General features: G+C 38.7%; 1 protein-coding gene across 1 annotated transcript; it reads right to left on the bottom strand.

The window, feature by feature from the left end:
- Nucleotides 1–36,407: 36,407 nt before the first annotated feature.
- Nucleotides 36,408–45,011, bottom strand: LOC116428483 (uncharacterized). Its single transcript, XM_031980157.2, has 5 exons — nucleotides 44,656–45,011; nucleotides 41,679–41,802; nucleotides 41,447–41,597; nucleotides 40,009–40,225; nucleotides 36,408–37,545 (listed from the first exon to the last, which is right to left on the bottom strand). Exons 1-5 carry the CDS (start codon nucleotides 44,895–44,897, stop codon nucleotides 37,419–37,421), a joined length of 861 nt encoding a protein of 286 aa, XP_031836017.1. The 5' UTR covers nucleotides 44,898–45,011; the 3' UTR covers nucleotides 36,408–37,418.
- Nucleotides 45,012–72,089: the final 27,078 nt, after the last annotated feature.

Below are 72,089 nucleotides of genomic sequence, written 5' to 3'. Positions count from 1 at the left end.
ATCCACCCCTTAACAGACAAAAATAGTTCAAATAACTCCCAATATAATAAAAAAAAAAGAGCAAAGTAATATTAAAAATAATAATTCCCAAATTTCAATAAATCTATATACAAATTTTCTTCAACAAATACTTTCAAGAATTCAATTTTTCCAACCCCTCACCCAAAATCCACCCCTCAACGAGCAAAAACGATTAAAATCCTCTCCACGCTGATGCTAATTCAATAGTAACGAAGACGACAACATTAACGCCTTCTTCCATCCATCTTCGGGAGAGCGTTCCACCGATCCGACGAAATTCGAATTTTCGTGTCGCTATGGGTAATCGATGGATGCGCCCCGTGAAAAGAAACTTTATCGAGACGTGAAGTGTGACTGGTAAATGAAACGAATAGAAAGACGAGCGACTCGCAGGTAGTTGGCAGCGAATACACGAGATAAGAAAAAAGTTCGGCGATGGTGGACGTGTCGGGGGTGGGGGGGATGAAATATAAGTTCGACGGAGATAGAGGGGTGCACGGCGAAGCGTACCGGTATTACCGGGAATTCCGGAATATAGGCGGAAACTCGGAGCGCAAAACAGAGGGTCATGCAGACAGATAGCACATTTTTTATTCGGAGGGGGTGGCTCAAGCTGCGCTGAGAAGAACTGATGGACCGTGGTGGATTCGAACGATAGTTGATTGTAGCCTGCGAATCTGGATGAAAATAAATCGCAGGCCCTGCTGCATGAAAGTTTCACGCGCCAGGAAATGAGGAGATTCCTTAAAGTGGCTGGCCCGATACGATTTATTTACTCGCCGATCCAATCGTGTTCCTCTGTTTCAACTCGCTCGATCGTTATTGATGTAAACTCGTGCCACTTGAAATCGTTGGAACACGAACGAATTAAGGGGGGAATTCTTCTGGAGCGACGAATCAAGTTTTATTTATATATTAACGCTCGGCAATTTTCTATTAACCCTTCGCACTTCAGAGATACATCTCAGTTGTCGATTGATTTGACACAGTAAAATTGTGAAGTTTGATATTTAATATTAAACTTCGTATAATGCACCGATGTGTGAAATATTGAAAGAAAACAGTTTCTTTCCCAATGTATGTGCGATTTCTTAAGTTAATTTCAGAAAATGTTATCTGATTGAAAAATATTGAGTATTTCCAGTGAGAAACTTCCGGCAAAGGGTTAACTCTTTGCAGACGAGATTGTTTGGGAAAATGTCAGTCTTTCGTCAGTTGCATAATTGAATTATTCATTTGTAGCTTTTGACTTCATAGAGCAAAATACATAAAATGGTCAGAATGTAATATTAAATCATTCGATTGAATTGCGTCATTATTATTGCATGTTCATCGTGCTCAATGTTACCGCGTTAGGTAGCATTGTTTATAGAAATGTTTCCTAATAACCGTTGTTCCATTGAATGAGCTATAATAATTCGATTTGGCTGAAGGTTACCGGCGAACCCCATGGCATTCAACGTGTTAATGAATAAATAGTTGATTAACCGAGAATTCATGGTACTTACGTGTTACACGAACCACTTTCATCTTCTAATTAAACGTCGCCTTGCTCAGTCATTTGAATCAAGTCTTGATTAGTATTTATTTAATACTGTAATATATAATTAATATTTTATTATTACTATCATTACTATTTCATTTTCTGTAGACAAAGGTAGTCTGTATAATGCACGAGTACCAAATTAATTTTCACACGAATGTAAAATGGTTTTAAAAGTTTAATTTGAAGATAGCGACAAAAGTTGATACAGTTTTAAATAAGATAGAAACACTCCCCGACTTTATTTGAACAGTATGAAATTTAAAGTTCATTTATTTTCTCTGCAAACGGAACGCGTAAAACGTCACCGCGATTCCCATTTAATCGCGGCCGGTGTCAAAGGGTTTTTCAAAAAAATCTTTGACACACGGTTGAAGGGGGAATTACTCGGGCACAAAGTTAGAGTATTTCGAGACCAGTTTCCTCTCGCATATTTCCGATTACATAAGCGCCGGTCTGTGTAAACGGTGCAGTATGGCAGTTTACATGAATGCAGGCATCAAAGATGTTTGAGGACCGTTGATATTACGGATCTCCCGACTCTAATCGAGGCACCGGTTCAGACGCCGTTAAACATGCGGTCATTTACGAACGCCATCATTACGACACACAACAAATACATTTATCCGAGCGCTACTAGCATATAATACCGAGCCGAGGAAGTGAGTACACAATTTCATCGTTGAGAAATTCAACGCTGTTCAAATAGCCATTTCATTTAGTCGTGCGAACTCTTCGAAAAAAGGAGGCACTATTTTCGTAAAATTGACGTATATTCAGAACTCGCATCACCTTAATATAAAAATCAATTTCACGAAGGTTCAATAAATTTAATATCTAACCCATTCACATTAATTACTACACTAAACTCTGATACTTTCAAATCTAACGTCTAAATAATTACCAGCCTTCATCCAAACACATCACTTCCAATTCCAACGCTATCAATCTATCAAAACAATATAACCAACTACACACTTCAAACAACTACAAACCTACGAAAACCCAATCCAAATCCCAAAGGACACCAAACAGGTCACAGCGTCTAATCAACCAACCAAGCTTCATCTTCAATCTTCAGGACACAAGTTCGAATCGTTATCAATAAGACCAGCTGAAACACCTTCCGAATCTCTCATCGGAACGATTCACCGAATACACCTAAGATTCCATGCCCAAAGACTCAGCTCCGACGGCTCGCGTCGATAAGAACACGGATCCTGGCCCGAAATTATCACGCCGTCCAGCCGGGAACTCGGCCAGCACAATGTCCACTAATTTCGTTGATTACCGTTCGAGGGCTGCCGCGTTGGCGCGGGCGCCGAGATCAAGGCCTTCGCGGGAGGGCAGTCTGCGCCGCGGTTTCCTGAACTACGATTCTCAACCGTCCGTTCTAATACTCTTTGTAGCCGGCGCGGCGGCGGTCCGCGGGCTCAAAGGCGTGTACACCGCTTAAAACTCGCCCCGCACGAAGTCTGTAACTCAGATTTGAAGGCAGGGAGAGAAACGGGCCAGGGGAGGGGAACGGCTTGCGGTGTCCCCGTGGCCGCGGTCGTTCCTCTTTAATTCGGGACGCAGCCTCTCGTCTTTGAAGTAGCCTCGTCTACCCCCGGCGCAAGTAATCAGGCGAACCCTCTGGCGGACGCGGCATCGGATACTTGCACGACCCTGTTTTGCCCTCGAATCTTCCTTCCCGGAAACTTTTCTCCCCCTAAGGTGGAAAAAGGTGGCCGCCCGGCGGAAGGGGTGGCCGAGGTGAACGGCGAGCAACGGGCGGAGGGGGGAGGATTCGAACGGACGGCCGCAGCTGCCGGTGTTAATGCCGGACTACCACGGTTCTTCTCGTCTTGGGATTTTCCACTGTAACGAGATTAAATCGGGTCTGGCAAGACCTCGCGGGACACGGACCTCGCGGTTTCGGGGCGATGGATCGGACGATATTAATGGCCTCGATGCGAGTGAAAATTATTGACCGGATTCTCGTGTCTTTGCTTTTTGCGCCGCCGGGCTCTCCCGGGTTATTTATGTTCTAATGCGGATTCCGAGTATTTTGGATCTTTGGTGTTAATGGTGATTAATTGGTGTTTTCGGTGTGTTTACTCGGGATATTGTAATAAGGAAATTTCGAACGTGGTGTGGTTCACTGCTAAGATTTTGGTCACTTGTTTTCTTGCGGAATATGAGAAATAGTTTCAGCAAAAATTGATGAATTTATCAGTAAACGATATTAAAACCAGTAGAAGATTACGTGAAACATATTTGTCCGAACGTCTATTTCCCAAGATACAAAAACCAGCGTAAACACCACGAAAGATCCCAGAATTCGTCCTTCAACCCTTTACGGACGTCGTTTCAGGGGATCAAGCAGTGATATTTAAAATACTAAGTCGCAAACAGATTTAATTATTCGAACACCAAGAGATCCCGACGTACCACTATTATTTAACATGTTCGCTACCAGCGTCACATATCTGTAAGGATCGTAGTCCTATATTTTACACAATGAAAATGAAATTAATCCTATGGATATTGTTATTAAAAATGCTAAACTACGACATTATACTTACGAACTCAATGACTCGTTTCAGTTTTATTTTTCTAACATTCTGTTTAGATTTATTGGATCGAAGAAAATATAATTGCAGAGACCGTCACCGAAATAAGCGTTGGTAACGCGTTAAGCAGTCGATATAGTTCGTCCAAGTTTCTATATTCCAAAGAATCTCCCAAGAGTTAAAACACATCGAAAAATCCGCAATTCCTACGAACATGCAGAAGCGAAGCTGCAGAGCCGAAGGCGACACGTCGCGCGTAAAAAACAACACCAGATCGTTCCGTTGCGAGCAGACCTAGACCGTTCCGGTAGCTCGTGGAAGCCTGGTTACCTGAAGGCTCCTCGTTCATCGATCTTCCCCGAATCACGGCCAGTCTCCGGAGGCAGGTCTGACCTTTGCCCCAGCGTGTCACGCGGCGCAACGTCTCCGAGGCTGAAGAAACGGCAGGGGAAGAACAGAGGGCTCATCCCCTGGCGTTTCGCTTTAATTCGAGACATTCAGCGCAGCGTCGCGCTCTCTCCTCGTCTCTCGAGCAGTCTCGTGGTCTGTGTCGGTGTGGTCCGAGCTGGCGAAGAGCCTCGACACCGATGGCGGCCACTTGTCTGATAGAACGTCTGGCCTCTTCCTATCCGACCACCTCTCCCCCCTTTCTCTCTTCTTCGCTCGTCGGTCTCTTCTTCCTTCTTCCCGTTCCTTCCTTTTTTTTTTGCTCGTGACTCGTGGACTTCGCGTTGCCGCGGAATTCCTCCGTTTATCCCGGCGGAAAAGTTTTCCGGGCTAATTGCTGGCCGCTTTTCGCCCGAGTTTCGGCCCTGAAAAGTGGCTGAAAGCGAGCGTAATCGGTTCGTCTTTGGCTTTGTGCTGCGCTCCGGGGGTGTAATTGAATACTTGGGGTAAGAACGATTGTGTTCATCCGGCCCTCAGAGGGAATCGTTTTCCAAGCATCCGCGAGCTTACGCCTTGAGGCTTCTGTTTAACAGATTCGGCTCGGTTGTATTGTAAACGCCTCGCAGGAGGATGTTCTCGTTATTGTTGCCCTGTATTTTGATTGGCGTTGAGAGTGTCTTGAAGACAATGTCTCTTGGTTTCCTTTTAACACGTTTTCGAGTGTTTTGATGTTAATAATGTTTGATGGTCTTGTTCTTTGCATCGAGTATTTGGAATGTAATACTTATGTTAAAGTAAATTCAACGTGATATTTAATGAAAATTTTATGAATTCAGTTTCATGGGAATTAAACTTATTTTCGGAACAGATGTTCGGAATTGTATTAAAGTTATGGAACTTGAGGTATTGTTTCGAACGCGTTAAAATGTTTCGGATTAGTTTTCTTTGAATACACGGTGTATCGTGAGCTTTTTACTTTCGCAATTAAAAGTTTCTAACAACAGTAGGTTTCAACAATTACCCGGCGACCTTTAGTTGAACTCATCACATGGCGATTTTAACGTTGAAATAATCTTGCTTCTGGAAGCGCAGCTCTTGAAACTTTGGGGACTAACAACCACTTGTCTGGCATGACTATAGTTTTGTCTTCTTGCGCTATTTCTCGCGAACAAGTGCTCAAAGCTTGGCTTAAGTGTCAGTCTACATTCATGGGTGTTCTACGAACAGACGTACTACGAGCGACAACCAATTACGCTTGATAAGAATTAAATTCGCCAATTAATCGTGGTAAACGTGTATACATTACTGATTAAAATTCTAATGAAATTTTAAGTCAGATTAGAAGCGCACTGGAACAGTACGGTTCTAAAGCTTCAAATTATTTCATTTCTTTTGTATTGAAGAATATTTATTTATAGTCTTGAGTAAATATTTTTCACGTAGATTCACACTTTTGATGTTTGAATTATCAGTTTTCAGGGACTCTGTGTATTGAATAATAATCAAGATTTTTAAATTATTAAATATGAAAGGAAACCTTGATTGAGCCAACTAGTCGGGTAACTCGATATCCGGATTAATGAGCGAATGATGATATTCCAATATAATATTCATGTATTCATATGACGCTAATGAAAATTTAATGCTTTAACTTGGTTTCTATTCCGCGTGGTCGCAATATTAAACAATTTCCTTAATATAAGATATATCCTGTGCTTCGCAACGACCCAGATTTATTTATAAAGCACCGATATACATATAATTATATAAAATCATAATTACAAAAACATTTATTTCTCTCTAACGTATTTCTTCAGGAAAAAATATTAATTTCAAAATTATCAAAACAATAATACTATATACGTCACATTTGAAACTTAAATCGCCCTATTACCTTAATCAACACTAGAACCACATATAACACAATTAATATATAATCCCTACAAAAATTGTAACACTAGATTATTTCCAGTTTCTTCAGACATTCACCACAGTATTCAAATAAAACTTATTTTCAACATCATTTCGAATTTCCAATACTTTTAAAATACCAATAATTCCAAAACAAAAATATCCAAACCAGTCATTCTTGAGACATTCTAGTGTTGAAAAGAAAGAAACTACAAGCACATTACAGAACCACTCGCCAAGAAATCATCCCATCCACTAAACTAAAGAATAACCCGCCTAAATTGGAATATTTACCCTACAATGCGGATTAAATCATCCGCCGGTATTTCAATCCAAATTCTTCCGCCGGAACATTCGAAAATAGCCCGAAGTAGTTGGCGTCGATGGTGCCGGTCTAATTCATCGCGGAAAGTTTCGGTGGGTGGTCCAACATTCCCGAAGATTCCGCCGCCTATGCCGCGCGCGGCTCGGAATGAATCGCGAACGGGCCCGGGAAAAAAGAATGTCATTCAACGGGACGGAGAAAGGGAGAGAAGAGTTGTCTTAATTATTTATTTATACGATCGAGTTCGCGGCGGCGCGCCGGGAAATGTTCCATTAAACCAGACAGGCCTAGGAAGCGCGGCGTTATTCGACAGAGCGTCTCACCAGGAGCGAAACTCGAACTCAATTCACTCGGAATTCAAATTACGGCGTGCACCGTCGGTGGCTCGGCTCCTCCTTTTCCGTTGCGACCCCTCGCCGCCGCCCCCGGCCGCCCTTTCCCTGTCCCTTCGCGACTCCTTCTTCAACCCCCGTTTATTTTCCGTCTCCCACGCTCCCATTCCTGCGTGCGTCTGCGTCGGAATGCGTTGCACTCGAGAGTCGATGCGCTCATGCAGCCGCGGAACAAAAGTGAACAGACAAACGCCGGCTGGCGGCGGAGCTGACTCCAGAATTGTGCTGGGAATATTTCCCTGACACGTTCTGAAGTTCTCCGCGCGGTCAGTTGTGCAGCGCGACCTCGATTGACCCCTTAAACCTTTCGCCTCGAATGGTACGTACAGGTAGCAGGAACGTTTTTAATTACTCGGAGGCTGGAGAATGAGTAGATAAGGGAAGATCGTGCTGTATGGGGATTTTTGCTTGTGGCCGATAGCTTGGATTCTGTTTTATGAAGTTTATATTGAAAAAGACGTGTTCAGGGACGAAAGAGTTAATCGGTTAGTTGTTTTTGACGAGTGTAGTTGAAGAAATGGGCTTAGTTTTTGTGATAGATTTTATGCACAAAGTTTTTAAAAAGATTGCAACGGCTAACTGGTTGATCGGAGATTTTGAATCGTTCGAAGAGAAGTATGATGGAAGATTAGCGTTGAATAAAAATATTTAATAATGTGAATGGCTAGATAATAGTATAAAGTAGGAACAACGATGCCAAATAATAATATGAGTGAAAAAAGATTCGAGTACGAATTAGTAGTTTCACGTGGATCTATGATTTGCACAAATATTTTAAACTACTTTGTTATTGTATTGTTCTTTTGTCACTGCTAATGAATGTTATGTTAACTAAACAAGTGAATAATGTAAAGATTATGAAAAAGAGTAACAATCTTCAGCTCGATGTTTTCCGTGACCTAGATTGTCTAGAATTTTAGTGAAATCGTTTAGAATAGACCAGATTTCTTTTTAAGATCGTATTTAAAGAAATCAGTTCTGAAAATGTCGATGATTCCTTTGATCTGGAAGGAACCCGCAATTACTATTGTCCAAACGGACATTGATTTCTTCAACTTCGTCGCTTGTCTCAATAGCTTCCGCTTCGCCGGCTTCGGGCTATACAGAAGCCTTGACATAAAAGACCGCGGTCGAAGTTATTAGATGGATGAACAAGGAACCGTAACTTCTGTTTACTCGAAAAATAAAAGCGAGCACTGTGCCACGCTCCAAATTAAACACTCGGTATTTTAAAAGCGGTATCCGGGAAACGTTTTCTTGTACTCTCATTTCTATAAGTGCATTTCATCCGTCTCCTCTATGAATTCTTTCACGAACCCATGAATAAGAAACCAATTCATTGTACCCGTAAAAGAGTACCACCACAAACGGAGATAAAAGCGTTATTAAAAATTCACTTCATTATTCGAAATGTCATATTTCGCTTTGTTCAATGTACGGTCATTAATTTAACCCCTTGAATGAAAATGACGAGTCTCGCTCACTCCGTGCGACACATGATTTTATCATTTATTTTATAAATCCATGATATCATGAACGAAAATAATTCACTTATTTTCGCAAAGAAATTCAGTTGAACCTGTAACACTTCGGTTTTCTTTATAATAGTATCAACAAAGTTGCGATAAAATAAAATAGCGTAAGCATGAACGTGTGAGACCAAGTAAATAATAAAGTAGGAGGTTAATAAATCATAACCGCGTATTCAATAATTAATTCTCAACACTAGAACAACTGCACTCGTCAAAATGACGGGTTTCAGTTTTATTTCGCAATTACTGATACCTTGAAAGCATTAAATACTCTAAATGATTTGAAAAATAAATGGTTTCACTTGAATATTGTAATTAACCCATTGCCCTCTGATTTATACTTTAACTAAGATCGATACAATTACTTCATTGTTAATAATTTATTAAGAAGAGAAACAATTTCGATGTTTATTCTAGTCTACCTTTCTTCCAAAGATTAACAATAGAAAAATAATATTCAACTTACACCTAAAAAAAAATAAATAATACTCAGATCTCTTAAAATCAGTTCAAAATCTTCACGAGTCTAACATTACAATTACAGGCCAAATCGTTAGTACATGAAAAATCCGAAAGCAAATCTATTATCGCAATCTCCATAACCGTCACAACCATGTCAAACGCTCGATTGTTCCGTTAACTCTTAATTCACCGCGCAATCACGGAATAATTTGTCCCTATCGTTTGAACCGCTTTTAATGAGGCTCATCCATACCGCAACAAGGACGAGCTTCCCTTTCGACGCCCTCCGCGGAAACTCGAAATTCCTGAGGCTTAAGGGAAAATTTGCCGTCGAAATTGCGCGTGACGTTTACTATGACCGTAATAAAGTTTTAATCGGCGATGATAATTTATGGTTCGCCTTGGCGGCCGGTTCGAAAGAAGATCGGAAAGGGAGCGTGTTCCACGAGAAATTCGAGGGTCGATAATTCACAAGCGTAGTTCGTTTACGAGAAGTCGTCCATTAACCACGGGAGTGCTTTTAATGTAAAGTGGGTGAAGTCGTAAAGCTCAAGCCCCATACGTAGATTAAGCCCCCGCGCGCTTCGTTTCGTTCCTTTTACGATCCCCTGACCGCCATCGGCCGGTCTGTCTCGAACGATGCTACAAAATCGCTTTTGACCGCCATCATAGTATTTCCCTGCGACCCTTTCGTCGACCGCTACCCACCTATACGTCTCGTTCTGTAAGCATTCGACGCTACGGTTTGCTCGATCCGTCAAAATGACGGATTTGCGCCTCTCGTTTCTCGTAAGAGATCTGTTGCAGGAAAATATCGAGAGTTACGCAGAGGTTATTATTGTTAACTCATCTACGATCAAATTTGTCATCTTTTAAATTGTTTCTATAACACTGAAACTAGTAAACAGGTCAAAATTACCTAATCCTGATTCCTTCTTTTTGCAATTATTAAATAGGTATGTTTCTCTGAGAAATTATTGAAGAAATTGGTTTAGCAACCTGTAAACTGAATGAAATAAAGTTTCAATAGATGCAATCATTAAGATTCTATAGATCGATTTCAAAATGTCAATTTAACTGCTTGGTAGTTTCAGTGTTAAGAAATTAGTATTAACAGTATAGTTCTCAGTTTTGGAAAGTGTAATTGGAAATTTTGGATTGATGTTTCGAACTTTGTCTGTTCATAATCCTCAACCATATTATATTAGTCGAAATGAGGTCTTTGTAATTATCTTTATTTTACTTACGTTGATAATTATCGTTAATCTTCATAATTTATTTCATAAAAGTTACTATGCTACTTTTCTTGGTGCACCGTTCGTAAGTAAATAAATATTTCAATTTCAGAGTTCGGCGCTACGGTATGTAGAGCTCGGTACATAGTGATTATAAACGCTTCCAACCCACGATCGTATCCAACAAAGTTAGCCCCGAAACATGTTATGTGTACCCAAACTCTCGGGAAACCGATATTCTTATGTCTTATGCGAGACACTTTCAGAATTCTGACTCGACCCTGGTCGATCACGTACCGACCCAACCCGACCGTGATTTCGAGTGCTCGTGCACCTTTAATATCCGATAGTTCCTTGCCAATTGGAAATATCTTATCGTCCCCGAGACAGTTAGTGTTTTTTTTATTAACCTTTGTACCCTATCTCCATGAATCTTAGAATATCTTAGAATATCCCTTTATCTTCGCGTTCCCTTTAATGAAATCAATTACTGATAATTCTATCTATTACAGATAATCTCTTATTTCTTTTTATATGAGAACATTTTAATAGTGCATTACAGTTTGATCTCGATTATAGGTTACTTAGATAAGTCAAGAGTTAATTTATATGAGATATTATTCTATTGTTCGTAATAATATTAGGAAATTATGTAATCAATAATTTATAAGAATATAATTTCTTTTAATAATGAAATTTAATAAAGAAATTTTTTAATGAGAAGTTAATTTAAATGAAACTTTTTACGAGAAATTAATCAATTTCCTTGTTAAACGTTGGTCGATCTTTTCCCCTGCTGTTTTACGTTGTTCAAAGAGTTCCACCGGTAGAAAAATAAGCCGATACGTTTCAATTCCCAGCATAATTCGATTCCCGCGAAGTTTCGACGTGTGCAATTCGCAAACAGCGATAAGTAGTTCAATCCAGAGGAAATCGAGAGAAGCCGGAAACCAAGACGCCACCGGGGAAGAGTTATAATCAGCACGGAATTTCGAGATCGTGCATTCTGTTTACTTACCCCGGTTAGTTAGGGTGTTTCAGTTCGCTCGCAGTAACGGTTGTGTTAACTTGTAGACCTGCAAAAACCGGAATAACCAAGTTACTCGCGTAGTCACGGTATTCAACTGGTACGTTGCGAGACCGTTGCAAAAACCTGTCAACAATAGGGATCAAGAAACGATTACACAGAGACGTAATTAGTAACCAAAGAAATGTTCACAGAAACTGCTGACGAGTCTTCGAACTCTTAAAATAATGAATTCAAAATATGTCATCCATTAAATTAGATATTCATTGAAATATACAAAATTATATAAACGCGAATGAAAACGAACTGTTGTATTCGATTTTTAGTACATTATATTATTCTAATTATGAAAACAGTCTTTATTATCTTTTAGTAGGAACTTATTCAATTTTATTTCGTTAATCAGAGCTTGGAGTGCAAATACAATGTTACATTGTTATCGTATCATTATTACTTTTGCGAAATGTTGGTTGAAAAAAGGTTATACCCTGAGAGAACGTAACTTATTATTTTAATCAATCCTACTAATTGAAATTTAATGCAAACAAAAGGTCTTGCTTTTTTCCTGACTTTACCCACGGTTCTCCAACCGCTCACTCAATTAACATAATCATTTCTGTAACGAAGTCTCCTTTCTTTCTTTCTCTATCTCTCTCTCCCTCCCTCTCCCTATCCTCTCATTTTTCATCCCTCGTCGAATTTTGACGTCGAGTTGCAATTACTGGAATAACCCAGACATGAAGGAACGCACAAGCTAATCGATAAATTCTACCAAGATATCGTCGGTATTGTGCAATTACCAGCGCACATACAATCTAACATTTTCGAGTAGGCAGCGAGCCTATTAAACATAAATCATGCCATACCGTGCAACGATGTTAACCGTTATTCAACTTTTCAACGCTGTTCTTAATAAATCTCTCTACGTAGTCTTAAATTAAGAAGCAGCTGAATAATTTAGTTTCGCGAAGATTAAATATATTTTATGCACCTATATACCGGATAAATAAAACATAAGAGCACCAAGTGTATCGTTATAAGCCATAGAAAATTGATCAAAGTTTATTGGAACAAAAATAATTATTTTCTGATGTCCACAAATTCTTGAATAAAAATTATCCATGCATTTTTTATTCAAATTGTTGCATAAATGTCATGGTTCATGAAGTAAATGATTATTCTTTGTAACAATAAATGTATATTTAATTATAAAAGGAACAGTAGTAAATTGAAGGTGGCGAAAATTTATATTGAAATCCGAAACTGTTTTGAATCTGAAATTTTTAATAGACACCAGCTTGATTCGGGATGCTAATTTATGTAGAATGATTCAATCTGCGTATGTACTAACATTTATACTTCGGTACTTCGTATCAAGGCAACTACAACGTTCAGCAGCCTTTGTGCATAACGTGTGCGCGTATATTGTATGTGCATTTGTACATGACGCGTGTACGTGTACATAGTCGCATGAATATGGAACGTCGAAATGCGTGTAATGCTCAACCATCGTACCTAATATACGCATTATAGTTGACGTGCTTGTAGACAGTCATACTACGGATACATGGACTCTGTAAATCCCTGAGAAGTTGCAGCTAACATTGATTTCACGTTCACTGGAAATTACTACAGGTTTCAGTCTAAACGAATAACTTGATACTGTTATGTAACCAGAAATGCGAGCACATTTCTCCCTTATGTCAGTGTATCGTATAGTTTAACATTTCCCAATAAGAAATCAATACGAATAAAGAAAATTCTTAGTGAGAAATTAATAGAAATAAAGAAATTTTTTAACGAGAAATTAATAGAAATAAAGAAACTTCTTAATGAGAAATTAATATAAATATAGAAAATTCTTAATGAGAAATTAATATAAATATAGAAAATTCTTAATTAGAAATTCATATGAACAAAGAAAATTCTTAATTAGAAATTAATATAAATATAGAAAATTCTTAATTAGAAATTAATATAAATATAGAAAATTCTTAATTAGAAATTAATATAAATAAAGATATTTCTTCACAAGATATTAATATAACACTTTTTTACAAGAAATTGAAGCAAATAAAGATATTTATTAATAATATCGGAAAAGATTTTACTAAGTTTATTAAATAATTTTTGTTAATTGAATATAAGCGTCAAGAAACATTTGCATTGTATTCCTTAACAGTACATTCCTTCTAGAAACGATATTATTCGTTTATATTTATTGAGCATAAACGTTGAAGCAGATTTGTATTTTATTTTACGCTTCGTCTGGCATAAATTTTACAGGTTAAACGCTACGGCGGATAATTTATGGGTACAAATATTTTCGTTTAATTTTTTTTATTCGCCGGCCCGAGCGTGCACCGAAAATTTCGAAAATCCAATAATTGAACGGCGCACGACTTTGAAATACGAGTCGGACATTTATGTCCGAACAATTATGAGATATTACCGGCCGAAGGGCAAAACAGAGTTACAATTTGAGCGGCTGAAGATTATTGTTACGCATCATCGTTCAACCGGAAAGTTCGCCAATAAATGCCACCGAAATATCAAGGCACGAAATACGCTGACTCGCCCACGACAGGAAATCAATGCTGTGCCCCTCGATAAATTAATAGAAAGTAATAATGGGGCAACATCATTTTTGGTCGGTTTGAAGAATCGTACATACTTCGGGAAGGATAAAACTGTATTTATATTTTTGAATTTTGTTTAGGTAGAAAGTTAGATTTTACTCGGCAATTATTATTGAAATTCTATAGTTTTTTAATTGACGTTACTCGATTACATGAAATTCAATGGTTTCAACGGGAGTTACAGAAAAATTCATTGAAAAATCTTTGAAAATGGTGGAGATGCAGTGATTTACGTGAAACAGGTTTTAAAAAACTGCGTTTGGACTAACAGAAATATTTCCGTCAATCTCGATGTCAATCAAAAAGTAAAATAGTCGTGCGTTATCTAGAAAATCTTGTTTTTTGAAAAGTGACAGTCAGATTGACTGGAAAATTTGATTTCTGTTTTAAAATGTATTCGGTTGTCAATCTCGCAACATTTACAGCAGATTAGACCTCTAAATTAACAAGTTAAAATACGGAAAAAATTTAGTTGCAATATAATTTGTAAATCTACAAAACTTAAAATCAAAATTTCGAAAATCGAAATTTTTAGATTACCTGAGATTCCTCACTAGGCTTATCTCATTTCTGTCCCTAACCAACCCAGCCCAACCTTAAAATAAATTATTACCATTAACCAAGACCTAACCAAAATGAATTTAAAAACGTAAAGTTAACAAACCTACGGTATTAAAAACGGAATCGAAACGTTCAAATTACCTAACTGTAACATTCCTCAGGAATTCCAAAGGCAATAGCCAATTTCATCCCCTATCCACCCCAGTTCAATCCCAAAATAAATGATTTCCAAACCTCATGTAAAAGCATAAAATTAACAAACCTACAATATTAAAAAAGGAATCGAAATATTCAAATCACCTAATTGTAAGATCCCTCACGTGTTCCAGAGACTGTTAATTACTTTCATCCCCTATCCTCCCCATCCCCACCCCAAAATAATTTTCAGAGCTAATGTCAAAACATAAAATTAACAAACCTAAAATATTAAAAAAGGAATCGAAATATTCAAATCACCTAATTGTAAGATCCCTCGCGAGTTCCAGAGACTGTCAGCCAATTCCAGCCCCTAACCACCCCAGCATCCAGTCACGTGTCACGGCCGCGGGTCACGTTTGAGCACATTCAGGCAATTAATTACCCCTTGATCGTCTTACGATCATCTGCCATTTGCATGGGAACCGATCGTCGGTAGCCGTATTCCCAATTCGTGGATAATATACGCGCGTTCGCCTTCTTCGAGCTCGCGTTCCTCCGGCGGAGACGATGCTCGAGAATCGGCTCGCGGACGTACGACTCCGCCCGAGGGAACACTTCAGGAAGTTTCAGAAATAATTACGCCCGGTATTGTCGGGACGAAGACCGGGGAGCCTCGGTGCCTCGGCGCGACGTGTAATTTATGATTGACGCGAGCGCTAAGTGAAAGACGCGTCTCGCGTCTATTTAAGCGGACCGTTAATTAGGAGCATCGCGCACGGGCGTGTCGATAAATAGCGGACGAGTATCTCGCCAAGGCGAGCTATCCGAAATAGTTCACGGTAATATAGGCTGACTCATAAACTAACAAAGATTAATTGTCAAAAGTAAGGAAACCATTGCTGCGGAGAGTGAATTCCTTTTCAATCGATTTTTCTTAAAATTTCTGTATGAAGATGGTAATTCTTTATCTTCGAATACCGTCGATATGACTTCGAGATTTATTGTGTAAGATATGAAGCTTTAAGTAAATCAATAAATTATTTAAATAATGAGAGATGTATGTAAGATTCTTATTTGTAATTTAGTTCTTTTTATGTAGAGAGTTTTGAGAGTTTGAAAAAGGATTAATAGTTTAATAAGGTTTGACTGATGTTCTCGATGAGTGTTTTATTATTCTGGCTAGTTATTAAGAAGAGAAAATCGAAATTTTATTGATTAAAAGCTTTGGACAAAAAGTTCGGTGGAGAGTGAATATTTTTAATACTTCTTTCTTCGTGGTTCGGGAATGGAATTTCTGTAGTGCGGAATATTTCATTATTTATTTATAAATTTACTTTCCAAAGGTATTGCACTGCATACTCAATTTTTGGGAAACGCCGCGCACGGTAGAATCACTGGATTCGAATTTTCAATTGGAGCTTGTTCAAGTGCATTCAACCCTCAATTTACGTGGTATTCGAATAGCGCGATTTCGATTCCACACGGCTGAAAAAATACGATAAAATTTCAGTTTGGTTAGTAGCATTTCATTCGGTAATAAAACGGATTTTTTATTCATTTTATAGTTTGTTCGCCGGCTTTGATTTCGAAATTGAAATATAAGATTCCAGATACCTGGAAACGGAATGAACCGCACGAAACAGAGATTTTCTTATAAATTAAGAATTTAAACATATCGATAACATTTCCGCTTCGATTTACAAGTGATCGAAGTACGGTGTTAATACGAACGATAAAATCTAAGAATCTCTTAATAAGTCTGTCCTCAGTTTTATGCGCCGATGCATTTATCGTATCGCACGGTTCTGATTTGATTGATACTGATACATTGCCAGTTAAGGGCTGCACGGTGTACATGCAGGTGCATACAACTGCATAACGGCTGGGAGATAATTAACCATTTCCGTATATGTTTGCACGTGCATGCACGTAACAGGTGCACGTGCCACGTGATTAAGGATTTCGTATGCTTTGCGATCCTGCCAACCGTGACATTAACTAATTACGAAAGAATGTTGCATTTTTCTTATATCCACTTTGATCGACATTATTCGATTTCACGCCTGGCGTTCGTGAAATGTTTTACCCTATATACTATTTTATTTTCTTACGTTTTACGATGAATTCGTTCATTGATTAATCAAAATCGCTTTTATATTAAACACAGATGTATGAACAATTAGTACATGAAATACGTAAATTAATTGTATGAAAGAATATCTTATAAAATAAGAATATTCAAGAATAGTGTAACAAGAACAGAATATTTGTAATATATTTCTGTAATGAAAGTTGAAATATTGATATTAAAAATCAGTAAATGTTTATTATTAGTTGTTATACGTTATATATTTATTTACACGCATTCGTTGCAAAATACGGCAAGTTACTAATATTCCTTCGCGGTCCGATCGGAAAAGAATCGCTTAATAGGTGGGACGGCGGTGTAAAAATAATATTCCAGGGGTGAATGCTATAAATACAAAGGGTGTTTATAAATGCGAAGAATAATACGAGACGATATGGAATGAAATTTCATTAAAATAGCGCCGATCTGATTCCGATTGCAAAAATTTCAAGTATCACGCCATGAATAATAGCATTTGTAATGGGCTTCCCTCCGAATTAAATGATTGCCCCCTAATATAATACATGTAAATAATGCGTCGAATTTAATTAATTTCACACACGCGTAGTCCGAAATTTTGTTCTCGAAATATTATTGAAACGGATTCTCGACTCACGTAGAACGAATTTCATTAATTATTTAACGAATTTGAATTTCCTGCGAATAAATACATTTCGCAGATCGAAATAGCAAAACATTTTTATTCTCGCAGAATAAAATCGTAGATCTTCATGCGAATTGATAAATATATAACACATTAACAATAAACTATTTATAACAGGCCACAATAGAATATTATCATTGATGATATTATTATTAATTATTATTACAATTACTGTTATTACTACTAAAGCGAATATCATTACTCGTTAAGCATTGAAAAAAGACAGAAGCGAACAAGAGATTCCTCTGCCAATCTTAATATCTTCATTTAATTATATTCAATTATATTCATTTCTAGACTATGAATATTTTTATATTAGCATTCGGATTTTAATTACATATTCGATTTTAATATCATTTCATGGCATATGAAATACAATACGATAAAACTTTAAATTCGACCTGACACGCGTCGCAGATAACGTTACACGGCCGTCTAGAATAAATATTTATTAAAAGAAATGCAGCTCTCGCTTCCGTGCATCGCGAGCAGTGATTCGTGATTAATTATCCTCGAAATTTTGACGTGGTTCGTTCACGGTAGACGCGTGCATACTAGTTTGCGCGAACGATTAATTATGCCCGGTCGCATCGCACTCCCGTGCACCTGTACCCACACAACTCGTCCTTAACCCGCGATACACCTACATGCATTATTCCACTTTGATCCATGCAAATACAAGCTCCACCATCGAAAATCTATATTTAACGAGCACGTAAAGTCGCACGTGATTTTAGGCCACCGAAAATGCATAGCTTGTGTTCCAGTATAGCTTGATTAGCCTTCATTTACCATTCAAACGTATTAATATCATTCAAAATTTCATCATTTTCAATCTGTAAATTGAAATATCACATTTCACACTTTCTACCGAGTGTTTCCTGATCTGTTCGTTTATCGAACTGTGCCAATTGAATTTATTGCCATGATCCTTGCGTCGAAACAATGATACCGAGAGAATACCAATTGGCGTTATCGCTGAATGGAATAATTAATTAGAAATATGAGTAATAATTGATACAATTTTTAAAAATGATTGTAAGTTTTAGTAAAATAATAATAGTATTTTAAATATATACTTACTGTCGGCTATGATTATAATAATATTTCCAAGATTTATGCAGGAAAGATTTTAATAAAACAGGAGCACAGTTAGGTCGGAATGACCTCGAGGATTATGCTAGCATAACGGTAAGCTCAAAAAGATGAAAATGTGACGTTTCTGTCTCATGGAGGACCTAAATGCTGTAGGGGTGTTAACCCTGTGGTCGCACAGCGAAACGTGATGTGTCCAATCTCTGTCAAAATTAAGGCATGTGTCCTGCCATGTGCACCTAGATGCAATCTCAAAGATAATTGTACTATGAACTAGAATTACCAGATATTCATTTCCTTCAGCTACGAATATGAAGAATTATACTTCAGAAAATATTGTAATTTTTCATTGTTCAAGAAATATGAACTGCTGAACTGTAAAATTAAGGAACTCACACACTGCAATGTATCTCATGCTATAATCTAGATGGAATCAGAAGGCTAGAATTGCTCGTGAAACAATAGCGGGTGATCATAAACCCAGATAGTCTCCATTTTGAAAATTAAAATCCTTTCTCCTTATACTCTCTCCATCCTTCCATAGTATTTTTATTTTGTATATTTATATTATTAACAAAGTCCTACGTTTATAAATAAAATTCCAAAAATCGAAAATCCTTTCTTTGAAACAAGAAACGCAATATTTCTCCCAATAAGCAGCTAAAAGTAACTGACTTGTTCCTATAAGCTAAAAGGGATGTTCAGACGATTATCAGTAAACTATACTGTTAAATAAAATTCCCAAAAGTCGAAAATCCACCCTTTGAAACAAGAAACGCAATATTTCTTCCAATAAGCAGCTAAAAGCAATTGACTCGTTGCTATAAGCTAAACGGATGTTCAGACGATTATCAGTAAACAATATTGTTAAATAAAATTCCCAAAAGTCGAAAATCCACCCTTTGAAACAAGAAACGCAATATTTCTTGCATTAAGTAGCTAAAACCAACCGACTCGTTGCTATAAGCCAAAGGGGTGCGCAGACGATTGTCAGTAAACCGTTCGCTACTGCGAAGCCAGCGAAAATAGTGTCACGCATACCAATAAATAAGAAGGTAAACCGTTGCTGGGGTATCGAATGGCTTATATATAGTCACCATAGGCGGTAAGGCAGTCGGGAGATTATTAATCGGCCGTGTCCGCCGCGTAGAGGCACGCACGTGCGTGTAACACGTGACGCCGCTACGCAGAATAATTGTTGTCATCCCCGTCGTCGCGTGACAGGTTATTTTCCTACGGACTCGTTCATAATTAACAATGGATTTGCGTTTGGCTCGATAATAAATCCAAAGCTGGCGTCCACCCACCCTTAGCAGGGTCGGTTTAACGCGGAACGTGAGCTCATTGCCTCGGAAAAACAAGTCAAATCCGTCGGCGCGTATGCAAATGCGCAATACGAAAAGAAAAGGTGGATTCGAAAAAGCGAATTCAGTCGATTTACCTTCTGAATACCGGCCGTCGAGTAATTAATGTCACTCAGCGGCGTATTGTTCGATTATCGCTGGCAGATTGAAAAACAACGCGTGCGATCGCCTGTTGTGCATTCGGTTTTCATTATATCGTGATAACTGGTACTCTAATATTTTATCATATTCATTTAATATTAATATAACGCAATATAATGTGTTATTATATTTTAAATTGTTTGTGTAACATTTGAAACTTTAATGCTACTACGGTAACGACAGTTTATATGTAATATAAAATAATTAAATGTTTATATTACTATTTTTTAAAAAGATAGGAAGAATGGAGTGTTTCACTTTGCTGCTACATGATTTATACTGAGAAATGGATGCAATTGTATTCGAAGCAGAATGTTAATTAATTCGCACCGTTATCGTAGATCTAGCATTGCTGAACTCGACGTGATTTATGTTCTCACTTTCACAGTGTCATTTATAACAGATTATTTTTACGCTGGGAACAATGAAGCTTTCGGAAATGATAATGTAGCAATTAGACGTTACCAGGCTCTGAAAGCGATTATTACATCGTTGGCGATTTGGCTTGTTCCCGGTGTCGTAATTCTCCTGAAATTAAACTAAATTGTTTAAATGAGGAGAGGCGCCGCGCGTGCTTTTATTCGCGTAATGTAATGAAATCCTTCGCGGTGTCCCGATATAAAGTCTGGCCCGTAATTTTGAGAAAAAAAGGAACAGGATATTCCCATTCATTTCGGCGGACGCGGTGTGCGTTTTATCAGCGGAACATACATTCCGCGGACTATGTTCATACGTTCATAAAACTTTTATTAATCCAGTGGTTCTTCGGGGAAATGTCTTAACATGTACGAAAGGAAATATTAAATTGTGAAAAAAGCGTGTGTAAAAATTTACTACTCATCATTTACATTCATGGAATTATTTATCATTACACCGCAAAGTATTTTCATTGTAAATTTCCATTCTATAATTAAAATGACAAAGTACCGTCCTTTGTATGTTAATACGAACACGTTTAATTTGTATTGTCTATGTAAAATATAAACGATGACGCGAAATTAGGTGTTACAAGCATGCGCGTGATAAAACGACCAAAAAAGTATTACCGCCCACGCACAAAATTCTGCCGCAACGACGATTACCATCGTATTACCAGCATAACGCTCTAAACAGAATGAACTGCGCGCATAATCCGCAGTTTACCGCAGCGACATACATCACCGGTAAAATCAAGATTTACTTAATGCAATACAAACTCGATTAACGAGTAAAAACTACGTCCCGTTGAGGAAATAACGCGTTCAATTTTTAAACGCTGTTCAAACCATTTGTTTCATTCGCCTGGAACATTCGTCTATTCTAAAAAATCTTCAACCTACAAAAAATGGAACCGACATAGATATAAACAGAACACGTTGCAAATGAAACTATTACATTCATTTGTCACTTAACAGATATTTGATTTATTTAATATTTGGCTAAGTGATAAATGAATTAGAATGTACTGTTAACGAGATTTATATATTAGTAGAGTTGTGTAAATATTAATAAATATTTTATTTATTTAATACATGGCTAGTATTAATATCGAGTGTCGCGATAGCATCCCCGTATCAATGCGAAAGCATTTTTTTAAATATTCCAAACACTGGTGCAGTTATTACATTAATATTAATCTCATTGACAATACATCCAAATTCCAATGACGAATTTTCAATATAGATCCTCAATTTCTTACTGCATCGATAGAAAATAAACAGACCTTGTTTCACAAATAACGTTCCCCTGTCAATATCATAACAACGATCAATGAATAGCACAACAGTCATTCTTTAATGGATAAAAGAAGTAGCTAAGATAACGAATTCGAATATCAGGCCCCGCGTGCTACGAAATACGCCGCCGTTAATCGTTCCCCGCGATTACCCTCGTGTGCATCTTCCGGCCGGATCCATCGTCGACACTAAATTGAAACGTTTTTAATCAAACTCCCCCATTCCCCGTGACGCGCGCCAAAATTACGCTTCGGAATAAAATTACCGCAAAATGGCTTATTGTCGCATAAATTTCCGTGACGCCCGGCCCGCAGGTAAGCCGAGCCTCCATTCGTACAGGGATCTTCGAATAAAATTCCTGGCGTAATTCCTGCGAGAACGGGGCAGGGAGGCGATGCTTTCATAAAGCACGAACGTGGAAGCGTTCGTTCTCCTTTTCTCCCATTTTTTTTCACCCCTTTCACCCCTCCACTACACACACACGCGCGCGCGCGCGGGCACACGCACGCACACACATACGCCCTTCATCTCGCGCAGATATATAAATTCCGCGTAATTTCCGCAGATTAGTGCCACGTATCCGGTGCAAACTCGTTGCTAATATAACTTACCGGGAACGTGTTTCGCTCTGTCAGGCAATTAAAATGATCTATCGCGCGAATGTAATAACTGCACCGGCTCCGTGTTTGGAATATTTAAAAAGAAATGCTCTCGCATTGATACGGGGACGCTATCGCAACGACACTCGATATTTCTTAATTTAATCTGCTCGAACGTTCCGATAATTGATTGTAACTTTTTCTGCTCCAAGGGAAGGATGAATGTAGATTTTCTCGTGTAGGGATTACTCGTAGGTTTTGCAACACTTCAACGTATGGATAAATTGAGGAACATTTTTTAAAATTCATTTTGAATATAATTAGAGATTATTAGCTTGTTCAGTGATAAACAGCAATTGCCCTATACATTAGATGCTTACTTCAAAGAGGGATAATCAGGATATTCGACGACCTTTCGTTGATAACAATTTTATAGCGGTTCAGAGGAACCAAACGGAAAATAATAAAACATTTCTGTCGTAAAGTCTGGACTAAAAGCTTCTCGTTTCGTTCACCTGGCAGTCAGGTGAGTTTTCTAAAAATAAAAATCTACATTGAAAAATTTACAGCTACAAATCTGCAGGCATAAAACACACGGTGCATACCTGTCTACGCTGTCTTCGAAAACCCCTCCACTAATAGAAACGTAACTCTCGAACGTTCGCGAAACATCTTCTCCCCGCGGCCGGCAAAAAGAGTGGAACAGCGGGAACAGTTGAAGCGCCGCAACAGGCGAAATTAAAGGGGTGGTCCGCACGGTGGCGAGTTAGGGTCAGCGGCGCGGCTGTTGAAACGAGGACAGGAGCGGGCGGAAAGGAGAGGGATGATGGAAGTAGGGGTAGTTCACGGAAAAGTTTGCTGAAAAATGCGGGAAATTATTGTGGCGGCCGGACCGCAAACATTCTGCTTCCTGTACCCACATTTTCCCATTCTTTCTCCTCGGGGTGCCGCGTCCCACCCCGTACAGTAAGCAGCGGAACTGAGGCAATCAAAAATTTTCAAGAAAGGCATTATTTGCCGTTGAATAAAATGTAATATAATAAGAATCAATGTTTCTTCTTTATTGCCTCGGAAAACTCAAATAGATTTTCGATATTTCAAGTGTTTTCTTCGTCGACTGTCGGGGACGAGATAGCAGTGCACTATGGAAGTAATAACTTGTTTCATTGAAAGGATAAAAGTTAAAATTACAGTTTCTTCGTGTTTTCAGTAATAAATTGTAACTTACGTACGTAGAGAATTGTAAGAATATCTTAACATTTTGCCAGAAAGTTTGTGGAGAATTGTGAGTATGGAATTTGAAGAACATATTCGACAATGTACAGATTTAAAGCTCGAAGGAGCTTTGAAATTAATATTTTCAAAATTTAATTTCTCGAAGGTTATATTATAGAATCAAAGGATACTTGCAGAACTATATTCGGCATCTTAAAATCACTGAAAGAAACTCCTACGTCATACTTATTAATAAAATATGAGAAACACTTATTCCAAAGGCATTAAAAGATCATTGCAAACATTCTATGTTACATTTATTAATACCAAAACTACCGAGCAGTTGAATTGACTTTTTGAAATTCCCCTAGGAACTCCAAGAGTGCTAAATAAATTTCTTTAATAATTTCTCAGCGAAACATCTATTACCTTTTTAACACATTGAATGCCGCAAAATATACGAAACTAAAAAATACGATATTAAATTATTTAATTGAATTACATTGTTATTATCGCAGGTTTACTTTGTTGAATGTCATTAGGTAACGTTATTTACAATATAGTAATGTTTCTAAATATTCATCATTTAATTGAGAGAATTACAGTAATTGAATTCGATTTGTAATTCAATAACTGCAAAGAGAAGAAATCACGATTGAGTCATTTTGACCCGCCTCCAGAGACTCCTCTAAGTCACCAAATGATTTGACACAGCAAAACTGTAAACTTTGATATTTAATATTAAACTTTGTATAATGCATCGATGTACGAAATATTGAAAGAAAATAGTTCTCTTCCTCAATGCACGTGAGATTTGTTAAATCAATCTGAGAAAATGTCATCTGTATTTCATTAGAAAATATTGAATAATTCCGGGGAAAAACTTCTGGAGTGCAAAGGGTTAATAAATGATAAGAAACACTTACACCAAAAGTCTCTAACGTTAATTCAGTGTCGCTCTTCACTCTAAGTGCGTGAACGACATCCGGCGTCGACGTGTCCTGAAAAATCCTGAATCCCTCGGAAGTAGTCCTCGCTCCGGGCGAATTCTCCCGCCATTACGGCGGCTTCCCAGAAATGGCGAAAACTTTCTTAACCGAAGTTATCGCGTCTGGATTGCAGAGAGAGAGGGTTGGCTGCGGCGCTACGTGGACAGGGAGGCGTTAAGCCAACGCGTCGAACGATTTTCCGCTGAAACCGTGGTTCGGTCCGGCCTGCTGAGCGATGTAGTTTCGTTCGCGATTTATTTTCCGCGCGCTGTTCTGCGACATCCCGGCCCCGCCGGTGAATAATTACTTGAACGGATTTAGCGGACGCGTGTTTTTTTCTCCACCGGAGGACTCTTTTTTGTGATACGCTGCAGCTACACGCGTTCTGGTTTCCCTTTTCACGCGGATTGTTGAACGACAGTGAATAGAAAAGTGTTTCGGAGAGTGACAAATTTTCCGATTCAATTTTTCTGAACAGCAGTTATTCAGATTCAATGATAGCTAGGATTATTGAATGTCTAAGTCAAGAAAGTATTCGTTTCTTTGACAAATTTTCAAGTAAATGAAAATTATCAATATTGAAATTAATTTTGCTAGAATAAACAAAATTTCAACGATAAATTTCTATTACTTCCAATAATAACAATATTTAATATTATTAATAAATAATATTCATGTTAATAATATTTCCAACAACATCTCCATCTCTCAGTTCCAAAATAATCAAAAAGAGTCACCTCAACAAACCAAGACCTCCAATAACAAATAAATAATATTAACATTAATAATACTCCTAACAACATCATCCCTCAGTTCCAAAATAACCAAAAAGAGTCACCTCAACGAATCAACATCTCCAATAACAATTAAATAATATTAACATTAATAATACTCCCAACATCATCCCTCAGTTCCAAAATAACCAAAAAGAGTCACCTCAACAAACCAAGACCTCCAATAATAAATAAATAATATTAACATTAAAAATACTCCCAACAACATCATCCCTCAGTTCCAAAATAACCGAAAAGAGTCACCTCAATAAACCAACGTCATCAGTAGCCTAAGTACTCTCAACGCAACATCGTCGAGCAGCTTAATCGTTCGGTACGCAACCATTTAATCCGAATCCTCCCTTATCTTTTTGTCTTATAACCGTCGGAACGATGCGACGCGCAAGAACGAGAAGACAAGTCGGCCGAAGGAAGGGAGAGCCATCAGCCGCTCGAAAAGAGGAACAGGTCCGTAGCGAATGAAAGAAACCGAGTTGAAGAGGGCGGGGAATAGAAAAGGAGTGGAAGGGATGCGTCGAGGGATGAATATTAAAATGTAAAGTTCCCGGTAAATTAATTGCGTTAACGTCAGGATATTTTCGCCGGCGCTCTCAGGACACGCATCCTTCTCGTGCCACCTTCTCCCCCTTTCCCCCGTTCAACCGCCCTTTCTCACTTTCCCCTATTCTCCTTTCCTCCGGCGTCCTTTTCCCGCCAGGCCGACGTTCTATTTTTTTCGTCGAACCAGCCTGCAGGCTGACTCCACTCTGATGCTCCTGAATATTCATTAATCTCGCTCTCTCCTCTTCCTTGCTCCCTCACATATTCACACGTCTGCCGGCTCGCCCTCTCGCTCGCTCCTTCTTCGTCGGATATGCACGACCAGAGGAAAAAATGAAAAAAAGAAAAAGGAAAATAAATCTTTCCAGCCCCGCGCCCTTTCCGCGCGTCTTCCCTCTTTCCTGCCCTCCTTCCCCGACATTCCTCGTTCTAACGTTTCCGGTGGCCGTAACGAAATTCCCGCCGCGTTCCGCGCTTATATCGCCGCGAATATGAATGCTAAATTTATCCTGGATACGTGTTCGCCTTTTTTCACGGCTACGCTCGCTTAATAGTCCTCGAAGCCTTATTTACGCTCGATCCTTCGTCTTTCCTGTTGCGTATCATGGGCCTCCTTGTAATTTCGAGTGGTCATCGGTGCTCCGTGGTACGATCACTTTTATACGTGAACTCGCTTGGTCGTTGATAGTTACAGTTGGACCAAAATTTTCGGTGCTAAATGATTTTTAATATTGTTTTCATGAACCTGTGAGTTCGAATAAAATATTGTTAACACGTTGACTGCCACGAAAAACAGCGTTTCCATCAAAGATGAATAATTATTAATTATTTGCTACCACAATTCTTACGTTACAATATTATTCATATTATTTGAGTCATTGAATATTTTATTCGACGTCAGTTATCTTATAATTGTTTTCAAGTTATTTCGAAGCTCCGGTCACCAGTGACCACAGTCAACGTGTTAAGCAGGAGCTTGATTTTTTACCACGATTACTGTATACACTTTCTTTCCAATAATTCAGTATTATCTTATTTTTAAGAATTATAAAGAATTTTTGTAATCGATTAGATCGCAAATAGAAGAATATAGAATTTAAGGATATCGAATGTGAATTGAGTTACACTTGGCAAAAGGGTGTAATGGTTCAATCACATAATTCTTGTTAAATTCTGAATAGGAATTCGTAGCTGTAGATAAAGATTCGTTGATCTGATTTTCGTGAACACAACGGTAAGAACACGAGGAAACAGTGGATTAAACGAACAATTTTCCGTCCATCCCGGCATTGGCTGGCTCCACGGAGTCTTTCGCCCGTCCAGGCTGACAATGCCACTGCAAATCGCCTCTCCATTTATTTTTCGAGGTTACATCGAAAATCGAATGTCAGGAAAGCAACGGAGAGGAAAGGTCCCGGCGATCCTTTCTTGCCTCGAGTCGTTTCTTTTCTTTCCTGCCCGATTACACCTAAGACACAATCACTCGAACCGAGAAGTTTCATCGTGGGATTCTCCGTCTTTGGCGTTCGGCGCTGTTACTTCAATATTTAGGAAGTACCAGCTAGGAGGAGACCGGTTGTTCCGCCGGCAGGACGTTGCCGTTCCGTTTCAAACAATGTGTCGCACTTCCAATTCGGTTTCGTTATCTGCAGTCCATTCGTAAATCCCTGGTAAATGGAAAAGTTGTTCTGGGCGCAGCACTTCTGTAGATCAAAATTTCCCCATGGAAATGAGTGAAGAGCCGGCGACTGTGCGTTAAGTTTTTCTTTCTTATATCGTTTCGTTGGAAAAGTAATAGAACGGCACTTTGAAACATGCAATTACAGAATCATCGTCGGATGATAAAGGTTGTTAAATACTAGAAAATTTGTATGTGTTTTTTTTTTAATAGAAGTCGATAAATTAGATGACTGTATAAGAAGTTACTTTTAACATATATGTAACAATTATTATGATTATAGTAAATGTACTGTATAAAATTTCGGTTTATGTTAAATATTACATTAAGAGAATTGATAGACTTAAGAAATGTTAAATGTTACAATTTAGTTAGAACTTCAGTTTCGATGAAGTCTTATTAAACCGAGAAAAAATGGAATTCCATTGGCAATTAAGTTTCAAGGAACACTCTGTAACAATGGTATTCCAACAACTTCGTCCTTGGTGAAAGTTGTTCTTCGATTCCGGAAAGAACACGTGACTCCTCCGTGTCCCACATTTATTTAATTAGTAGCTGGAGAGGATGACATTGGACACTGCAGATAGATTGCTTGGTAAAACCCCCCTGCGGAGTTGCTAATTAAACTCCGTATGAACTAACCTTCTGAACTTTGACTTCGTCGCTGGTATTGGTTTTAATGGCGACAAGGTTCACAGCGCAGAAATTCTCGTGGCGAGTCTATTTGCCACTTTGTACCGTTTATGCTTCACCTTCGGCCTCTGTTTGATGCTTTATTTCCATTATTCTCTCGACACTTTGCTTCGCCCATTCAATTAAAGTTGCATTTCACCGCGAAAGGAATGTATTAACAAGTTTTCTTGTAAATCATTCTATCGAACCGCAACTAACAAGTTTCCTCCCAAAATGAGAAATTATGAAATCGTGAACCACGCCGGAATTTGTTTTAAAGGAACTTCGCTCTTCAATTAACGAATTTCTCCATTATCGTTGTATATTTTCAATTAAATTGCGTAACAATTAATTAACAACGCGAGCGTCTACAATTTACATCAATTAAATCATTGGATACCATTCGAGCATGAGCCAATTTGGAATGTAATCAATATCAACGCATAGACCGAATATGTTACGCATTTATAGTAAAATGATCAATTATTCAAAACGCCCACGTTTAGTGTATTAGTCTCGTAGCGTTGCAAATTTCAAAAATTTCAATACTTCAAGACTAAAGCGTTATCGCGATACTATCGCGAAACTCCCCATCAAAATTCCGCTTTTTTAATGACAGAAAAAAGAAACGGCGTACGAAATACACGCGACGAACCGCCTCGCCTTAACTCGTATCGAATTTTTCTTGCTGTACTTTTCTTCCCGGTGTAATTCTATTTTCCGCCGCGGCAAGAATTTCTTTCCCGGCAACCACGGGGCTCCTCTTCACCCTGTGTATCTTTAAAAGCACTACTTAAGAGGAACACAACAGAGAGAAAAAGAGAAAGATGGAAACTTGACGAGAGAGGAAAAAAGACGACACCAGAGGAAAAGATTAAAGAGACATTGTTGCGAAATGGCAGCAGGAAATTCTTGCGTTAACCGTTAACACATTCAATACCCATATTAATCACTCCCACTCACACTGATAAATAAATTCATTACTCGATATCAATAATATTAATCGATTCTTTTGCTCCACTAATCTTCTACTCTAATACTCAACAATTTATTATTTAACACTAGATTTATCAACGTTTATCATACACCTTAACTATTCCTTCAAAAATAGTTAAAACAAATTTTTCCGCGTCTCCCTATCTTTTAATAGATATAATAACATACACACGTTTTAAATAATAACTTTATTACAAAATAACCATTGCTTCACTGAATTTGTACTGTTACGTTGCGATATGTTATTTATTTGTGGATACTATGCTATGGGCATTAATTTTATTACAAATTTTGGCGCCTCCCCTAGGAGCCGCGCCTCTCAGGTTGAAAACCGTGGCCTCAGATTATACATTATAATATTAACGTTTTTCTTATTTTTGTTCAATTTACAAATAGCGCTCAAAAGGTTAGACAAAGAAGCCTTAGCAGGTTGCGATATATTTATTTGTAGATACTATGTTGTGGGCATTAATTTTATTACAAATTTTGGTGCCTCCCCTAGGAGCCGCGCCTCTCAGGTTGGAAACCGTGGTCTCAGATTATATATTATAATATTAACGTTTTTCTCATTTTTATTCAATTTACAAATAGCGCTCGACAGGTTAGATAAAGAAACCTTAGCACGGGGTATGCGTCCAGCCAGATAAGTCGGCAACGAATGTGTTAAAACCGGGTCGCATGCACGGACCCCTAATAATATAGATGACTCCGATGCGATTAGGAACGCAGGCCTCGGCGAGGATGGCCCTTCAGAGGTGCTTACCAGGCGCGTTCCCTGTGTCTGTCCCGGTTCCGCTGGGCTCGCTTGCAATATTCGAGCCTCGCCTACCCGGTAAGCGTCCTTTCAGCCGCCCTTTTCACCCCGCACTCGCACCGTCCGCCCCTAAGGACTCCAGGTGAGAATCTGCTACTTAACACGGGTCCCGTGCATACATTTTTAATCGGCTCGACGTGCCCGACATCGCCCGGCGAATCGATCCGCACCGAGATTCAACAAAGCTTCGGTAGTCTATTGATGTTGCCCCGTGGAACAGTAATCGTTAATCGTGCGGGGTTAGTGATCCCATTAGCGAACGGTTTAGATTTTTCCTTTGCTTTAAATTCCTTGAATGTTGGATGTCGGATGTCTAGTTAACATACACTGTTGCAGATTTGGTAAGTGTGTTCGGCTGTTCTGAGTAGATTTCAGAAGTTAGCGTTGAAGAATTTTTTGTTAGTGAATTTTAGGAAAATTAGTGAGAAAAAATATGTATCTAAACAGAACAATGTTCCTGGTCTTATTACAGAAAACACGAATACAATAAATTTAAAGAATATTAGAATTCTAGCTGGCACTGCAATTTAATCTACACCACTCCCCGACCCTCATAGAAACCATCAAACCATCAAACGAACAATACCTCGACACACTTCCTAAGCAAATCAAAAAACCATACATCTCCACCTTTTTCCAACTTCGGAAGCTCTCCAATCCCAGAAAATTCGCTGAACTCCACCGAAATCCCTATACAAACATAGATTCACCCCCTATTCAAATTCCAGCCGTGATCACGGTTAAAGGTACCCCAGTAAAGAAGGATACAAATTTCTCCACCATTCATCGGCACTGATATGCTAATCACATGCTAAACCCGGGGGAAAAAAATTCCAAGTCCGTCTTCCCGTGTCTGGTGGAACGTCCGAGAACGTTTCTAGTCGCTGCTGAGTGATGAACGGGGGTGGTGCAACGTGTTCCCCTTAAATATACCGTGACGAGGGATGCTGGGGCCAAAAGACGGCAGGGTTAAAAGCGTTTGGCAAGTCGAACAATCCTGAATCGCCGTGCGCCGACTCTTCCGGCTTTCCTCTTCTTCCGCAACCGCCCTCCCCCCTTTCGACTGACATTCGCCACCCTCTCGTGGGAAAGGGAGAGCACCGTTTCCAGTATTACGGTGTAATATGGGCCCCGTTCCCCGGCGAGGACGCAGCAGGACGTAATAGCGTTCCTCGGCTATTACTTATACCCCCGCGACCGCCGCTCGCCGCGAATAAGGTTCCCTCTTTCGTCATTCTTCCCGCTGCTCCGCTCCGCGCCGCGCCGCGACGCGACGCTTTTCGTCTTCCGTCCATCTTACCCGGCGCGTCGTTTGCCCGCAGTTTGCCGCCGCCTCTTTGTACGGCCACGTCGTTCAGGGTTCACTTTCTTTCTACTTGCTCCTGTTTCTGGAAGACCTCTCATTGAAGGGTTGCTAATGTGCGAGAAGTTTGGAGGAAACTGTGGGTGATCTTGTACGAGGTTCATCGGACGTTGATCGCTTTGTACGGAGAATTTTGAGTAAAATGGATCTTCGCTTTTATGCGGGGAAGAATGTTTTGTATGTGGGATTATGGTTTAATGGTAATTTTCTATTTTTCGTTTAGGAGACTGTGATTGATACTAGGAACTGTATTGTTGAGATTGATACGGTATTTTTCTCGGTTCGCAGTTTCGAGAGTTGTTTTCATAAATCGCGGATGTGAAAGTTTTCGACCGTTTCCGATTGTGTAATTTCGTTTAAACGGTTATTAAAGAAAATTGAGAACAATATTTTTGTACGTGGAAAAATTTGATCGATTGTTTCGAATGTATTCTATTTTGTTCAAATAGTTTTTGAATTTTACAGAGCAACTGAAGAAAATTGAGAACAATGTTTTCATATGTGGAAAGGATTGATCAATTATTTCGAATTTGTTCGAATAAGAAAATTGTATTCTATTTAGCTCAAATAGTTTTTGAGTTTCATAGAAGTATTTGAATTTCATAGAAAAACCGATGTAGAACCTCTTGTAAATATACCAAGTAAAAGAAGCTAATACTGCGGGGATATCGTCACGCTTGCAAGTTAAGGAAAGAAAGAACCTCGAAAAGTTTACAAAAATGTACCAGTTCCCATGTCAATTGTCCCTGCAGCATTTCCCCGCCGTATCTCCTCATTCAACATTTCTTCCCTCATTCCCAGGATTTTCTCAGATTTTCCTTCCACTTTCCCCACACCTCTCAACCTCCCTCCTCCCTCCCGCGACCGCCGTAAACAGCATTTCGCGCGCACTTTTTCATTTTCAAGATCCGCAAACAAATTTTGTATTCCTTGACTTTTCATTGTTCCACCGCCTCTGGTTCCCTGTTCTCCTCGTGTCGTAACATTTTCTGCTTTTTTTCCTCCGCTGGATATCGTTCAGCCCCGTTCCTCGTTCGCCGCGCGTCGTCTAGATACCGCACACGTTTAATTTCCGCCCTCTAAGCTCCGCGATACAGGCGGGTGCTCGCAAAAACGCGCGAAAGTGCGCGGTAAACGATAATGGCGAATGTATCTTATAATACTGCGCAGGGGCTGAAACGAACTCGAGTTTTGTCACTCACACGTTCTCCTTTCAAGCTTCCGTTTGCCCCCAGCGCATCCTCGCGTGTAATCGTTCCGCCAACTAGATACCGTAATTGCGCCTTCGTTTCGCCAGAATTATTATGCGACGAGTAATTAAAGCTTAATCCACCGCGCGCCTGGAGCCGATTCGATGAAAAACGAGAACTTAAAGGTCGCCTCGAATTACAATTATATTACCGTCCCTGATCCGGCGACCGGATAATCATCAGTCTTAATAACATTTAATTAACGTTAGTTTGTAGTTGACGGAATTTCCATCTATAGGGTGGCACGCGATGCTTCGTATCTCTGTCGTCAAATTTATATTCATCGCTCGAGCTGGTAGAATAATTGAATTCGATTTTGAAATTGTTTTTCAACCTCTTTTCGGTATATTGTTTTGTTTGATTTTTGTGAACGCTTTTTCTTCTTGTTTCCTGTTATTACCGATTGTAAAGTTGAAGGTCGTACAGTGATAAGTTACTGTAAAGTGTTTGTTGGTTATCGGAAGGTTGTTCTTATTTATTTATGAAGAACAAAGATTACCATGGAACTTGCAGTAAGTGCGAAGCTATTTTAATGAAACTTTACGCAGAGGCGGAGTTTGCGAAAATATACGACACGTATTTTTTGAAGGGCTCATTTTCATGTTAGGGAGGCGAAACTACCCTTCAAAGTCTGGGGTGGAGAAGCTATTTAACTACGTAACTTGAAAAGTAATACAGTCAACAATAAACGTTAAATACGAAAGTTTCTTGGCTTCGTGTAAGAGATGCACGAAGTTTTGGAAAATAAAAAATGGAGTTATCATAGTTTATTGTATCCTATTCCTTCGATATAATAGAATTGATGAGATCAGAATCTATATATATCACTTACTTTTTAAACATTCTTTGAGAATAAGAAAAAGCAATTATATGCGAAGGATGTGATTTATGTTAAAATGAAATTTTTGTGTTTTAAAACTTTGAAAGCTAATTTATCAGGTCATGGATTTGAGAAGAATATCCTGAATCCAGCATGATCTTGTGACGTCTAGCTACAAGCAATTGCATTTCTCCCTATAGAAACAAAGTAATAGGAAACAAAGTGACTCGAGCTGCACAATATTTTCTGGGACACCCTAATATAAGGAGAATTTCGTGAGACTACACGGAATTTTCTGAACTTCCACGTAGCGACGTACATATAGGGTGTGTCGCAAGTGACGTAACACTTAAATATCCCCGATAAGATTGAAAACCATACTGTTCGAGGACAAAATTTTACCGATATAAAAGAATGTTTTTATTTAGTTAGACAATATTGATCTTAGATATCATTCTAAATTATTAACTCCAACAATAATGTATATTTCAACGAACAGTTTCAGTTAAGTTACCGATTCGAACAAATCCAATAATTTCAAATACAACGACTGACTTCGCTGAAATTTGAACAGACAAATTTTTAAAATTCGTAGGTGTTCTATTTCTCACGACTCGCTCCGTATAAATACGTGAACGTGGTACACCGTAGTTTAAACAACGCGAGGAGGCTTAATTAGAAATCCCACGAAAATCCAGAGTTGGTAACAGTGCGTAGTTGTAATAATTAATCGTTTGAAGTGAGAGAAGAAGTTCCACCGCGAAATCAGCGCTGAACTGATAAGTTTTAATAGAAGCACGCAGCGACGATGTAATAATTACTTAACTACTCGTTAGGGGAGGAAGTTCCCTAGAACTTCAAACTTCAAACGAGAGGGGTACACGATTATGCACATTACATAATTCCATGTTAGTCTTCTATTTGCGGCGTTACGCTAAACACTTCACAGTATTAAAACTGATTTTCCCTCGGGGCTTTTCCTCTATTTAAGCAATTCCGGATTGTTTTAGGGGCGCGGTGCTGTTTTAAGATCTCATTCACTTTGCCTACAGCTGCAGGAATCAGAAATGAAATGGAAACGCTTGAATATTTAACTCACGTTCCACCGTGCCCTAGAATCGTTATTCGTACACTTTTTGAGCGAATAATTTATCAGAAAACAAAACATCTCGACACGCGTTAAAATTCACCATTAAATGAAACTAAAGTAACTTTTATTTCAATTTTATATATTCCACGTTTAAGGGTTGTTTACACCCCTTCAACCGATCTAGGAAAACACCATTTCTTTTCAAAACTTACACGATACAAGATTAAATGCAAATTAACGTTCATTACCTCTCCCAAGTCACAGCTAAAAGGATAATATTCATAAATCGAAACAATATAATTCAAACAAATAAATCTCCAACGCAGTCTCGAGTGCAATCGAACGATACGCTACCTCGAATCGAAGAACAAACTCCACACCCTCCCGCTAAAACCAAGATCCACTACAGTTCCCTTTGTCGCAGCCGCGCAACGCCAAGTCAAACATAAAACCATCAAATCAATGTTACCGAAACGAGTCTCCGTATTATCTCCGCTCTGACCGCGCTGGAGCAGGAACACAATCGCGAAAGTAATCCAACGCAGATCCTGTAACAGCAATTATCCTCGTCTGCTTTCCTTTACAGCGGGTTAACGGAGGGAAACGTAAACGCGAGGCGTTCCGTCTCGAGGGCGGAGTGTTAAACACAAAATTTCTTTAATCTGGAGAAGTAACGCATAAAAAGGGGACGGGCGGAGGGCGGTCGGAAGGAAAGAGAGAAAGCGTGCGAGGCCGAGGGATTCTTCGTTTCGCTAAGTTGGTAACAATTAGTAGTTAGTAACCCCCGAGCGACGTCGTAGCCTGGCAGCAACGATTATTGCGGGCCTGGCAATGGTACTAACGATGCGTACGCGAACTTTACATTTATCGTTATTGCGCCCCGTCAAGTTGCCGGCCCGGCTGTTCTTCGTTTCCGTGATCGTTCCTTTTCTCCTCTTCTTCGTTTCCGCTGTCGTCTTTTTCCTTTCCTGGCTCTGACTTCCACCGTGACCTTTTCTGCTCCGCTCGCGACGCTTCTGAAGACATCCTCTTATTCGACGATTTCTCCGACCTTCCTCCCCCTCCCCCCTCCCTCCCTGTTTTCCCGCTTCCTGCAGATGTCCCCTTTCCGATTTCATGTTTCCAAGGGATGTCTCGTAACTGCCGGTACGAGTCGAAGAGTTGTGATTGTACAGGATGAAAAAAGCGGAGAATGGAAAGCGAAATTTGTGAAGTTCGCTCGATTCTGCGGAGGTTTCATTCCGACGATGATGAATTTCAAGTATTATATTTCGATCTGCGCTGAAGATCGAAAGGGATTCGTTGTGGTTCGATGGTTTGATTTGGATTTTCGCGTTTGGTATTTTTCAGTTTTGATTTGGTTGTTGCTCGTGGGTTCTTGAAGTGTTTGGTAAGTCGTGGAAGTGGATTGATATGGAATTGTAGCTATTAATACACGTTGTTCCCTTTGAAATTTTAATGTTTCGACATGAATATTTCGGAATCCTACGATCTACGTATTATAAACTCATTTTTGTTAATGTAACAGACAGTAGTTCAATGTTATTAAAATATTAATAAACTTAAACACGATTTCATATAAATTAAAGGGTACATAACCGTTAGGTATTTAAATAAGGAAGGTTCGGTCCGACACATATCTGAGTTTCATAAATTAGGAAAATATCTTTACACGCGCTCGCCTTCTGTAAACGTTTCGTTTTACAGCTATTTCATTCAAAATGGTTAAATAGGAACAGCGATTTATTATTGCAATTGGAAATTAATATTTTAAACGAGGAGGAGGAAAAATAGGAACATTTCTCGCGGAAACAGTAATGAACCAGGTAGAACCGTCTTTATAAATATGTATGTTGCATTGTATAAAAAAGATCGGACGCTCCATATCAACTTCATAATGTACTGGCGAAACATTCAAGACACGCATCCAGAATAATTTATATTTATGAGAAAGGTGACAAGATCTCGATGGTAGGGGATCACGTCATTATGAATTATTTATGATTTTCTTTTATTCTCCTCTGATAACTATTCCTCCAATTCCATCCATCAATTACCAAAACCATACATTTCCCAGAGAACACTGCATCGCAAAGTTTACTCGAATATTCAGTACTACAAACCACACGTAGATCATCTACACACTATAATTTCAACAACGACAGTGTACCACGCATTTTACTACAAATCACACAAAAGTCATCTATATATACTATGATTTCAATAACAACGGTGCACCACAAATTCTACCCCAATATTCAATACTATAAGTTACACGAAAACCATCTATATGCCACAATTTAAATAACACCGATCTTCGACTCTATCATCTTCGTTTAATACCCAAAAATGATGCTTTAATTCCCGTTTCACCGAGATCCCCACCTCGAGCGCGTAAATTTTTCCAAAACTCTGCAGTCTGATTATCACTTAAAACTATTTAATATCAATGCCGGGGACAGAAACGCGACTGCCGTTCACGGTAACGAAACTGTACTAAAATGAACACACCCCCATTAAAAAGTTTCCAGCCGAGATCGTTCTACCTGGATTATTACCACGTTAGCCTAACAACAGTGTAGGGTCGTCAAATTAAGACACCGTTACCTCAAAATGGTTTCGTTACCACCAGCGCGGGATCTCTCCTCTATCCTTGATCCTCGCGGAACGTTCCTGCGCCGTCGGCGAACCCGCGTCCGGTGTCCGGGTCGCATCGCCGCGCCGGTGGTATCACGAAAATGTCGCCGGTGGCCGGCGGACGCGTCAATTTTTTTGCGGTTTTATCAACCGGCTGGCCGGAGGTGACAATTTGTTGAAGCCCGCGTTGTCGAAGACCGGAAGTAAGTCCCTGACTCTTTGTCCGGCGCCGATGGCCGCCAGCTCGAACCACCTGAAACGATCGGCAGACCGCGATGAGAAATTGACTTACCCTTTCTTTCGCTTTTATTAATCGCGCCGCGTTCGCGTGACAGCGGGGGATTATCGTGGCGAGTTTTTGTGGACGGAGGAAGCGGAATTTTCGACGATCATCGGACGGTTCTACCGGCGATCTGCTTTATGAGCTTTTTGCTGATTAGGATGGTAGATGTTGTGAATAGTGATGATAATTGATTTCTAAAAGAACGTTGTTTCGTAATGAGTATTATTTATGAGAATTGTTGTAGGAATTATTTATTGGAATTTTGTGTAAATTTTTTATAATATCGTTGCTATAATATTAGTTAGAGACAAATTAATATCATTTTCAGAGGATCTATTAATTAATACCCAATTAATACAATCTATTAATTGTTGTAGGAATTATTTATAGGAACTTTGTGTAAATATACTTTTTATGATATCGTTGCTATAATATTAGTTAGAGACAAATTAATATCATTTTCAGAGGATCTATCAATTAATAATAGAATATTTATATACCTATATGTATAGTATATATAATCAGTTAATTCAATGCCTAAGAGATTGACATTCTAATGCATACTAAAAATATTCTTAGTCCCATAAGTTCGTGCCATGTATTACTACTTTCGCGTCACGTGTTATAATCACAGAGCGATACGAGTTCGAGCTTCAGTTTAGTTAATAGAAGGTATACGAGAGCGAACGTCATATTTCACAAAATAACACTCTATGCAATAGTAAAATAAATAGCAGGAATTTATGGAATGACCTAATGTCATCGATATATTCACCAAACCACAAACAATCCCGAGTCTACTATTTTCTTTATTCCCACTCGACAATCCCAATAAAACTGAACTTAAATCAAACCACCCTCATAAACGACTGAATTAGAAGAATGCGACAGTTCCCTATAAAACAATGGCCGGACCGGTTAACACCAACGCAACCGTGGTGACATTAATATCGAGGTTGACGCGGAACGAAAATTATTCCGGGAAATATGGGATCGCATCGCGAATCACGCCATCGTACACCGCCAGCGGCCAGCATAATACGCATTATTTCGACGCGAACGAATTTCTGCCGGCCGAGAATCAGTCGGCCGGTTGTCCGTTTCCATCGACGCGCGCCGCGCGGCGCGTTATACGTTTGTTTTGTTGCTCCTCGCAGAAACGGGCCGCAAATTCGATCGCGCGGTATTTGCGGAGCTCCCAATTTGCGCTTTACAATCGAATGATCGCAGGCCGCGCCTTTATGATTCGTAAACAGCAGGCCGGCCGTTTTGCTAGGCGATACGCGTCCGCCTATTTTCCCTCCGGCTAATAATCTTCGTCCCCGAGCCGGCGCGATAAACAGCCGAATACAAATGCCGGACGCGGTGTAGAATTGTCATCTTCGACGGTATGGAAAACCGCGGGGGCATTAAACGGGACGCTTCGTTTGCGCGGCAGTGGAACCGCCCGCGTGACGACCTCGCCGGCTGATTTTCAACGTAGACGGTTTAATCTGGGCCAATTAATATGAAACGCGTTTTAAGCGGCGCGCCGGATGCAATTATAAATCATTTCCTGGTTGCTTTTGTAGCACCGATTCGGGCGAGCAAAGGAAACGAACGTCGGATGAAAGTGAATTGAATTTGGATCTGTGTTCGGTTTTATTCGTTTGTTTCGTTGTTGGAGATGTTTGAGTTAAATTGATGGATTCATATTGGAATTTTTCTAAGCTTTGTATTATTTGTTATGTATTGTTACATGTTTTTTATAATTCTTGTTTTTTAGAAGGATGGAAATTAAATTGAATTTTGATTTGTTTGGTTTTATTGGTTTGTTTTGTTGGAGACGTTTGAGTTAGATTGATGGATTCATGTTGGAATTTTTCTAAGCTTTGTATTATTCATTGTGTATTGTTATATGTTTTGTATAATTCTTATCTTTTAGAAGGATGGAAATTAAATTGAATTTGGATTTGTTCGGTTTTATTGGTTCGTTTTGTTGGAGATGTTTGAGTTAGGTGCGATGTGTTTAGATGGTAATCTTTCTAAGCTTTGTATTATTATTTATTATGTATTATTATATGCTTCTTGTAATTCATATTTCTTACAAGTGAAATGTGGAAATATTATTTTCAAATGTTAATATAGTACTGTATAATGTATATTCTCTTTATCTTCGTACATCGTTCGAATATATAAAACAAACTTCCCAAAGAAGTAAATAAAATTATCAGCTATTCACAATGAGGATTACAGCGATTGATGAAATACAAAAAAATGTGCCTGGATGTAAGAGACAGCGAGTTAGTCAGTGAATGGTGGCGTCGGAGGGTGGGTGGCAGAATGAAATCGGGCTTGCAACCCCTGACAAATTGAAATTGATTTTGATGCGCGCACGATGGGTCACGCGGAGCGAACGTTTCGCAAGCATATGTGAACACATTCATTTCCCACCTGTTGTTTTTGTATTTGGCAAGGGGTTGAGCAGCTGGATGGGGCGTTTCGGTGGGGAAATATGTGGCCCCATAAAAATCCAGACCGCGGCTCAGCAGCATCGAGGTCTCCTCTACGCTGGCCAGGGTGACCCTTATAACGGGTGGACCCGTGTAAATCGTCGCTGGCTCGTTTTGGTTGTGAGCGTCGCTTTTCAGCTTGTCGTTGATCGCTTTCACTAATTCACAAAGCAGACATCGACTGGTCACCCACCGGGCGCAGTTAGGCAAATGAGGGAGAAAAAGGGTGGAACACCGAGGGTGGAGGGTTGAATTCATTCGATCGTGACTGCCGAGTTAGCGGGACTGCGTGGGAATTCGCGGAATTAGTCGCGAGAATTCACGGTTTCGTTCTGTCGCGTCGTTCTTGTCCTGGTTTCCCGGATTTTCTCTTTTTTTCGGGGATTTTTGCTAGAACGGTCGAACCGGTGTCGAGTAAATTTCGGAGCCAACATTTTATAAAGCTGTTGAGCGGAACAGGAGGATATAGAAACTATAAATGAAACATTCTGAATTTGGAGTTTTAAAGTTTGGAAGTTTGAAAGCTTGAAAATTTGAATGTTTGACAGTTTGGAGGTTTGGAAGCTTGACAGTTTGGTAGTTTGGTAGTTTGGTAGTTTGGTAGTTTGGAAGTTTGGAAGTTTGGAAGTTTGGCAGCTTGAAAGTTTGGAAGTTTGGAAGTTTGGCAGCTTGAAAGTTAGGAAGTTTGGATATTTGAAAATTCGGAAGCTTGAACGTTTGAAAGTTTGGATGTTTGGAAGTTTGGATGTTTGGAAGTTTGGATGTTTGGAAGTTTGGAAGTTTGGAAGCTTGAAAGTTTAGATATTTGAAAATTCGGAAGCTTGAAAGATTGAAGTTTGAACGTTTGAAAGCTTGAAAGTTTAGATGTTTGAAAATTTGGAAGGTTGAAAGTTTGAAGGATTGGGTGTTTGGAAATTTGGAAGCTTGAAGGTTTGGAAGTTTGGGAACTTGAACGTTTGAAAGCTTGAAAGTTTAGATGTTTGAAAATTTGGAAGGCTGAAAGTTTGAAAGATTGGATGTTTGAACATCTAGAAGCTTGAAAGTTTGAATGTTTGGTAGTTTGGGAACTTGAAAGGTTAAAACCTTGAATATTCTAATGCTTGAAAATTCCAAACTTCCTTCAATTTAAAAACTTCAAAACTCAACGAACTTGAAAACTTAAAAACTCACAAACTTAAAAGTTTCAAAATCTTAATACAAACACATACTGCCCACATACCTCCCGCGCACGTTTTCCACCGTGAAATCTGGATAAACAACCCAAGGGTCAGCGCAAGCAGAACACCTCATAGCCGACAAAAAGATCCCGAAAAGCGATTGAAGCTTGAAGATCCTCTAACCAAAGGCTATCGCGATTTCACGCGGCGAGGAATACTCACGGACGGTGCCTGTGTTGAGAGGTAGCCGCGTAACTTCGACTATGGACCGGTACTTGTAGAGGGCATGCCTAATATCCTCTTCGGGTAATTCTTCAGGTACGTCCAAAACGTAGACGGTGAATGTCTTTGCCGGTCTGCAGGGTATGGCAACCTGCGTTCATGAATACGAAACGTCGTATTTAGAGCGGTTTGAAGAGGGAGGAGGGTCCTTTGTGTACCGAAAGATAAGTACCTTCTTGTAGAACCGTGCCCCGGTGACTTTGTGGAAGCCCTTTTTGTAGACCGCCTGAAAATCGTCGATGTTGCTGAACTTGAAGAGTATACCGGTCGCCGTCTTCGTCAAGGAGAACGCGCCACTGTAATGCAAAGCGAGAACGATGTTTTATCTCCGCGCCCTTTTCACTCTTATTTCTCGATCTCTCCCCTGCTTTCTCTCTCCCTCTCTCTCTCTCTCTCTCTCTCTCTTTGTCTCCCTTTATCGCCCTTGTTCCCGCGTTTCCATCCCCACCACCGGCTCGCAAGCTCGTGGCTGGATTTTATCTTGTTTGCTGAGCTCCTCTATCGAGCAATTATCGCTTCGACTTTTCTCGGGGTAATTTTATTCCGAAATGAAGACATGGCTTATCTTAATTGTTGTGATCCACTGGAAATTAACCTGTTGACCGGGGCTCTACGAATGAACTCGCAATTTGTATTCTGTGCTTTGGTGGAAATTGGTTTCTTTATTTATGTACCTGGAGATTGTACGATTGTGTTAGGTTTAGGAGACTCGAATGGTTGATAATTTTTAGATTTTAGAACATTTGAGTTTAACGTTGTTGGATTAATTCCGTTTATTTTTTATATATCCCGATTGTTAAATATGTCACTTAAATTCATTTACTACGGGTTAGACAATTCTGCAAATATATTTTAATAAATTTTGAACATCTTTATTTAATCTTATTTCCGGATCACACTTTTCCTTTGTCCAAGAAATTTTGCTGGCATATGTTTTCGCGCCTCGTTTCAACGGTTTAAATAACCGTTTCAATATTTCCTTTTGTTTTTAATTATGCAATTCTGTTAATGACACTGGTTGGACCGACGCGTCTCGGGCAGCGTCAGCGACTGTCCGGAAATAAATTGCAATTTTCACGTATGATATTTTAGAGCCGAGTATATATCATTTTAATTGAAACAAATTCATTTGTTCGAATTAAACAACGCTGAAGTTCATAAATGTTAGTCGTATGGAATAAAAATTATTAATATGCATATAAATTTTATCAACATACACTCTACGATAAAACAATTTAGAACAACGAAGAGCAATACTCTCCGTTATCGTTAAAATTAGATAAGTCTATCAATGGTTTATTACGTGGCGCAATTATAGCAGGCTATAATTAGTTGAGAGCCATTCGATTCTATCGACCAATTATTTTTCGAAGTCATTTAATTCTAAAATTGGAACCGGTCTATTTCAGCGTTCGCAGTTCAATAAAACTGAATAGAAAGGATCAAATGTAGAAATTCGATGTGCTCTTACTAATTAACAAATGTTTTGAAAGCACAGAATAATTTCGTTAGGTTTGAAAGGAAATTAGCGTTATTGTATTGTGCGCTTTAATGCAGCCTATAAGTGTACCCCCGCGTAATTAGACTGCGATGATTAACGGTTCTGATCGGCACATTTGTTTCAATATTGTCCTTTGCGGTAGGCTAATTCGTTTCAATTACCATAGATACCTTGATGCACCGTTACATCAAAACACTTTGTTTTGTTCCAGAATCGACAGTTCAATCCTCGAGTAACTTTAGTTTCGGTAGTAGTACGTTAAACAATTATCTGTTGTAATTATTATCTTTACTACATAACACAGAAAATTAACGTTCATTAATCCATTTGGATTGTTTAATTATAGTACTGTAACTGCACCTAATTTATTTGAAATAACAAGAAACTCACTGTAATCCTTTTCTACATTTTACATAGAAACTACCAATATAACAATATAATATAAAAGCTTAATTCCACACAAAACGTACATTCAAAAATATAGAATTTTCGAATAATGGTACTTTCAAATGCATCTAGTAATGTGTCTGACCAATGCTCGCTGCTTCTACTCAAAATATGAACTGCCATTATTCTACTCACTTCCATTAAAATGATTACATCTCAACACTCGTCTCAATGAATCCACTGCCCTCGTTACACATAAAATATTATAAAATTTCCATAATTAGCACTAAAACCACCAAGCAGTCAGGTTAACTTTTCGATCACTCACAACTTAGTTTACGTATTACTAAAACAATTTCTTTAGAAATTTCCTAGAACAGGATCTATTGTTTTTTCAATAATAGTAAAAGAAGAATTTAGGAGTGGGTCATTTCGACCTATCTAGTAGTTCTAGTGTTAATCAAATAACAATCAATAACAATTTCTTTAGAAATTTCCTAGATAAGGATCTATTGTTTTTTCAATAATAGTAAAAGAAGAACTTAGGAGTGGGTCCTTTCGACCCATCTAATAGTTCTAGTGTTAATCAAATAACAGTCAATAACAATTTCTTTAGAAATTTGCTAAACAAGGATCTATTGTTTTTTAATAATAGCAAAAAAATAACTTAGGAGTGACTCATTTCGACCAATCTAATAGTTCTAGTGTTAATCAAATAACAATCGAAAAAATTTCTTTAGAAATTTCCTAGGCAAGGATCTATTGTTTTTTCAACAATAGTAAAAGAAGAACTTAGGAGTGGGTCCTTTCGACCCATCTAATAGTTCTAGTGTTAATCAAATAACAGTCAATAACAATTTCTTTAGAAATTTGCTAAACAAGGATCTATTGTTTTTTAATAATAGCAAAAAAATAACTTAGGAGTGACTCATTTCGACCAATCTAGTAGTTCTAGTGTTAATCAAATAACAATCGAAAAAATTTCTTTAGAAATTTCCTAGGCAAGGATCTATTGTTTTTTCAACAATAGTAAAAGAAGAACTTAGGAGTGAGTCATTTCGACCCATCTAGTAATTCTAGTGTTAATCAAATAACAATCAAAACAATTTCTTCAGAAATTTCCTAGACAAGGATCTATTGTTTTCTAATAATAGCAAAAAAATAACTTAGTGAGTCATTTCGACCAATCTGGTAGTTCTAGTGTTAATCAAAGAATCACTAGTGCCAACCTTCCAATTAACAAATTCGCCGGAATATTTACCGGAAGTTCATCTTCTCGCAAATAGTCGCCGCCTTCTCGATGCTCAGCTCGTGGCTGGGCGTCAGCAGGAACGCACCCTTAGTCAGGAAATCGGTCTCGCTGATCTCCGAGTCGGTGTCCTGGTCCTGCCAGTCGGCCGACCCGCGACGATCCTCCTGGTTCAGTCTCAACAGCGAGCTGCTTTTCGACGTGGACATGTCGTTTTCGCACGTGCCACTGGCGTCCTGTCCCTTCTGAGACATCTTTTTATAGGCCGACGAAGTGGGATCGGCTGGCTCGACGGACGAATGTAACCCGTTACGCGAGATCGACTCCTTGGCGAGTACCAACGGGACCGGACATACGCTCTTGACACACTGCTCGCCAGTTACGCACCGATACGCCCCTTTTATATTCGCCGGTAGCACCGCGGTCGCGATCGCCGGGGACTCTGCCCACGATCTTGCTCGTCTCGGTCCGTGATCGTATGAAAAACGCAATGCCACTGATGAGGCGCAGTTGCGATGGGAGAATTGAAGTCGGGAATTCCAAAACAGTAGAAGTGTACTTCTTAAGTTCCGTGGCACTTGTACCGCTTGTAATACACGCCAATTTTTGTGAGAAAATATTTTTAAGGGACACATGATCACGGATAGTGGTATACGTTATAAAGCAGTGAAAACATGAGGAAACAATATCAAAATATATGAAAATGACCAAAAACTTGAATATAAGTTAATATTTTATTTAAAACATCAATACATAAGCAAAATATAACCGAAGTTTCCGTGACACGGAACGTGTTAATATTGTCCGCGTGTATCGATAGTTTAAAATATTTGATTTCTAATTTTCTTTCAATATTTCTTTATCTTTTAATATTGAATCTGTTAATCGTTAATGATTGTATTTATAATTGTTGGTAGCTGGTAGATAATTGTAGAGTATACGTTATAATTCAGATATAGATATAAATCATTAAATAACATTGATCACCGCATATTGGATTCGACTCCAGATTTGATTTGAGTATATAATTTAATAATGTTCGTTAAATATTTGATATACTTTAATGAGCATCGTGAAATGATTTGTATATTTTTATATAGACATCGCTATTTCGTATATTTTATTCATTGTCATTCATGGAAGTTATGATTCAATTATGAACAATCGGGAGCCAATAAGCTGCATTGTCTTCTGTCATAATTCATTTTCATTTTATCGAAACAATTCGAACATTGAATGCTAGGTAGATGGTTATTAACAGAAAAAAGGAGATATTTTATTGACTAAACATTATTAATGTTTCCTGCGCGGCGCGTGACACGTCATTTAACATCCATTTTCGGACTGCACAGATCCGAAGGGTTTAAATCAATTTCTCCATGCATCGTTAACTCGGTGATGATGCATTACTTGCCCGTGCCTCGGGCACGATTTTTTAATAAGCCTCTAATGTATTAAAAATACATTATGTCGAGTAGCTATAAATCCCACCCTCATCCTTAACGAGTGTTCATCGCAAAAACTGAGAAGGTCTGCATCTTAGAAGTAAGAAGCTCGCGAATAAAATGGTACTGGGCATAATTGATCAGCAAATTAGACAAAGATTTATCGTTTCCAACTGAGACGCTGAGCTTCCCAAAGAAATTCATGTTTATTTCTTCCGCGGACAATAAAAGAACGATTCAAAGAAACCTGCTCGAAGTCCGTAGAACGGTAAAACTACTAATTGCATAAAAACCTAACAGAAAACAATTTTCCATATTTTATTAAAACATAAACATAACGAAAATATTCACTTCACTCTTACTTTCCTCTATAAATGTTATGAACATCTTGTTGAAAACTCATTTCAACCAATCTTAAAACTTTCTTCCGATCACCCTAAATCTACAACGAACCTACAAGAATACCAACAACTGCCTACTTCCACAAAGGAAAAATATACATTAGAATTTGAATAATCCCACTTCGTTAAGAATTAATCCCAGCAGTCGGATCCGTTTCCAAGAGCACTTAAATCACTACAAGTGAAAATAAAGCGAAGTGAAATCAGAAAATGCTCTCGGTGCTCGCGAAACTTCGGCAGTCGAGTTGCCGGGGCTGAGCAACGCGGAGTACGCTCGCGTTTAAACAACTTTTCGACTGGGGGCCGGGTCGGAGTAGCGTCTTCGCTAACGCCGCAGAGCTTAAATCTCATTCAAAGATACTTGGCCTACAATGCTAGCCGAAAGCTCCAATTAACGCGGCTTTATCGAACTCTCTAAGGGGTGACAACGGCGCCGAGTCGGTACACAAAGACGCAAACAGGCGTGTACACTGGGTAAACAGTGATCGATGCCGGGGGCTAGATCGCGGGAGGGGGGGACGAAAGAGGGGACGACGAGGTAAGAGGGCTGCGGGGATCGCGAGAGATTCACGTTCAGAAGATCCGTTTGAATTCGAACGAAGATCGACTCGGTTGCGCCGCGAGAATGTTCGGATCGATGACAAAGCGTCGGAGTGCATTGATTTGCACTAATTATTGAGACGGTAATTGCCGGTGGATAGAGGAGGTATTTCTGATTGAGGACCGGGTTCGATCCGTCGTTAATCGAGCGTCGCTCGAATGAAATAAACATGCGGAGCGCGAAGTGCTGGGCCGCCATTGTGCTTTCATGAGGACCCGACTCGTGTTCTCGATGATCAATTGATTCACTGTGTTTTGGGACATTAGTCGCTGATGTGGGGCAACGATAATCGGACTTGCGGAAGGTGTTTGGGTTCACCCGCAACATGTTTACTGCCGTTAGTTGTATAATCTGTGGGACCGTTCTGTGTTGGGAGTTAATGGTGGGTTTATATTTCTGGGGGTGACATGGGGATTTTAATAATTGGGTTGGGGGAGTTTGAGGAAGTTTTGATTTATTTGTAATATGTTTGCTATTGTTGGTTGTATAGTGAATGACAATTTTTGGTGGGAGTTAATTGTGGGTTTTATTTTTGGGGGTGACATGGGGATTTTAATAATTGGGTTGGGGGAGTTTGAGGAAGTTTTGATTGATTTGTAATATGTTTGCTATTGTTAATTGTAGAATGGATGGCAATTGTTTGTTGTGAGTTAATTCTGGGTTTTATTTTTGGGGTTCTATGGGGATTTTAATAATTGGGTTGGGGGAGTTTGAGGAAGTTTTGCTTCATTTGTAATATGTTTGCTATTGTTGATTGTAGAATGGATGACAATTTTTTGTTGGGAGTTAATTGTGGGTTTTATTTTTGGGGGTGACATGGGGATTTTAATAATTGGGTTGGCGGAGTTTGAGGAAGTTTTGCTTCATTTGTAATATGTTTGCTATTGTTGGTTGTATAGTGAATGACAATTTTTTGTTGGGAGTTAATTGTGGGTTTTATTTTTGGGGGTGACATGGGGATTTTAATAATTGGGTTGGCGGAGTTTGAGGAAGTTTTGCTTCATTTGTAATATGTTTGCTATTGTTAGTTGTAGAATGGATGACAATTTTTTGTTGGGAGTTAATTGTGGGTTTTATTTTTTAGGGTTATATGGGGATTTTAATAATTGGGTTGGGGGAGTTTGAGGAAGTTTTGATTTATTTGTAATATGTTTGTTATTGTTGGTTGTAGAATGGATTACAATTTTTTGTTGGGAGTTAGTAATGAGTTTATCTTTTTGGGAATGAAATATGAATTGTAATAATTATACTGGGATAGTTCTTTTAAATACATATTTTCACAGAAGTGTAAAAGCAACTAATATTGGCAGAAAGGAAATTTTTAAAAATTTCATTTTTATGAACGGTTTCAGTCAATCAGCAATAAAATATATTTATATCACATTTATTTTAAATTTCCATTAATTCTATTAAACAGGTTTTATTCAGAAAATCAAGGATGAATATATTCCGTTATTATAAAATTCATCGAGACACGATTTGATAAATGTGTTATCGATTCAGAGTGGGGTGTGAATAAAATGTTGTAAATCACTCACACTTGACGTATTTGTCGAATCGCTATCGAGACATTTTTCATTCTGAACATTTGAATTTATAAAGATTTTCTATTTTATAAATGCTAATAGTTTATAAACGATCGTAATAGAGAATAATCAACAATAACCTTGTACGCAAAAATAAATGAGAAACATAGAATAACATTGTTTCTATGTGAGATTATATTTATAGAAAATATCGAATCGAAACTTTCCCGAATATCGTTTCGAACGCTATTACATTATATCTGGTATATTTGATGTTTTCTAATTCTGCTTGTCGTTGGTACAGTTTTGTCAATTTGCCAGCGGGCTCAGTATCTTCTATCAGTTCATACCGAATTGTTCCGGAAAATAAATACTATCGTATCGCCGACACTGTTTATAAACATTAAATCAAGTGGAAATATCCAATAATGGCCAGACACGTGAACCGAATGGAGCCCGGGGTACACGATAAAGTTCCAACGCAAATTTCATGAAAATCATGAGCTGATATGAAAAAATGTCGATTTACATGTTCAACATTTTGTACTCTATGGAATTTCCCCCATTTCGAATTACACAACAAACTGTTTAACTCTTTCTACAATCCATCAGTACACGAGAAACAAATTGGAGCAACATTTTATAAACATTTCCAACGTTGTTCCATGAAAAACAAGAATGTTCTATATGAAAATAAAATTATTTGAAGTCCGTAAATAAATTCCTCCCTTTAAACCTGGAATTTTCCCTATTGCTTATAAAATCACGCATAAATCATATATTTATTCAAATTTACATACACATTACATTATATAGTATAATATTCACAATATTATATTTACAACGCAATAAACATTGAATCTAACATTTTCAATTCCATTTACTACAATAAAGATTCAACATTATTTCAAAACCTATATTAATACCACCCATTCCGTTCGAACAATCGTCATAATATTCCCAAATTAGAAAACACATAACAAAATCGTGAATTATCTCTAGAAGTAACGGAGCCTCCCTTGTACATTTCAGATCGACAACTCGTCAATGACGAAACCCGTTGGACAAAGAACTTCCTGCGAAAAAAGCGGAGGAATAGGGAGAGGTGGAAAGGTAAGTTAGCTGCTCCAATTAAAGCGTTCCAAATAGCTCGGCGATCGTTGGAAAAAAAAAGCGAAGGATAAAGAAGAAAAAAATGACTGGACCATTTTTTCCGGGCGCTCGATCGTAGAGCGCATCTGTTCCCCAATCACGAGCCGCGGGGGGTCCGTTGAAACGCGACCGGTTTGGTAATCTCGAATCAATTATTATCGATTCGTACGCTCGCAAATTCCCAATCAGCGTTGGCAAAGGGCGCACCGGATTACCGGGGCAAACGGCCGTAATGCGGTCAGCATAATCCAACTAAAAACGGATATGTATCGGCATCAGGTGGGAATCGTCGCGAGAACCTGGCGTCGATTGCCCGCCGCTCGAGCAATGATAATTTGCAACAAGACAGAAACAGGCTGCGTCGTTAATCAATACAACCTCCCCCGCCGGTCGGTTTGGTTAACCGCGATGGGGTCGCGCGCTCATACGAACTCGTTTCTCGCGGCAAGAAATCGAAATGAAATTACGCCGACCGTGTCTACATTGATCACTCGTATCGCGCTTTTTGACGAATTGGAATTTTCTCGTTTTTACACTGTTGAATGTTGATAGTATGATTATGGAAAATATGTTGATGGACTTGGATTTGAGACTTTTCTTTTGGCTGTTGGAAGTTCAGTTGTTGGAAATGTGTTAAATTTCAATTGGAAGTTTTTCTTTGTTTATTTTTAGCTGTTGGAAGTATAATTGTTGGAATTATGTTAATAAATTTCAATTGGAAGTTTTGCTTTTTTTATTTTTGGCTGTTGGAAATTTAGTTGTTGGAAATGTGTTAAATTTGAATTGGAAGTTTTTCTTTCTTTATTTTTAGCTGTTGGAAGTATAATTGTTGGAAATATGTTAATAAATTTCAATTGGAAGTTTTTCTTTTTTTATTTTTGGCTGTTGGAAATTTAGTTGTTGGAAATGTGTTAAATTTCAATTCGAAGATTTCTTTTTTTATTTTTAGCTGTTGGAAGTATAATTGTTGGAAATATGTTAATAAATTTCAATTGGAAGTTTTGCTTTTCTTATTTTTGGCTGTTGGAAGTTCAGTTGTTGGAAATATGTTAATAAATTTCAATTGGAAGTTTTGCTTTTTTTATTTCTAGCTGTTGGAAGTATAATTGTTGGAAATATGTTTATAAACTTTAAATGGTACTTTTTCTTTCCTTGATTTTCAACAGTTGACTGTTTAACCATTGAAAGTATATTAATAGACTTCTCGATATTTATAATGTATTTCGATAAACCTGAAAATTATTTTTCTTCGGTTGTTTCAGTATATTAATATAAAAGGAAAATATGAATTTGTTATATATATGTGCATTTTCATAGCTCACCACATGGTCAGGTCTATTAGTTTGGATATGGAAGGCTCTAATCTAATAAAATTAATTGATCGATGACCCAGCTTCGCTGTCGTGTCGTTAATGAGTAACTGCATGCCTCTATTACCGCCATACGTTGGAACTTTAATTTTCTCCATCGTATCAAGAATGATCTTGACACTTTATCAACCTATGGTTATTCAAAAGTCTTTCAAAAATCATTTCTTACCAAATCAAATCTATCAATCAATTCTTCACTACCAACAATTCGTCCAAAATAATATAGATAATAATCTCTTTTAAAACTATTATCCAGAAGAAGCCTAAATTAATCAAACTTCTAAAATGAATCAAATTCATAAAAATATTTCAAATAAACTCAATCTCTAAATCCTCGATTAACAAAATCAATATTTTATTCTCAACGTTACAATATCTCAGAGTTAAAAAGAAAACCAATAACCAAAATTACTGAACGTATCATTACTCGATACCTCAACCACCGAACGTCCCGATCCGAACAATTTGTCTCGCACAAACAGACATAATCGTTGTCTGTCACAACGGGAACCTGGTTTTTTCCTCGGAGCCGTTAATCCCCGTGTAATTCAGGAAACGAGTCCATCGGACCGGGTGAATTATACAGGAATTATCTGTTGCGCGAACGACTTGTCGTCCATGTTTGCCCCGAGCCGTGACACGTCCGATGACTCACAATTTTCGTGCAATTCCGCCGGTCCACTTCGGGAATGCATTAGAACGCAATTACGTTCTGTTTTTGCGCGGGGATCGGCCTCCAATGGGCAGCAATAATTCACGGGAAGCCGGCGAGACACCGATGCCTCGCCGTCAATAATACGCCGGTGGATTATCGGTAATGTATCCGACTATAGTTCGGCACGCGTAGGTGGCCAATCAACAAGTTGCTTTTTTCAGTGAAGACGCGAGCAGAGGCGTGGGCACTTAATTGGATGATTGGTACCGACGATATATCGTCGATAAATTGGCGCAAACAGAACGGCAGATCGGTACAAAAAAGAAAGGGAAGGGGGTGGGGTTCGACCGAGCGTTCCAAGTGAAGTTCATTGGTAGAGGCTAATGATAATTCTGTGATGCAACCATAATTGGGCACATTTCAGGAGTTCGCTTGTATTCAAGTGTTCCGTACACGAAGAGCGAAAGGACGTTGAACTGTATTTAAATATCTTTTTTATTAAAGGATAGTCTTGTATTTCGAATAATTTTCGAAGTGACATGAGTAATAGTGTTTTTCGTTGTAAAATAATTGTTTTGTTTCGTTTCACACTATCCTTAAATATTTTTTTATTAAAAGATAGTGTGTATTTCGAATCATTTTCTAAGTCACATGAATAACAATATTTTTAGTTGTAAAATAAATGTTTTGTTTTGTTTAACACTAATCCTACCGGGAACCAGTCAAATGACTGGATTTAAAACTCTGCGTTTTCTTTTATTCATTTAATTTTATATCAGTTCCTACATTGACCGATTAATTGATTTTTTAATTTTCATCTCTCCTTTGTTTCTGTTTCCACTAAGAAAGATTTATCATGTAATTTATTTATCTCTATTTTTAGCCAGTTATTTGAGTAGAAATTGTTTGTAATATTCTATGAAGCTTATATTTTAGAAAAATTAACATTTTAATATTCTGACTTTGACCCAATTTTAAAGTCAACGAAATAATGTATCATAGTTTATGAGGGAAGTCGGAATTAATAAGGTATCGCAACAGAAAGTCTGAAAATCGAAGATCTATACTAGCGATTAAACGATGGATTACATTTGAGGTTGTATTTACTCGTTGAATTGTTCATATAACGTTCGAATGTTTATTCTATGAACGCGCGTGCGACCACTGTTCGAAGTCAATTTGAAAATCGCCAGGACACACATACATTTTGAAAAACGCTTTTCCAGAAATGATCGTCGAATAAAATGCGGGAGAATCGCTCGCGCACAAGTGAAATATCAGTGGAGTTTGGTTTTCCGAGTAATTGAAATCTGAGCATCGATTCACACGAAATTCGACAACATTTTTACATAGAGGGGATACAAATATCCGTAACGCGTGCAGGAAATATGCGACGTAGTCTCGCAATTTATAGAAAATATCGAAATGTTACTATCGACGCGATTAATCAATGGAACAACGAATAAAACAAACGCTTTATTTTCAATTGTCAACCAACGGCAGGTGGGTACAACAAATTGGCTTAATAAAAAAGGCAACAATAAATGATAACAATAGAATTGAGAACTAAACGTTTTTTAGAAAATATTTTACATAGTAGACTTGACGTTTAGTTCAAAACAATAATTAATTTTACGATTGAACAACTAAATTCAGCTAACATTTATTTTAATTCTATAGTTTAGGATACAATTCTTTTTTACCGCGATACCTGCGTACCTAGTCTTGTTCAAAATATAAAAAAACTTGATTTTCTATTCTTTGATATTCACCTGTCCGACAGTGCAATATTTTTCATTCCACAAAAACTCTGAAAAATTCATCTCCGTGCAGCGAAACATCCTAGAATATTTCCACGAAAATCAGAAAAGCCTCACAGTAATAGTACAATGGCTTCGCAAACAAAAAAAAAAAAAGAAGTGCCGGAACAAAAGAGAAATCATCATTCACAGCATACAGGATGGATTTCTAACATTAATTGAAATATCTGCATAAAAGTATCCGGGGTTTATGGGACGACCCAATTATTAACACGTTCACACCCTCGTGACCTATATGTACGCGCTCGTTGATTCATTTTAATCTATGAATGCACAGTTGTTAGATATAATTACGAACTTCTTTAAATGCGTTCTAATTAAATTTCTTGTTCGTCCCTGATACGCTGCCGTGACAGCGTAATAAGGGATTACCTGTCCTCTTCACACTTCGTACAGACACATCGTGACACAGGATTATCTTATCATTAAGCTTCACCAGGGAAATGTCAATTACATATTGTCGCGATCAATAATTACAGAGATCTAATACAACATTCCCACACTATGAAAATAGTGAGATCATAATGGTCTAACCAAGAAATTATGCAATTTTTTAAAGAGTACGCGTAGAAATAGTGCGACAACACGTTGAAAATGATAAAATAATAAAATAATCTGTTATCTCTAAATAGTACTATAGTCACCAAGTTATCCACGTATTTTAACCAAACTGAATAACACTTTATAACTTAGAAAATATTAATTTTTTGATACCTGTCTAACACAACTTTCGTTCTATTTAACGTGTAACATTTACCTTCAACATTCTAAATCCTTTTTCTAAATCATCCGATATACACACTGACCTAATTTACCAACACAGTACCTCCCACAATATCAATAATGCTCCAATAAATATCCCTCCATCCCCATAATTTCAAAATATTCATTCCTCGCCAAGTATACACTAAAACTTTCACACGTATTACCTATCTCTAACACTCAAAATTTCCTAAATCCCCCAGTGACTCATCGCTCCAATTCCTCAACTCACACATCACAATACCAATAACAACCAAACGCCAATCCCTCCGTCGTCGACTCCTCGCCAGCCGCGAAACACCGCCAACCCCTAAACAAAGCAGCACCGTCGAAACCCTCCCGGAAAAGAACCCGATCGCCTTCGCCGACCGTCACCCGATAGCCAATTCATTAACCCGCGAAGAAAGGGTTGCATCCGCCCCCACTCAGCATCAGAATGCGAGCCGGGCGTTTTCACTCAGCGCGAAGACACCGGGAGCCCGGATTTCCCGTCTCAAAGGAGACATTATCGTCGCTCCTCTGGCAAAAAGGAGTCAACAATAATCGTCCAGGAAAGAGCCCTCGTCCCCCAACCCTCGATTAGCTCCTCGAATCGATACGTTCCCATTAACGGCCGGGTGATAAACGTTCCTTCGTCCACCCTCCTCCGCCCAACCCCCGTTTTCGAAGAAGCCAACGGAACCCCGCTCGACCAAGCAGCCGGGTGGCCGGCATTCGTCATCGAACGGAACGCGAAGGCGGCGAAAAATGGCCGGGCTCGATGATGAGCGCGGGACGGGGGGCCGGGTGGTAAGCAGTTCCGACTCACCCGGGGGCGGGCGGGAGTCACGGACGGCGGGGGTGGGCCGGTGGCGGCGAAGAAAAGAAATTATTGCTTTTGGCGGGCAGCGCGCGAGAGATGAACGCGGCGTGACTGCTGCTTTGAAACGGGGATGAATTGTAATTGGACGGAAATGGAATTCGGATAGTGCAGCCCCTTTCCCTGAAAACCGACGGGGCGAGGTGGCGGACGGAACGGCGAGGGGGGGTCGGTCGAAGGGAAAGAGAGGCGAACGGTGCAACGGTGGAAACAGAGAAACGAACAGAGAGATAGTAGAGTAGGCCGAGGATAAGGGGGAGAAAGAGGACGGCGGGAACGTTCCCTGGAGGGAGAATGACAGAATGACTGTGCCGGAGGCCGAGGGGTGGAGGGGGCCGACGCCAGTGGCCTGTAACTCTATGCTTCTCTGAGCTTCGATCAATAGACGCGGTACAACATTGAACCGAACGCAGCTGGCTAAAATAGTCTGTACAAGTTGCACGTAGCGGCGGCAGTTTTCCAAAAATCGTCGCCCGCCGCACTCCCACCGACCCCTCGCCGCCCCCCGTCGCCCCGCCGCGCCGCGCCGTCCGTCGCTGCCCGATTGCCGAAGGGTTGATCGACCTAAACGATTTTTCCTTCCGATGGATGACCGGGATTGGAGAACGGGCAGTCGATTTTTGGCAACGAGTTTTGGCGTTCGGTTAATTAGGTGAGCCGGCGCGGACCGTTTTCCAGCGGCTTGATGGCCGCGTGGGAACCCGGGGTCGGCGGACGACGGGTAATTTTTATTGGGATGATTCGGGAAGGAAAAACGTTTGAGACGGGGTAGTCCGTTTTGGTTACCTGGATACCGAATGGTGGATATTGGGGTGAGAAATATTGATGAGGATGTTGATGTTCAACCCTTTGGGGTGGGACGTTTAATCTTTTAATGTTTACAAAGGCTTTGTGCAAGGAATGAATTCTGCATCGGGACAGTGACAAGTGGAAAAGTGGAATACTGTATATTAGTCTCTCGTTGTTTGGATATTTAAATTTTCCATTTGCAGATTTCGATTTTAAATGTCGGAGCTCGAAGTTATGATATTCGAGTAGAAAGGGTTAATTATTTAAGAGTCATAAGGGAGAGTGTTGTAGATTGCTGGTATCCAATAAATCCTTATGTAAAGAATGGTTAAGGAAAGAATGTTTATACATCGTTTCTTAACCCTTTGCGCTCGACAGCTGTCTTTAAGTCACCATTTAATATAGCTAAATTATAATCTTATATAGAATATTATGCTTTGTATAATGCACCAATAAGTGAAATATTTAAGTACAATAGCATTGTTCCTGAATTTATGTACGTTTTCATATTAATTAAATCCAAAGAATGTCGTTTATATCTCCTAGAAAAATGTTGAATATTTCCACCGAAAAAGCTTCGATTGCAAAGAGTTAATACATTTTATGTTTCTTAATGTTACAAAAATCTTGAGCCTCGAACACCTATGATTTATATTCTCATACCAGAGATAAATGAAATCGATTATTAACACTAAACCTACCGAGCAGTTAAATTTTCGAAATTTCTCTACAAAACTTCTTATTTGTACTTATAATTCAGTTTGCGTGTTGCGAAATCAATTTCTTTAATCATTTCCCCGAGAAACATCTGTTATCTTTTTAATAATTGCAAAATGAAGGAATCAGGAATTTTGACCCATCTGATAGTCTTAATTATCAAATACTACAATTCTTACTTGACATTATTACCTAATTATTAAACATACCGTTAGTAAACATTTCTCTTTAACATCAATCGTTCCACTATAATCGTTTCCAAGCAATTCAGAATCATTCGACCGCCAGTCATCCCAGACCACGATGCCAGTCAACGTGTTAAGGTATCCGTACGTAGACGTAGGATGATATTGCGAGATCGTATTGTGCAATTTTATCGACGTCCGCTCCGGACGATTTAATAAACGGTGTATGGGGGATCAATAATGTTGCGCAATCATATCGCGCGAATCGGAGATCGAATCGCGCTATAATTTTGTTTTCTACGGAACGCTGAGCGACACGGATGCGACTCGTGTAACCGTTGATCCGGGCTTTCATGAATGAAAAAGGAGAGGAAGAAAGTGGATGAAGAAGTGATATATGGAGAGACGAAATTATTGCGTAATAAGTTTTTGCTGGCACGATATATTGCGTGAACGTTCGATATTTCTTTTAAATGGTCGATGATATTGTGCTGCCGGCCGTCTGGGGCACGTTTTATGGAAGAGTGTCGTCTCGACGTTGAAACAATTAATTCAATTAAACAGGTGCTCGAATATGTTTCTAATCATTTATAATATAACTATACAATAGTTTTAGATTAAAAATCATATGACTGTTGAAACATGAGAAATAAGGAATTTGATTTTTATATTTGATTCTTTCTCGAAGAATCTGTATTTAAATAGTGAGTTCGATTACCTCTGGTAAATGGATACCAACGTCGAATTTGTCGTTCGTTCAGAAGTTGGTTGTAAAGTAACTATTGAGATGTTCGAAGTTATAAGGTTGGTATACGTACACATTGAATGTCCCGGGTGTCCCAGTGCTGTCAAATAACGTTTCGATGATTGACGTTTGATTTTCCTGGTACTATTCCGTGCCACGTTCTTGAGAGTATCTGGTAACTTCGATTTTATTCCGCACTACAAGATCACAGTAATAAAACGAAAATTGTAATACCTGAAATGATATAAAACTTCTATATATTACGAAAATGAGGATTAAAGAATATAATAAATTATCGACTAATATTCGAACTTCATTTATTCTAAAATTATTTATTCTAGTCAGTCTAATACAGAATTAGAGATAAGATTAACCTTTGGCCCTCTAATGGCCATTTGATTTAATAGATACAATACAATAAAATTTAATATTTCATAATAATTGTATAATGCATCGATACGTGAAATATTCGAATAAAATAGCTTCGTTCCTTAATTTATATGCGAGTTCTCATTAAGTCAGCTTTAAGAAGTGCCATTTACATCTCATGAGAAAATGTCGAGTATTTCTATTGAAAAACTTTCGGAGGGCAAAGGGTTAATTAATGTCTCGAGAGATAAAGATCAAGAATTTTGTTTAAATTCCAATTGCTTTAATCCTCCATCGATTCCTCGTTAAAATAAGAAGTACCATCGAGAGGTAACGACTTCGTGATTCGAAAAGGTATATAATCACTTGTTTTACAAGAAGTTTCTTGAAGCTATTCCAAGCGAAGTGACGCGTAATAGGCGTCCCTTTTTCGAGCAAAACTGCCTCGTCACAAATAGCCCCGGGCTGACAAGAATCGATCGGAAAGCAGTTTTAGTAAGTTATCTTCTAATTTCCTGTGCCCCAACTTATCATGTAGTCGTCGGTGTTGAGCTAATCGCGTTGATATCCTGGGGGCAGCAAGAACACGGAGGCAACGTTTAGTTAAGAAGACCACACGCGCACACTTGCGTTACTATTTACATTCCCTTTTACTTATTTGTCTTGCACAGATGTATCAATGTACTAGTTTGTCTCAGTCTGTTCGCTTATAGATAAAATACAGTCACAGGGAATATTGTTTGTATCCGCTTACCAGGAGATCGTACCAAAGTGACAGCTGGTAATTTCAATGAAAATCTGGCGGAAAGGTCTCACAGAAATATTTGATTCTTTGATGTGTTTATTATATCGATTACTAATATAGTCGAAATATTTGTCATTTTAAAAGAATATTTTCTTCTGACAACTATTTTTCGTCGAAAATACGTGACATATTTGAAATGTTCTAATAAAGTAAGATACTCTAAATAAGATTTTATGGATGATTCTATTAGGGGAGGCAATAATTAAGGGTACAAAATGATTCGTATAATCCTGATGGATTACTAAAAATCAAACTATGAAAATAAAATATTTTTCGGATTAGTTTTAGTAGATTCGATATTGAATCGCTGGTGAAAAGTTATTATATCACACAGGGACATCTTTATAATCATTTTAGTAGTGTAAATAAGTTAGCTTCTCAATTGAAGCGACAGTTTTCCCTGGTTTCTTGCCCACGGACGAGATTCGTCTCGAACGGACGCGTATGCCCGGTAAATAAATGCGCGAGCGGAAAAACTACGGTCGCACCGGGACGTAATTCGATTCGAGGGTCGACTGGAACTCGATTGGCAAAAGTTGCGCGTGCCCATATGGAATTACTACGGGGACGACGAGTTCGAAGTGTCCGATCGTTTTGTTCGGAGACAAAGACAAAGTAGATCCCCGGAAACCCTGATCAGGATTCCCTGACAGTTGCTACAGATTGTTTAAAAAAAAAGGGGGGAAAGAAAGAAGTACAATGGAACTGCCAGTGAACTGTCCCTTGTGTCACCTTGATTTAATGATGAATTCATGAACGTATGTAAATTAGGAAAATGCATATTCATGCTACATGTGGTGTTTTCTGATTTCTATTAAGTACCGTGGACTATTAATTAGGAATTCTTGTTAAATTAGAAATATATATCAATCTTCATTGCTTTAAGTAACCAATCATTCATCTTTAAAGTGTTTCAACTTGATTTTTCGATAAAAATATCTTTTATTTTGCTATCGAAATAAAATTCAATAGAAAATCATAGATAAAAACGTATTAACCCTTTGCGGAGGAATGTCGACATTTTGAGAAGCAAGTTTTCAGATTTGGAATACTAAGTCGCAAACGAATGATTTGATTACTCAAACACCAAGAGATCATTACGTAGTTTCCACTTCTGTTGTTGTTTAAGCAATCGTTACTTAATTTAGCTTCATCTACTGAAAGTTTTGTATATTTCAAGTATCTTCATCCACAAGGAGTAAAAAGAAAACAGAAGATTCTAAATTTCCTTTTCTTCAAAAGATTCTATGTTTTCCAAAAATAATATCTTGTCGATTTCCCATGAATTGAACCAATTAAATTCATCTACAAGAATATACTACCATCGCAAACGCATCAGTCAAAAAATAACAAAATCGCAGTATTTCATTAACCCTTTGCGCTCCACAAGTTTCTCACTGAAAATACTCAATATTTTCGAACGTGATGCAGACGAAATTTACCAAAACTGAGTTGTCGATAAATAAGAAAATTATTTTCTTTTAATATTTCACATACTGGCGCATTATACAAAGTTCAACATTAAATATCAAACGTCACAATTTTCCTGTGTCGAATCAATTGCCGAAAGGGGCGCCTCTGGAGTGCAAAGGGTTAATGTTATTGAAATTATTCCACGTGGAAATGGAACGAGAATTATCGTAAGCGGAAATTGTCCAATAAAACGATGAAACATCGGGGCATCCCGGTCTCGCGGCAAAATTCTCGGCCGATCCAGAAGTGGTTATTCCTATAACTCAGTTCCCGTGGAACACGGTAGGTCGGGGTTACCCTCAATAAGACCGAAAACGGGGTGGCCTAAGGGTTGGCTCTGCGGGTGTGTACCGCTTGCAAAATTAAGCCACGGCGGGAGAGGGGCCGTCCCGGAATGAGGGAGAAAAGATGATCCCCGAAGGATTGAATCGACTTCTGAGACGTCGGCGGCGAAGGCTCGGAACTCGGGGAAAAGTGAAAGGAAATCGGGGAAACGCTGCGGGCAGAGAAAGAAGATTGCGGGGTACGATCAAAGAATAAAACCAAATAGTCGGGAAAACTCGCAGAAAAAACTGTAATAGAAAATGAAGGGAGGAACGGCCCAAGGAACCGGGGAAAGGAACGGAAGAAATGGACGTTTAGGGAACGCGAGGGAAAGGAAGAATGTGAAAATGAACGCCATTTGAATAATACGGAAATGGGGCGCGGCAAAGTTAGAAAATAAGGGACGAAGGAATTAGGAATTGGATGTAACCTAAATAAGAATGACAATGACATAGGATAGTCGGTCTTTTTTTTTAATTTAATAATGAGGGAATAGGATACAAGGGAATTGATATTGTAGAATTTTGGGAAATGTGTATGAGTGAACAATAATTTATGGGATAAGAGGATAAGAGGCATTTGTTGATTAATATTTTCGAAATGGATTCTTGGTCGAGGGACAATGACAGCATTTGAAAAAGATGAAGTGGATGGTTCAAATATATTTGAATCATTCAAGCTTGCTGTTCATAGATATAAAGATAAGCTGTCCTTTCTAACAAGGAAAGGTCTGTCGAGCCCTCTTTACCTTAAGAAGTCTTTTCACGTACCTCCAAACAGCGCAAGTATTTAGTTGTTCCTTTGTGAGTGCTCCCGTTCCTGGTTCCCGCTCGGAAAATGAGAACTGAGAGCAACAAACAAAAGGGAATGTAAACGTGAGAATAGAAGGCGCAAAAATCGAATAGCAGGTGTGTATAGATAAATTGTGAAAAAATGCAACAATGGAAGTGACAATGAAACTCAGAGGAAAGGGGATAAATATATACAGAATAACGGAGGCAAAGGGAAAAAATGATAAGAGGCAAGAGAAGTGAAAATTTTAAACAAGCAACAATAGAGGCGGCATGAATATAGAGAAAATGGAGTCAGAAAAATGTGGTTTACATGAGAGATGGAACACAAATTAAGATCCATTGAAGCGGAGCGACAGAAAGGACGGGCACCAGAGGAAACTGAAAAGAGGAAATGAGAAAGAAGCTGAAAGAACTGGAATTCAAGAACAATTTATTCAAAAAGAAAACAAGTAGTTCATATTTCCTCGAACAACCACTGTTCTCATTAGTAAAAAGCACTCACAATATTATTCTAATCAATTTTATTTAACATCGTACAACATTTTCTTAACCCTATCCCCGCCTATTAGAAAATACTACTAAAATATTCTAATACCCCACTGCAAAGAATAATATAAAATACACCGTTAACATGAAATCCTATAAATACAAAATTTCTTTCCAAACACTATCAAATCCTCAACGCCGATCCAAAACATACCAGCCACAGAAAAATCTTAAAGCATCAAACCCAGTACAATTACAACTCCAAAATCGAAAATCCTTTCGCAACCTGTTTCCCGTCCCAACAAGCGGATACGAAAGAGCAACAAACGGCCCGATCGAAGAAAAACCAAACATATTCCGTGGATCCAATTTCCCCGGTATAACCTGATTCCGACAAGATATTAAAACAACATCGGACCGTCAATAGGACAATTCGCCGACCCTCTTTCACGGGGGCGCCTTAACTTTCCTCGCACGTACCGGCAATCTCGGCTACCATTCGCGTATATATTCGTTCAACGATTCGCAGAACGAGAGGCTGTGAAACGGTCGAAAACCGTCGTGGGAACTTATATAACCTTCCTCGATGGCCCCCTGAAAGAGTGCTTCCATCGGAGCATAACGCGAGGAGCATGAGGCGACGGGGCGGTTAGGAGATGTTTTACGGTGTAGATTTATGCCGATGCCTTGAGACGAAGGGCGACGCGCAAATTGAACGAGCGTTTAGCGACGCTCCGTCGAGCGTGGCCGGCTGCAGGGTCATGTCAATATTTAAATTAATCCCTGGTCACCGGGCACCGTTCCTCAGCCTCTATATCGCTGAATTATATTCTCCGCTGCAATCCTCTCATCGCGCCACCCCTTTCCTCCGCTAATTCTTCCTTCTATTAATTCATACACGCCGGAGAAATCGTCCACGATCGTTGTTGACCTCTCCTATGTATATCAGAGTCGAGACGAACATGTGAATTGGACAAATCAAAATGTTGCTTTATTGTTTTTAGTATAGATTAAATATTCATTGTTCGTTATCAGGCTTTAAGTTTTTGGATAGACATAAATTCTTCCTTCTATTAATTCATACACGCCGGAGAAATCGTCCACGATCGTTGTTGACCTCTCCTATGTATATCAGAGTCGAGACGAACATGTGAATTGGACAAATCAAAATGTTGCTTTATTGCTTTTAGTATAGATTAAATATTCATTGTTCGTTATCAAGCTTTAAGTTTTTGGGTAGACATAAATTCTTCCTTTTGTTCATTCATACGCGCCGGAGAAATCGTCCACAATCGTTGTTGACCTCTCCTATGTATAATATAATATAAATATAAATATTTGTTCATTATCAAGCTTTAAGTTTTGGGTAGGCATAAATAGAATACGCTTTAAATTCTTTTCCTTTGGAGTGAATTCTTGAGGAGGAAGTAGTTTTATTATGTGGTTGTGAAAGCAATTATAGTGCGATTTGTAGACGTGGATTTTTGAAAGGATTGTATATATTTTCTATGGAAAATTAAATAAGGTATAAAATTCTTAAATATTAGTTGTGTACTGATCTTTTATTGTTACATTAAATTCTTTGATTATAACTTTCAAAGTTGTTTTAAGTTCAGCTTTAAAGCTTGTATTATTTGATAATTTCGTGCTGTTGTTTCAGCGTTATTTATTCGTAATTACTCGTGAATTTGAATATCGAGAATATTTAAAATATCTTCGTTCGCAAGCGCTTTTTATAACCGGACTTTTTATACAAAAAATCGAGAAGATTCGTCCATCCATCAGATTTTTCTCCGAGTTTCTCTGCAGACGAATTAAAAAGGGGAATATACAACGGAAACCGATAACACGAATCTTCTCTATAATTATCTTCTCGGTCAAGGTAGAGGATTGAAACTTGGCACAAAATATTTTCTCTTGGTTTTTATCGAACGTTTCATCGTTGGTTTAATTTGGTTCAAGGATACTTTTGATCCCCTTATCTAGCTTACCCTTTGAATACTTTTTAATATTTAAACAGAACCTGGCGTATAGAAATTGTCGGGAATCTACAAAAATTACTCGGTAATATTTTCTAATATTATTAAAATTAAGAAAATAAGGTAATACAAATTTTTTCCGTATTAAATGTCACATAGGTGAACTAGGGAGAAGCAAATAATATGGAAATAAGAAAATGCAGTCGGAAACACACCGTCAGTTGTGTAGATATGGAACCTTATTTTACTGCTCACTGGATTTTCGACATTCTTTTGCTACTCCGTTCCCTGTTTCTACAATACACTCTCGAATCTCGCACACAAATCTTGTCTATCTTATCCCTTCAAGGAATGGTAAGAACTGTTGCCTGCAGGGGATTTGGATAACTCAAAAGTTTCAACTTTTCAGAAACTCTATGGATTTACAGAAACGTCGGTGCAATATCGAACAGATTTACTCTTGTTAATATTTTTCGGTCGTTAAAGTCGGAGACACAATTTTAAATTTAATATACTTTAATGTATATGTATTATCATATTTTATTATTATATTACTATTATTATATACATTATTATATTATATTATAATTTATATACAATCGATAACAAAAGTACTGGAACATGTGCAATTTTCAATGAACGAAATATGTATGTCAAAGCAACTTATTTAAGACAATGCGAGGTGTATAATAGAAGGGAATTTTCAAAATCACGTCGGCAAAATTTGAAAACGATTTAACAACTTACGCAATAGTTGTAATAAATTTATTATAAACACGCACCGTTAGTAGGTTACAAAAGTATTCGAACGCTGATACACTGTTGATCACTTGTCCTCGGATTTTCTCGGAATGCTCGCGACGAAGTCGCATTTTAAAATTATTGGAAATTATTAATAAGTCTATTTTATTCCATTAATTTCCAATAATTTTAAAATGCTATTTCGTTGCGAGCACTCCGCGAAAATCCGAGGACAAGTGCCTCTCCGCGATTTTCCTAATGCTCTCGCGCGTTTGATCATGGCCGCGTTAATGAAGAATTTCGCTCGATTTCCTGCACCGTCACGCCTCCGAGTCGAAAATGGATTTTCTTATTACCGAACGACGTTATGCATTTTAAAGGTGCACCGGAATCGGTGCACGTGATCGCCCACTAAAAATAATGCGTTCGATCTCAGCCGGGACGAGGGGAAATCGTATTAAAATAGCCGGTGATTAACGACGTTGTTCCTGGGGGTAGGAAAGTGAAAAGGGACTGTTCCAGCTAGAATGGAAAACGATGGAGAAAGAACGTTCCACGACGGAGAATGGTAGGACGAGTAAAATTCTGAATGGATTACGGCTCGGGAATTAAGAATTTCAAGTGAAATAAGAAATTGAAAAGTGAACGATTTCTCGACGAGTGGCGTCGATAGTTATTACCTATATTACTTAACACGTTCGCGGATAATACAAATTTTAATTAGCTGCAAAAATAGGAAAACTGTAAACGCCGTACTCCTAATGTTAAAGTGTATAATAATTTCAAAAATTTAACGGTATATAGAATTAAATTGATGGTTTATAAATTTCAATGTTACAGCATTCATGTCATTTTGCATCACAATGAAAATGAACGCTATAGCATTCACGTCAAAGGTGTTAAATTTAAGAAACAATGTTAACCTTTTGACGTACTATTTAATTCTGCTACTAAGCTGGTAATATTTTACTATCGACAATTTGGAAAAAATGCGATAAGATTATCCATTCTATTTCCAGTGGAAATTTTATTTGAAGATAATACAGCGATAAGTGCAAAATTGTTGTTTAAACAATGTAATGAACAACATTGACTGTGGTTACATTAGTCCAGAAATTAGTCATTCAAGGATTAACAGTGATTTGAATTAAGTGATTTTAGTAGGACACTGCGATTGATAGAAATAATAATTGGTAGAATGTAAATCGCTGTAGAACAAAAGCGTACAGTTCTCTTTTTGATTGCCTCTCCCGTTGGTGTATAAGATAGGACACAATACGAAATAAACGATCATCGAACTGTGAATTTTTGCGTATTGTCAAACTGTGAAAAGGGAACGAATTTCGATCAGGAAAGTAGCTGCAATCCCAATATTGCGATGCTTTCAAAGATATTGGAAAACGATGTGAATACAAAAATTGTTCTACTATCTGACCTTTTTTTTCGCGATACGCGTACAGTTGAATAAGAAGTTTCATCGAGGAGAACTCTATTTATCGAGAATTACGTGTTTCGAAGTCGAAAATGATCGTAAAAACGATCAATATTTTCTTTAACTCGCTCATTCAAAACAAACTCAGTGAAACAGTTCGATTTCATTCCTAAAGCTCGTCGATATAAACGAAAAGATATAAAACAAAACGAAAGTTCAATTCAAGAAATATTACTCCAACTACCAAAAACATTCAGAAAGATAATTGTACTGTAAACTATCCTTAAATTTCATAAAAACACGAAGAAACTATTAAAGTTTAAACCTCATTTCTAAGTATATATGCCATAAATTACACAAATTCTTCACAATTATAGTATACTTTCTTCGAAGTTAGCAATTTCCAAAACCTCGATCAGTACCGTCAGTAGCTCCTATAGCTTAGAATTTGAAATTATAGTTTCCGAATCACCGAAGAAATCACCGTCGAGAGTCCAGTCGTTAAAACGGAAAGGGGCAATTGCAGGAAGCACGCGTGTGAGAGGGTTCGCATTAGAAAAATTAGACGTTGCCGGAGGCGTTGAAAAGAACGGCCAGATTGGCGAGCGTCGGCGGGGGCGGGGAGCGCGGAGACACGGGAAAAGAAATTCTCAAGGGCGTTGTGACGGATGAACGTGTTGTACCAACCACGACTTCATTGTGAATTCATCGAGGATTTTCCAAGTGATTTCCTCGGTTATGTCCAAGGGTTATGGCCGACCCTCAGCGAGCAACTGTGTCGCCGCGAGGGGAGAGCCGGCAGACATTGCCAATTTAATATTTGATCGCCGTTTCTTTCTGTTTTCGTTGTCCTTCTAATGTCACACTCGGCTCTTGCGGATTCACCGCAGTCGCCTTGTAACTTGTAATGTCACTCGTAACTGCGCCTCCGTCATGAGCAGAAAGCTCTCGTGAAATCGTAATGGGGTGCTGTTTATTCCGACCGTGGTTGTTTCAGATTTGTCGTCATCTTTTTTTCTCCTTCCACTGGCCTCTCTTCCTTTATCCTCGCAACGAAAATTTTTCTTTATTTCCGACGAGGTAGGAAGTTATCGAGCAAAGAGGGATCTGTTTCTTGAGACAGATCAGAAGCGTTTACTGTCTAAATTTTATTCTATCTCTTTACTACTTTTATGCATCGAAAGATTAAAGAAACTTGATTTAATAATCGTTTTAGAATAAAAGTTCTAAAATTATTGTTATTGATTTTTATTCGTGTTAAGTCCTGTGTCTTATTAATTATGAAAGTGTCCTTTATCAAAGGAAACAAGTTTATAACTCCGCTTTTTTTAATGACAAAGCAGGATCTTCGATCTTTCACAGAGACGCGCTCTATTGCAAATACTCCTGGAGTAGCTCATAATAAAAATGATTCGGAGTTGCTGAAAGGTTATATTGAAAATTGCTCAGAGTAACTTCTCGTGATTGACAGCTTCGAATATTTCGAGGTACATTTTCTGACGTCACTTAAGTCGAGAAGGTCACCGGTGACCGGACCTTCAAAATTGCTTGAATACAATTAATAAGAAAACTGATGTCGAATAAAAGTACTTAGTAACACAAACAGCTAGATGATAGTGTAAAACGTGTACTCTGATACCAAGTCAATAATAATTATTTCTAATACCATTTGTCTTTGTTATGAAAGAATATGTACTGTTTCACAAAACGTTCGAAATTCTCGTGGCAGTCAACATGTTAAATTAACCCTAATCGTACCACGTGTTTTTACGACGAATTATACCACGATGTGACTCTCCGTCATTTATGAGAATAAAAGGAACGATTAAAATGTTATTGTTTCTGTTTATAGGTCCCAAATTTTAGAAGCCCAAAAAAACTTTCGGAAATCCAATATGAAATAATCGAAAAATATAAGTAAAAAGTTCAAATGTGACTCAAAGCCACATCGTGGTCCGATTAGGGTTAACCCTTTGAACTCTGTAGGCCTCAATATAGCACCAGTTATAATATTAAACATTTTAATGAATCTTAAAGAAACTACCCTAAAATTATTAGATTTTCCGCACATCCAAATTTTGTACTAAGAAGAAAAATAAAAGATCGAAGAAATGTATTTCTCATTTTCGCTAGGAACACTATAAAACTTAGTTGCAGTTGTTGATAGATCACAGAACACCATGCAGTGCTAAGGGGTAAATCTATTCGAGTGTCTATAATGGCTGCATCCCAGAGCACAGAACATTAAGACAGAAACGGTACACATTACCGGGACAAACAAATAAGAAATATCACCGTGGTGCAAGCAACCCTTGGATTACCGTTCTCGCCGGTTTCGTTACCAAAGATCCCTGGATTATGGGAAGGCTTTGATTGGAGTTCCATAGGTACACGGAACAGTGTCGTGGAGCCCGCCCAAAACCGGTAGCCGTATTACCATACAGATTGCCGTCGACTGTTATATCCACGGCTCGGGGAATCTATGAATTCAACTAATCATAATCATACAACTAACCGCGGATAATCTTCCCACCCGGTAAATCGGAATTTTATTGTCAAACCGAAATGCGAGCGGCATCTGCCACGCGGAGAATATTTAGAAAACATCCCTGTCGTTTCGCGAGATTGTTAAAATAAAAATGAACGTGTGAATTCCGTTTGGGAGGTTATGTTTCTAGGTTCTTGGTAAATCCTTGAATTCGATATTTAAAAGAAAGTTTGAACTAGCAACTGTGTTTACATTGTATAAAGAAACGAAAGAGACAAATTTTGTAGAGAAAAAGTTTGAAACTTGGGAAATTTGTTTTTTATTGAATGTTAATTGGAAACTAAGAAAATTTACTATTCTTTGCCTTGAGGAAACTTTCTTTAATTTATCAATTTTTAATTGCATCAGTGTTATCATTAGTGCTCCGATTCTTACAAAGTTCATATTATTTGGAAATGTTCAATGAAATGTTTATTTCCATTGAAATGCGACAGAGTTAGATAACCATTTAATGATGCAATGATCACGTTGAGGTTATCGATTTGTTCTGAAACGACTGTTGCAATGATTCAGAGAAGAGTTTCCACGGTACGAAGATACAAGCGAATGTTCAATTGGCAAAAGTTGTAGAGCGAACTTTCGCGAGAACGAACGGCCGCTCGTTAATAATTGGAATTGCACGTACGCGCGAAAGGCGTAAGCGTCCAATTTAAATTTTAGCACGCGTCCCGGGAATCGTATTTTACGGGCGCGGCTACAAAAATGGATAATTATTTGCCAAGTGTTTTCGGTAAAAACGATAACGGCCGGGCCGAGTTGCCATAATGCCGTCGAAATTTCCGCGCCGCCATCCCGTTGTTCGTCGCGCGTTCCATTTTAATTAAAGTTCATTCACGATAACGCGGCTGAATTAATTATTTACACGCGGCCCCTCCCGCCGTTAGGGTAATTACTCAATATAAGGCCAGTAGACCGCGCGGATCACGTTCCATTACTGTTTAGAAAAGTTGGCGGCCGCCCGATCCGCAAATCCTGTGACAAATTACGACGTCCAATTATTCTGAAATGTACGACTTCGTTATTCACACACAAATTTATTACGGCACTGTAATCATTTTTTTTTTATTTGTAAATTCATTAACCCCGTGAAATTGATTCTCTCTGTCGCTCTTTTCTGTTCGAGATCATTTAATTATTTCTACTAAACAGTGCGGAAATTCAAAGTGTTTAAGAGACTTGAAAATTGAAGGATTCACAGTAGGTACACATTAACGGGAGTTAAACAACTTTTAATTAATACTAACTTCATCGAAATAATTTCAATGCAAAATAAACGGTAAATGAGATTCACGTAACGGATGAAAACCTTGCATTTATCCAGTCCAGAGGATACACATCAGTGCAAATTACATGGCATTTATCTTGATTTCCAGACAAAACGCAACAAATCAGCTTTATCAATGGTTCTTTCGCCTTTGTTCGGGCGTTTACAGTATGTTTCCAGCTTGACAAGTTTATTCGTTGCACCGTCATTTCCAAATATTTAAATGCACACCCCATCCTCAATTCACTCATTGCCAAGTACATACAACAGCAATGCTCTTATTTCAAAAATATATTTTTATTTAAAACGATCCTTTCTTTATTGCCATGCAATAGCAACACACTAACATTAACAAATAACATTATACATTAACATTATCCATTATAATATTTCGCGTTACTTTTACAATATTACACGTAACATTATTTATTATAATATTATGCATTAACATAATTTATTATAATATTACACATTAAAATTATTTATTATAATATTACACGTCAACATTATTCATTACAATACTACACGTTAACATTATTTATTATAATATTACGTTAACGAATCAAATACCCAAACATCAAGAACACTTACCCCACTCTGACCCTCAGCATCTCCGCACTCCTGAAAAATCAGCCAACACTAGAACTACCGAAGGAATCAAAATGACCCATTCCTGATTCCTTCTTTTCGCGATTATTAAAAACATAGCAGACGCTTCTCCGAGAGTTATTAAAGAGATTGATTTTTCAATACGCAAATTGAGTCATGGATAAAAGTCTCAACAGATGCGTTCTTGAAATTTCTATAGAGAAATTTGAAAAAGTGAGTGTCAGTGCTCGGTAGTTCCAGTGTTAACCACAGGGGTAGAGTCAAGGTTGCAGAGTCCAGATCACCGGTGGGAAATCCGCGGCAGGTAACGAGCGAAGGAAGCGGCGGCCAATTAAAAGGAAATGAACCGCGATACGCCTCGCGCCGGGAACACGTCCTCTGTTTTCGAATTCCGAAATCGTACGCAAAGGAGGGAGGGGGCAACCCCCTCGGCCCCGGAAGCCTCTAACGAAAGGATACCCACGGAGCCGAGCGTCGCTCCCCGGTGGCTCGCGTTTAAATTCCTAGGTCGGAAGACGTCTTTTTACCTGGCCGAAGTTCCGTGGCGGCCGGGAAAAAAGGAACCATTAGCCCGCGCAATTATCCTTGGACGGACGAGGCTAGAGTTACGCTCGGCTAATAGCACCGCTTCCTGGCACTCCCTCGAGGGACACGTCTCGGGTGGGAGGGGGACGGAACCATAGGCGAGAAAGAGAGGCGGAGAGAGACGGAGGAATTCGATGATAGGAGCGGAACATGGGAACAAGGGGCGCGGGCGGGGAGGGGAATTTGACGAGACAAGAAGAGGGACAGGGCGAGGGGGAGAAGAAGAGAGGATTTTAACGTGACAGAAAAATGGGAGGGACGGAACGAGGGGAGAAGGCGGACGAAGAAGGGGATAAAAATTCGACTTGCAGGCTGATGAAGGAAGAGAGCTGGAGGATTGGGGATATTAATGGGAAGGTTGTAGGAAGTTACAGTGGATATGATGGATACTGTGGAAAGAAATATGAAGTGACGTTTGGGGTTGTCACGTGTTTCTTGGGAATTAGGGCAGTTCGAAGCTTAACATTCTGAAGATACGAATATTCTTGGTAATAAGGCTAACATGAATTTGTCTACATTTCGTAATGGCAGTGTTGAAGTAACGTTTGCTTCGATGAGGTTTGTTCGGTTAAAGAGATTGTCGATGGTCCACTTGGTTAAAGATAAGAGTTCCATCAGTAGCACTCCAGGAAGGAAGAAAACCGGTGCGTACGACAAAGTATTGAGACGAATTATAATAGACAAGCTCACGGAGAGAGAGGTGAAAGACGATTGCAAGAGCGCAAGAAAATTCAAAGTAGGAACCGAAGCAACGGGAACAAGGGAAGACGGAGGAATAAAGTAATGAAAAGCTAGAGAAATTTATCGCGAGGCACAAACAAACCGGAAGAAGAAGCGCGCGAGGGAACGGTCGTGATTGGAGGAAGAGTGGGAATGGTAGGGTGCGTGGAGGGGGTGGGATGGAATAAGGCAGGAAGAAATGTGAATCTTTATGTGACAGAGGAACAGGGATGGAACGGAGGAAGAGGAGGAAAAAAGAACGGGGAAAATCGTGGAAACGAAAATTCAGA

Source organism: Nomia melanderi, chromosome 1, assembly GCF_051020985.1.
Source record: "Nomia melanderi isolate GNS246 chromosome 1, iyNomMela1, whole genome shotgun sequence".
NCBI classification, from domain to species: Eukaryota; Metazoa; Arthropoda; class Insecta; order Hymenoptera; family Halictidae; genus Nomia; species Nomia melanderi.
This window is presented reverse-complemented; position numbering and strand designations above follow the sequence as displayed.

Excerpts from the sequence above, each read along its gene's own strand:
- LOC116428483 (XM_031980157.2), bottom strand. The coding sequence starts at position 44,897 with ATGTCTCAGAAGGGACAGGACGCCAGTGGCACGTGCGAAAACGACATG. Across the intron at positions 41,803-44,655 it reads TGCGAGAAGATGAACTTCCG|TGGCGCGTTCTCCTTGACGA; the intron begins GTAAATATTCCG and ends TTTGCATTACAG. Across the intron at positions 40,226-41,446 it reads TCTCAACACAGGCACCGTCC|TGAAAGCGATCAACGACAAG; the intron begins GTGAGTATTCCT and ends TTTGTGAATTAG.